At 43.3% G+C, this 71234-nt stretch overlaps 6 protein-coding genes across 6 annotated transcripts in view; 2 read left to right on the top strand and 4 right to left on the bottom strand.

The window, feature by feature from the left end:
- brsk2a (BR serine/threonine kinase 2a) overlaps positions 1 to 5429 on the bottom strand; it is a gene marked incomplete at both ends in the record, with an annotated part of 151118 nt that extends 145689 nt beyond the window's left edge. The window contains one exon of the mRNA XM_079163715.1: positions 5336 to 5429. Coding sequence (XP_079019841.1) covers positions 5336 to 5429 — 94 coding nt within the window. The remainder of the gene's footprint in view (positions 1 to 5335) is intronic.
- A 15078-nt stretch (positions 5430 to 20507) lies between these two features.
- Positions 20508 to 26565, top strand: ldha (lactate dehydrogenase A4). The gene is made up of 8 exons (XM_079162860.1): positions 20508 to 20650; positions 22258 to 22383; positions 22944 to 23061; positions 23175 to 23348; positions 23455 to 23628; positions 23784 to 23901; positions 25031 to 25154; positions 25301 to 26565. Exons 2-8 carry the CDS (start codon positions 22258 to 22260, stop codon positions 25463 to 25465), a joined length of 999 nt encoding a protein of 332 aa, XP_079018986.1. The 5' UTR covers positions 20508 to 20650; the 3' UTR covers positions 25466 to 26565.
- A 445-nt stretch (positions 26566 to 27010) lies between these two features.
- Positions 27011 to 36780, bottom strand: tsg101a (tumor susceptibility 101a). Its single transcript, XM_079162859.1, has 10 exons — positions 36415 to 36780; positions 34923 to 35010; positions 34736 to 34801; positions 33952 to 34115; positions 33451 to 33577; positions 32180 to 32237; positions 31943 to 32037; positions 29171 to 29373; positions 28802 to 29041; positions 27011 to 28434 (listed from the first exon to the last, which is right to left on the bottom strand). The coding sequence occupies exons 1-10, from the start codon at positions 36454 to 36456 to the stop codon at positions 28345 to 28347; spliced, it is 1173 nt and encodes a 390-aa protein (XP_079018985.1). The 5' UTR covers positions 36457 to 36780; the 3' UTR covers positions 27011 to 28344.
- A 537-nt stretch (positions 36781 to 37317) lies between these two features.
- LOC306699116 (tumor susceptibility gene 101 protein) lies at positions 37318 to 39075 on the bottom strand. Its single transcript, XM_079163630.1, has 6 exons — positions 38946 to 39075; positions 38750 to 38834; positions 38579 to 38644; positions 38250 to 38413; positions 37981 to 38083; positions 37318 to 37768 (listed from the first exon to the last, which is right to left on the bottom strand). The coding sequence occupies exons 1-6, from the start codon at positions 38985 to 38987 to the stop codon at positions 37650 to 37652; spliced, it is 579 nt and encodes a 192-aa protein (XP_079019756.1). The 5' UTR covers positions 38988 to 39075; the 3' UTR covers positions 37318 to 37649.
- Positions 39076 to 40407: 1332 nt separating this feature from the next.
- Positions 40408 to 55263, bottom strand: LOC306699273 (GTPase HRas). Its single transcript, XM_079163838.1, has 6 exons — positions 55019 to 55263; positions 47609 to 47752; positions 46549 to 46727; positions 44812 to 44971; positions 43051 to 43175; positions 40408 to 42844 (listed from the first exon to the last, which is right to left on the bottom strand). Exons 2-5 carry the CDS (start codon positions 47717 to 47719, stop codon positions 43056 to 43058), a joined length of 570 nt encoding a protein of 189 aa, XP_079019964.1. The 5' UTR covers positions 47720 to 47752; positions 55019 to 55263; the 3' UTR covers positions 40408 to 42844; positions 43051 to 43055.
- A 1304-nt stretch (positions 55264 to 56567) lies between these two features.
- On the top strand, positions 56568 to 64664 carry lrrc56 (leucine rich repeat containing 56; the record flags this gene model as incomplete). Its single annotated transcript, XM_079163528.1, has 12 exons — positions 56568 to 56742; positions 56872 to 56959; positions 57490 to 57550; positions 58781 to 58877; positions 59361 to 59558; positions 61738 to 61915; positions 62020 to 62250; positions 62473 to 62540; positions 63153 to 63295; positions 63516 to 63724; positions 63806 to 64154; positions 64487 to 64664. Exons 1-12 carry the CDS (start codon positions 56578 to 56580, stop codon positions 64662 to 64664), a joined length of 1965 nt encoding a protein of 654 aa, XP_079019654.1. The 5' UTR covers positions 56568 to 56577.
- Positions 64665 to 71234: the final 6570 nt, after the last annotated feature.

Genomic DNA, 71234 nt, shown 5'->3' with positions numbered 1-71234 from the left:
AAATGGACCTGAGAACCATGCCGTCCGATTCTGCACGCTATATAACACGGCAGAGAAACACTGACAGTGGATTTTCAGAGTTAGGATGAATCCAAATAGGATGCGATGGGGCCTGTCCAAAAAATACACACAAACACACACACACACACACGCGTGCGTTCGTGGTCGGCCACCGAGACTGTTCCCAGCAATCCTTCACGTATTCACTGACCTCGCATCTAAAGATTGAGCCCTTTTCCTCCTCTGGAGGTCAGCAATAGAGAGATGAAAATCCGGGAGGAGGGGAGGATAATGAAGAGAATGATCAATACTTTGCCTTAATTAATAACCTCCACTGCAGTCACAACATTCAAGATCGCTTCACGCTCACTCAATTCAAGCCTTTTCTTTTTTTTTTTTCTTCCTTCTACTCCTCCTCCTCCTCCTTTGCCTTCACCATTCTCTCTCCACCCCTCCTCCCAGTTCTCCACCTCTTTCCTCATCATTAATCTCTGAAAATCGTTGGCTACATACATTCCTCCCAATCGATGCAATTCCACCGAGGTCTTGTCTGATTTACCACATGGCTGAATCCCTGTATGAATCTTGACTGGCCAGGGGAAGAGGGACAGAGTGAGGGAGGGACGGAGTGAGGCGGATGAGAGGAGCACTAAATGACAGAGACCATCGTCATTATATAACTTCAGCAAAAAGTCACAGGCAGTGAAGAGACTACAGTCCAAGTCCTGGTTCAATTTACTCAAGGCATAGTTTCTAAGCCACACCAACAGAATTGTCTGTACCGCGGATGCCACAGCGCTCTGACTTGCATGCACACACACACACATCAGGAGTTAAACATTCGTAAAAAGTGCACACACTGACAACACGTGCGCCAGCTGAGGCACAGAGGCGCTCACGCATACACTCCCACCATCTACGATCGGGGAGAGCAGGGCTTTGTTGGAGGCAGACAGTGGAACAGCTGAGATCACGCAGGCTTGGCTTCCTGCTCTGCAGCTCTAAGTCCTGCTTGCTAAAGGCAGGGTGCTACCCAGCCGGGAGCAACACGGCACAGCCACTGGGTCAGGGCTCCTCTGACTACGATCTCTGGAGAGTCCCTCTGAAACTCGGGTCTATCATCGCAGCCTTTCATTTATTTCCCCTCACTCGACAATTTTAGGTCAAAGCTGCCAACTTTTCCTGGGTAATCTTTGCGAAACACAGGGGAGATAGACACCTGTGTTTGAGCTCGACGCGGGTATCAAGATTATGCTAATGGCACAGAGGCTACAGGTCACCGGGAGTTTGACCACCTGCACCGCTCACAAGCAACACACACTCGTATGCACGCAGAGGCCTCGAGTTTCGGTGGATTTGTCAAGTGGTTTTTCATTGACAGCATCGAGTGAGCATTGCCCACTCACTTGTCATCATCAGGAATATCATGTGCTGCGAAACAGTATGGATCTCTTCCTCCAGACAGGAAATCTTTGGGAGTGCCCCATTGATCGGAATCAACCATGCCCGGCTCACCGGCTATAAATCAACGTCGAATTAGCGGTTTTACGTTACCGTGCAATGTACCAGACTCCCAGAACAGTCCAGTTCACGTGTGTATGTGTAAATAAATGAAAAGAAAGACAAAACGAGAGCTTTTTTTTCACCGTTTCTTACGCTACAACTGTAAGAGTTACAAACTGGCCGGCCCTTTACCGACAGGGGGACAACAGAAACAGCTGGATGCTGGCTTAAATGCCTCGTAAGCCCGGTGAACCCAGAACAAGAACTCACCCGCAGAAACGGAGAGCGCTGAACAGAGAAAGAGGGAGCAAGACACACCATCACAGGCAGCTTTTTGTCAGATGAACAGTCAATATGAAAGCCCCCAAAGCACAGATGATTTCACTCACTACACGTCAATCAAAGAATCAAGGAGCCTACACATCAACCTCCAACGTTTAGCCTGTCAATATCCAAGTCTCGCTCGCAAAAAAACAACAACAACAACAACAGGGACTTACACTGGATTAGCAGGCAGTGTTTTCCACACAATAGGCCTCTATTCCACGAATCAACAGCCTTCAGGAACAAAGTAACGGCAAATCACGGCAGTGTTTTCCAACGCATTAGCGGAACAGAGCGGTGATTCAGCCCGTCTTAAGTCATTGCACTGGCAAAAACTAAAATCCACAATCTTCAGCTTTGTCAAACAAAGCTGAAGATTGTGAAACACATGAAGTCTGTTCCTACAAACCCCACTGTGATGGAGACATTCCAAGGGAGTTCTAAGTTTTAACAAATGTTAACTCAATTGTCAAGTTGCCAATCGCGTCTTGACGTCGATTAGAGGCTTGTGAGGCCAATGAAGCGAACGAGACAACCTAACACGGAACACATGGGGCTAATTCAGGGTCGGATACAAATAGAAGCTGATTGGCAATTTCGCAGTGCGACAGCGCAAGAGTTAGGACGACACTGCTCAGCTGCTGCCATACCCCATACAGTACAGGACCCATACCAATCATCCCACAGGTTCTGCCATTCAGGCACATTAACGTTTGGCTTGAAAATGGCCTCGATGTTTCTGGGGCTTTAGACCCCATCAGTAGCCAGCCATGCATGCACTCCATATCTATAGACCCTATCAGGCCCCAATGCACACCTGACAAAGAGGAAATCGTTGTACACATGACAAGTCTGCGACACACTGAGTAAATACGTTCTCATGTATACTGACTTAAAAAAAAAAAAAAAGGTAAAAAGATGCATGCTACTGCTTGAACTGTGCGCTATACATCGTAGTAGAACTGTCCATGGAAGCATGCATTTGGATCTCTACAGTAACACTGAGGTGCTAAGTTGCTAAGCTAGAGTGGGCCGGCCCACACTACCTTTGGGCCACGTGAGTGCGTGAGTGAGAGCCGAGGAGACTTTGGCTGTGCAGGGGATTAGATCAGGAAGCCAAACCAGAACCACTGTGGTGGCCATGTGTGTGTGTGTGTGTGTCAGGACAAGGCCTAATCACTTAATGAACACTGAAGAGCACCGCTCCTCTGAGCAGGACAGCCAGATCCACCAGAGGCCTTCCGCTTTCTCCCCTCTAATAATACCAGCCAAGCGCAGCCTGGGAAAGCTCACGGGGGATTTAGCCCACTGGACGGTCCCAGCTGCCACTCATGATCGAGCTCGGCCCATTGGACGCTCACAGTTGCCAGGCCAACCCTTTCCGTGGGGCCTGGGAAAGAGATCTGACGGCTTAACAAATGGTTAATGAGTGAATGGGATATTATGTCATTAATCTGAATAGGTTTGGCGTGGACTAGCTGCCCAGATGCCCAGTAGCCAAATTATTTTTTCTAACACAAAACTAAAGCTGGGCCTCGTTATTGCTGCACATTTGAAACATGGACACGTAATAGAAAAACTAGACACAGAGCATTCAAAATGAATATCTTCTCATCAGAAATGTCCCTCTAAGTGAAATATCGCTGAAATTTGCCAAATAAGAAGCCACGCGAGGGCCAAGCTGCTTCACATGATCCACGCTGACCTGTAGCTTACTATGCTTCCATAGCTTTGAAAAAAATGCATCCCAACCTGCCTCATCACTCCGTGGATGATCTCAGGGACACCGTATCATTATACCCAGCAGACCACAGTGCCAGCTCAATACCACCATAAACAGCCATTAGACGCTCTTGAGCGCTATCTGAAAGAGAGCAGAGTCTGGCTGTGAATGAGAGCGCCTCCTGTAAACACACGTGATTAAACAGGAGTAGCAGGAGAAAAAGGGGAGACGAGCCCGCGTGTTTTAATACGGCTTTTGTTATGAAAGCACCAACTGGAAGGTAGCCCGCAACATCACACTGTGAGATCACACCACAGTCATCGCCACGCTGCAGAGTGGAGCTACACCGAGGACGGATGCAACATGTTTTGGGATTTGCGCAGCCTGACTAAAATGTTCCTGCACTGTCCAACAGTCAAAGAGGGGCATCAGTTATGATGAAGGCACACACACACACACACACACACACACACAGACAGACAGATACACAGGGGATGTCAAAGAGACAAACTCCATTAATGAACACTGGGGACTCGCCAGGTGTATGAAGTGACAGAGGAGAATATTTCAGGAAAGCATACTGTTTGAGAGAACACACATTACATTTACACGCACCCACGGCTGCTCAGCGTGACCAGCTGGACCGGGTAGGGGACTCAACCGCCTATTGTAGCCGTTTTAGACAACAGATGGGAGGAAAATATTTCAGCAGAGAGGGTAGAAGAGTCTCTCTCTCTCTCTCTCTCTCTCTCTCTCCGTCTTTAAGGGTGGTGAGCTTACGGAGCATGCTGCATCACCCCTGCCATCTCTGCCTACACAGGGCTGTGCCTGCCTCTCCTTTCACTTGGGTTTCAGCCTGAGTATAGTGAGAATCCTTCTGCAGCCGCTGATAATGCTACTGTATAAGAGAAACACACACACACACACAAACAAACAAGCCACACCGGGATAAAATAGCATGACATATTAACAGAATAAAGTCCCCTTTTAAGCAATAATGTGCACATGTGCAACGTAACTTTGACAGACTGCACTGTCATGGCTGTCTCTGCTGAGATAAAGCATGTGCTCCTTATTAAAGAAGCCCAGTTACATCCCCTGGGGTGAATGAATGTAGAACAGCGTAGCTCTATTCCAGCTCTGTGAGCATCAGCCCCATATATGTAATCTGTCAAGGTTGGACTCGCGACTCCACATCGGAGGAAACTCAACGTATTGCAGTGTGAGCCTGTAGGAGAAACGCCTGCCTGCGGACTAAGAATAGATCAATGTATCAGGCAAATCGGGATTAACGGCGTTGTGCTCCAGTCACAGGACACACACACACACACACACACACACACACACACACACACACACACACACACACACACACACACACACACACACACACACACACACACACACACACACAAAAAGTTCATTTTCATTGCCCTTCGCTCTGTCATCGTTTTCGGCGTTGGACGGTGTCCACGTTGCTCTGCTGCTCCTGGACGCACACACACACACACACCCAGTCCAACGCCAACGCACGAGCAACAAACCAACGTAAAGCAACATCACCTAAATCCACAACCCCGGCGTCCCACCGTGTGAACAATGATTATGTCAGCTAAAAATAATTCCACCACCAGGCATTGGCAGGTGTTTGTAACTAAGCGGTTAGTTATTTATCACCTGCAGAACACACAGCCGGCCAAATTTCAACTCGCTGCTGAGCGCTCCCGAAAACAAATTGTGCAATTAAAAGAGGGGGTTGCAGCGAGCAAAGCTGTCCCAACTAACCTGTCTGTCCTTTCCCGAGCGTCTTCTCCAAACGGTAAGGTCCCACGTAATTGGCGTGTTGGGCACCGCTGTTGTCTTTACCGGACGATGACATGTCGAATCTGTGTGGAAATTGGACACTTTACAATAAAGCGCAGACAATTAAACACTCCTTGCTGGAGGTCCAAAGCCGCTGTTGTCTTTCCTTTTACTCCACAGCCTCTTCTCTTCCTCTTCTTCACTCTCTCACTCTCTCTCTCTCTGACGCTTTCTGTCTCTTTTCCCTCTACCTCACTCGCTGTTTGAGGAGGTGAGGTTCTCTCTTTCTCCTATCGCCGCAGACGAGCCGCAAGTGCCTTGAAAATCATTGTCGGTTGAAATTGCGCTGCCGCTGTGCGTCTGTGGGAGGTGCTGCGGAGCCGTCGGGGATGATTGGCAGCAGATCCAGCCAACCAGAGAGCCCAATGTGCTCTGTGCTGCCGCCCTGTTTCTTGTTGCTGGAGCATCTTTGCGGGGGTTTTTTCAGAAAAGTTGCAGGTTGTGATCAAGAGAGGTCAAAGCCAAATAAACTAAATACAACCTTTACGCCTTATTATTTAAGAGCAATATGCAACATTCTACAGCATCGATGTATACAAAAACAGAAATTAAGGCCTTTTTGAAAATAAAAATATGTTTTGTTCACTGTTTTTCACCAGTTCAAATTCAATCAGTGTTAAGATGTTGACACTGATTGTTAAAGTTCCAGACATGTTGTAAGACATATATAGTCTTTAAACTGTGGCTTGTTTTTCCACAGATAAGGTAAAGTTTAAGGTCTTAAATTAGACATACTCCTTCCTCCAGCATCATTAGATCATTTAGAATCTATGAATATACAGTTATTAATCAGTTCAAAATTGTAACTACTAGACACAAGATTCATTTCACTTTACTGAAAAATCCATTTTCTATGTGCACTGGAGGTTTCAAGATACATTTTTTTTTGACAATTATTGGCCTCCAAACTGTCACAAAATCATCTTGGCTTACATGTCTTAAACTTTCCTTCGAGATGAATGTAAAAAAAATCCTTTAGAATAAAATTCTTTATGCACACTGAATATCAAAGTGAAGTTAAACAAAATAAATGTTTCTCTTTGGTGAGGTGTCATGCTGCAAGCTGAATTACCAATGACTGTGGCCAGACTAACCTGTTACGGGGGCCATGGAGCATAAACATACTGTTCTGACCCCCCCCCCCCCCCTCCCAACCTACTGGCCTCGGTACAACGTGTAGGCCTGTGTGCCCCGTTTACTCCAAATACCCATAACGACGAAGTGGAGCTATAACTTCTCCCTGCTCCTTACTCGCTAGCGTCAAACAGCATACTGATTTTTGTGTCTGATCATAAAGGGACGTAACAGGGCAGTACTTATGATAGCAGGTAAAGCAGAGCCATAGCACTGGCTGATGTGTGGGAAATAGCAAACAAAAAACATATATCTAGTCAACCAGTAGTCCTATGCTGTAAAAACACTTAATTTGAGTTAATTTGTGGTCATTTAAACTCAACAAATTAATTATGAATATACATCATGTGAGTGTATTGTGAAATTAAATAATAAAGCCTATAAACATTTCGACACGGAGTCCCTGTACTTTTGTGGTGCAAATTCCCTCACAAATTTGAAAGTAATGAAATTACCAAAAGCAATTGACATGCAACGATCCTTTAGGGCACTTGGGGAGAGTCGGGGCAGTTGTGTGCATTAGTTGGTAATCCAGCCTTGGCGACTGAAGTAAACTGAACTGTTGAAGCTAAACAGCCATTACGGCAAACACCATCTCTCTCTCCAGAAAGTCTTACTCTTCTTTCTTTTTCTGTGTGCTTTCCAGTGCTCTCTCTCACACGCACATATACACGTCACACGTCACACAACCGCACAGTGACCGCACAGTGTGTGTGTGTGTGTGTGTGTACAGTGGGGGGAGAGTGTGTTGGCCCTCCGCTTCATTTCACACCCCACTGGTCTGAGACCTGTGACTGTGGCTCTGGCCTCTGTCTGTTCCTCACACCCAGGGAGAGTACAGGTGTCAGGGGACACCTGCAGGAGGAACACACACAGCTACTCATGCACGCACACAAACACATTATGTGACCTCTAAATATTCTTTATTTAAGGTTGAGGGGGCTTCTAAAATATTAAGCAGAAGGAATTACATCAACACCACACCGTAGGCTACTTCAAAGCCAAAGACATTCCAGAAAGATTCCCAGGCTTTCCTCTTAAGACTCTACTGAATTATCATCATTGCATTTTAATAATTTATTGCATAGGAAATTACATTATTGTAGTGCGTCATCGAATGTCCATTCATCTTCCCACTGCATGCAACACGATATTGCGTGAACATAACAGGAAATACAATTATTTTTAAGGTATAAATTCTGGAGGTAGGAACGAAATAGTCGCACCTGGCCACATCTCAATGAGTACACAAGCAAAGTAAGAGGAAATGCATTGCAATGCGCCACAAGAACATTTCCCTGTCTCCTCACTTTTCATTCACGAAGCTAAGTTAGCAAACTGCACTTGCCCCAGTTTAGTGCCTTTGAGGTCTGTGTCGAGCATGTGTGCCATTTCCCCTGATGCCCTTCATCACACTGGGAGCTGGGTTTGTGTGGGGAGGTGTGACCCAGAGTGTCATCCACGTGACTGCATGGTGCCAGGTGGACCGGGCATGTGATGTCAGCGCCAGGTGCCAGGTGGGCACCATCTCAATAATGCATCATGCCCAGCGCTGGCAGGCGCACCACTTTGAAGTGTTCCAGAAACATCTGTAGCTTGAGTTTTTAATCACCTTGCCTGTACCTCCCTGCTTCCCATCAATCCTTCTCCAGTCCTTCACGGCCTACATCCCTCTCTCCCTCTCCCCTGCAAAGAAATTAATGAGAAGTCTGCCTTGTGTTTGAGCTTGTGCGTTAGCGTGCGCACGTGTACGTGTGCTTTATGTGCATATTTACATGCGTTGGCCCAAACAACCACCACGTTGTAAAATTCAATCAACTGGATAAACAAAATTCAAAACACCTCCTTGTCTTCTGGATGTTTGTGGAATGTTCAGCAAGGCAAGAATTATCAAGGAGCCCTGTTAGATAACAGAAATGTACCATCCAACAGATAGCAATCGCCTGCAACTGCAGGCTCCAATAGGATGTGCATACTAATAGGCTCTTCTCAAACAACTGATTAAACTAAACAATGCTGTAATGGAGGGCTAGAAATCATGGGATATTGTGTACAGACAGTGAAAGACCTCTTTGATCACAATTATTATCAAGTTCATTTTTCTGTTTACTGTTTGCTAGAGAGAGATGTGATGAAAGATACGGTGTGCCAGAGATAGGAAAAAAAAGCAGAGGGAGCGATAGAGAGGGAGAGGTTTACCAAAAAGTAGAACACATTTGATATGAGGCAAGGGTCCAATAACCTTCGGAGGGGAGAGGGAGCCCAGACTGCATAATATCGCCACCATACACTATTATAACATGAGCAGCTTCGTAGCAGAGTCTGACCGATTCAACGGGGGGGCCATAAACACATTATGTTACACTAAATGAGTGCACATACTGTACACAACCCCACGCACAGACACACAAATTGACAACCTGGTGGTATTACAATGTTTCCACCCAGGAACAACTGCTGCACACTCAAATACATACAGTAGTGAACTCACAGCCCTTCAGGGTTGTACAAACTGGTTATTGCCAGCTAGCTGCGTGCTAGAAAGCTGTTGGCCATTACTGGATTGGCCAGCATGGTGTGCTTGATTAATTAGTGTGTCATCCACATAGAGAGGAGACTATTAGTGTTCATCTGCAAACATTTAGAAAACTGGAGGGGTGGGAGATGAATAAAAGGGCAATGAAGGTGGATTTTTGGGATGACCAGAACTCCGCCTGACATATATGAGTCATCTGTTGAGCGAAGCAAGGTAATGAAAGAAAAAAGGGAAATACGAATTAAAAGAAAGGCATTAGGGACAGCAAAGGTGAGCATGTGAGAGAATCTGCTCATCCTCTGCTCAGGTGATCCTGTTTCTCATGATACAGATAGCTTCCCCTCCCAATGCAGACACAAAGGATTAGTGGGGAGCTCCCCCAAGGGCGCACCCAAGGGAAACAATAGGACAGGTTACTCTTTCCATGTTCCCCTATATCTCTGTGAGCTCCACATGACGGACTGCAAGGCTCTCGATTCCATCCCTCCCGTGAAGGTTTTTGTGCATGTAAGTCTGAGAGAATGAAAGTTGTGTCTGCAAAGCTATTCTCGACGGAAGAGAAGATGCATCATAAAAATAAAGAGAAATCCAAGCCGTATACCCAACAAACGTGTGACTTTTTGGGTGAACACAAGAAGGATGGTTCCATATGCAGAGCAGCAGCGTGTCCCGTCCTCACATGCACGTCATCAAATCTCATAATTGTCTCGACACTGGGGGACACTTGTGCACATCTCCGAGCTTGCAGGAGGACTTTGGAGTGTGGTACACTTGAGCCCTGGCCACTTCGGTATGCAGATGAGCGTGATCACACGCCAACACACGTGCACGCACACACATGCATATGTTCCACCACCCAGCACGTTCATGTACCATGAACACTGGTCGGCTGGTGTTCATTTCAAATGTCACTACAGTATGCTGGTTGTACACTGACATGCCCATGAGTGCGACTGTGAAGGGAATACTCACCAGAGGGAGTAAGCCTCTCCCTCACAAGCACAAGGATAGCTGGGCACACAGCTGCAGCTCCACTGCCCCCTGTTGGTAGGAGAAGTGCACGTGCTTTCACTCCATCCCCATTCCCGAAATCCCCAGCCTTCCCCACAGGGACATCCATAATGCTCCATAATCCATAATTTGGAGACACTGATTGTTCCTCTACACCTATGAAAATGCACCAAATCACCCACGTTTTTTTTCCGGTCTTGGCTGAGCAACAAGACCATGTCTTGGATTTTCTCACATCTCACACTGTCTCACAATCTCACCTCTCTCTACTGACATCACTGAATCACAACCACATCCATCTGACCCACTTTACCTCTTTTTCTTCTCCGTGGTGCTGCAGCCCTGATCCGCACTGTTACCACCAAAAGATGCTGTAAAGGTGCATTTCTCTGTCCTGTAGGGACGGAGAATTGCATCCCCGTTCCGCACAGCAAATAATCACTTCTACAAGCCCTGCAAATTACAATTAAGCTCTTAAATCAGAAATAGGTGGACAGAGGAGCTTTGAAAAAATACAGCAAGGGCATATTTGTTAGTTTTCATTCACATGTACATGCACGTGCTGTAGATACCTGAACATTTACACAAACAAACACGCACACAAATGCACACACAAAGCAAGCATTTCCTCTTTAATCATAGCTTCTTGCCATTGCAAAGAGCATAATTGCAGTATAAGAAGCAAACTGTTGTAATCATGCGAAGGGTTTGGCTGTGGCATTGGATAATTAGGTTGGCTGCGTGCGTCTCACTAATCACAGGGACATTTAATGGCAGCATGGGGTGAAGGACTAAAACAACCACATTTAGCTGTAATAAATTCACTAATCACTGATTCAGCATGCACAATCCCTGTTGTCTCTCTGCCTCATTATCAGTTTGAGTTTAGAGAAACACAACATAGTCAGAGTACCAGAATATAACAGTCCCTCCTCTGTTGTCACTCCATGTTGTAAGCTTCCTTGGAAGTTTGGTGTACATTCATGCATTTTAAACACTAAACAAGCATCAGCCCCTAGGTGCTTATTGCTTATTCAAGATTTAGCGTCCTGCACATTTGCTGTAGTTTTCACTTTACCAATATGAACTGTATTCATGTATTCTTGTATTTAACTAAAACGTAATTATTTCTTCACACTTTTCCCAGTTAAGCCACAGTTAATCCCTTAACTGACCCACCACAGTTCCGTGCAAACGGTCTGACCTGACAAAAGAATAACAGCCATTTTTAAGACTATTTGCCAACACCCATTTAGTCTGTATTAAGAGCAAGTTGCATGTGGGGCTGACTACACAAGTGACCTTTCCCTCTCGTAAACTGGCTGCGTACCCTTGGAAATGACTCACACACACACACTAAAGCACGCTTTTCTCTCTAGCCAATTTAAAATCTGCTTCTGGCAATGTCATTCGCTCCAGCATTTAGAACCCCGCATATGTGTGCGAGCTACATGATCTAATAGACTCACTTGAAAGATAAACATATGGCACATCGTGTACCTTGTACATTGTAATGCATGAAGTCTGGTTTCTCCACCACTCCCTAAGCCTTACGTGTGAGCTCACACATGTCAGAAACAGAGCAGTGTATAAAACAATCTTTCCATTTTTACGGTCAAAAAAGAATCTCCTCACATCACTATGAGAGAGGCTAATTGGGGAAGCAGCTACGTCAGAAGATATTAGACGCCTCATTTGAAGATATCCAAAGAAATATTCCTTGGGGACATTAAACCTGTCTTGTAATTGCTGAAAGGATAATAAAGAAAAATATATTCCAAAGAGTGAGAGGAGAGAGGCTGATTGGGCACTCCTCTGTCCCACAGTGCAACATATCCTCTGCTCTATATATACATATATGTATATATATATATATATACATATATGTGTGTGTGTTATACATATTATTCTTAATTTTTCAGTGTAAACTCGACAGACATACTATACATACAATTTCATGTGCTGTGTCCGCATGAAGTGAACAGTGTCTTACATGGACATATGGTCATGCACATGTGTGAAAAGATGTATGCATATGTCTGCATGTCTTGTGTTGAAAGTGCGCTTGAATGATATCAATGTCCCGCTTGAACAACACCATCATGGCCGCGGTCACGTCGCCTCTTTGTGTTAGCAGCAGTAACATGTTTCTAGGGTCTTCACTGGCTTTAATTGCCTGCAGGTCAGGCTGCAGAGTTCTAGTCGCCCAAGGCTCTACAGAGAGAACCAAAACCCCATTAATCATCAGATAAACGGAGATACCCTTTTATCAAATGACTGATGGCTTCTGGAAGTCTGCTGTTGAACTGAAACTATTAGGTATCCCATTTACAGTCCACAATGGACAAGGTCAAATTTACCAGAGAGTAAATACAAACACATGTCTGAACTAAATTAACTTGAATTACTTCTCCCTACACCCTGGCATTGTAACTGCATTATAGCTGTCACAGGAGCATGATGGTAGCATACAATTGCCTCCATAATGTCCAGGAAATGTGGCTCCTCTTTCTTTAAAACATCCTCAAATAGCAAGTAGCTAACAATTCAAAAACAATGTGGTTGCTACTGAAGGTAATGTGGCAAAACATATTAGATTCTTGACAATAAGCATTTAGGGAGACTCTAGAGGTACAGCAGTTTACACTGGAGACTGCTCAGGTGACACAAACATCAACATAGCATTTTGTCATTTGAACAAGCGCTTCAAAGTCATACTGCAGTAACTTGCCGTGGCTTTTGTCTTTGTCTCAGAGGGAGGGATGGAGGGAGGTTGAGGGTGGAGAATGGAGGTGGGGGTGAAGAGTGGGAGATGGATGGAGAATGGGAAGGAGTCGACAGACGTGGGCGGTGCAGGGGTGGCTCAGGCTGTCGGGGACGAGCGACAGTGGCAGATGCATTACCAGCGACATCTCCATCCCTGCTGACGCCGGACTCTTTCCGTCCCCCACACACACATGCACACAAACACGCGTGAGTCTAAGTTGATCGACGCCAGCGGTTTGGCCCCACACCAGGCACAGGGGGTAATGACTGTCACCCCTTTTTTCCCCATCAGCCCCCTGCCTTAATCAACACACACATACTCGGAAGCATATACACATATGTGGTATTTTCTCTCCTATTCTCTCCTTCGCTTTCCTGCTCTCTGAAATGTCAGGCTGGCATGGGGTTGTGTGGGGTTCCTCCGGAGAGCAATAAAAGCTGATTGGAGTTAAAACAGTTGGTCAGGCCTCCCCGCCCCGGCATCTGTTGGATTACAGTCAGCCAACCTGTCATCTGTGAAATGAAGGCCAGTATGGGAGGAGAGGGGAAAGGCCACAGGAGGGGACAGACGGACAGAGCGAGAGATAGAGGGATGTGCGAGAAGAGGGGAGGAGCACACAGATTGGTTAAGCAAAGGTTATGGTGTAAATCTATTAGACATAATTTGAAAAAAAACTGTTAATTTGTCCACCTTCTGCTGAAGTTAAGCAAGCAGGGGGAAGACAAGGGGATCAGAGGCAAAAACAGGGATGGGTGAGGGGTCAGACGTGGGGAAGGACAGACACACCTGACCTTTAGGTGAATCATTTCATCTCCGTCCTCATGTATAACCGCCTGTGAGCAGTGGGGGTGAAGAGCAATCCCTTTGACCCCCACCCACCCCCCTTTGCTTTAACCCTCCATTGCATTGCTCTCTGCTGATCTCTCTCCGTCACCCGCTGCTGAACCCACCCACCTCCTCCACCTGCTATGTCCCCCCCCTGAGGGAATCATTTTCACTCTAACAACTTCAATTAACCTTACCCTTTCATGCACGCAGACACACACACACATCCATGTGCAAACGTACACACACGCACACACACACACACACACACACACACACACACACACACACGCACACGCCGGGTAGACCATGCCTTCACACGTACATCTCCCCTCCCATATCAATCACAGGTGTTAAGGTCACTGGACTGGGAGACAGAAGCTCCGCAGAGCTTCTCCAGAGACATGTAGAAGAATGTGAGGCTACCTGCTACTGTCTACAATACAGCGCGTACACTGTCCTTAAACAAATAACAGTGACACTGTCATAAATCCTCTGAAATAATTAGAGCTGGGACAGCCAAAGGAAAAGTATTTAATTTCATGCTCGAAGAAATGGTAAATGTCTGCTTCATTTTCTGCTCCAGGATTAAGTTTTGGAGGTCGTCGGCTGAAGCAAGGTTGGAGGAGACATGCATGTTCAGTGAAACTAAGGTGAAGTGAACATCCTACACCCACTGAGTGTCCAGGAGTTTCTCTGTGCCAATTTCCAGAATTACAGCGCAGCCTTTTGACACTGGAATTGCAAGAATTAATCACAATCTGCTGCGCTGAGCTAGGGTTAAAAGAGCCAAATGAAATAAGCAAAGCCTAATTAGAGGTCCACTTTGATATGAGAGTCGGATCATTGTTTCTGAGGCCAGTTGGGGGGTACTAATCTGATGCATTTGCAAACACAATTTGGCAAGTTCGCTGGTATAAAGCAGATATGGAATTGAAAGATGTGTGGCCTTCCCAGTCACACAGCAGTAAACAGAGTCCAGGGTCGTTGGTCCTGCCCCTTCTTGTGCTTTTTTTTTTATTTTTATGGGCATGCAAGCATGTACGTATGCTTGTGCACATGCTGGTGTGTACTTGCACTTGTGTGAATGCATGTTTTGTGATTACAAAAGAAAGAAAACAGAGGGGGAGGGGAGGTTAAATCCACACAGCTGTTCTTGAAATCAGACTTGGCTGGTGCATGAATGCCTGCAGGCAGGCAACTCATATCTACGCTTCCACTCGTTTTCATCATCATTTAGCTGCTCTAGAACAATGCCAGGCTGCTGTTTAAGTCCAAAAACTAACAAGTGCCAACATTGTAACTGAAGTGTTTTAATAAGCTCTAATGATGGGTGAAGGGATGCCTTCAATCATAATATTGCACTCAGAGAGTAAAATATCACCATATTGAGTCAAAACCTCTATTTATTCTGCTGTTTTGCGGCACTCACGCTTCTACTTTCAATAATGACTTTGATACTACACAGATGAGAATACAACCTGCCTGATCATGACTTCAATTAGCACCTGATAAGGACCTGGGGACTAGGACTGATTTCACATCTGATTATAATAACATGCCCTATGAAGGTATTAAGACTGCAGGCAAACAACAAAGTACACTCAATGTAATGTACTTGTAGAACACGATAATGTATGCACAGACACACAACCTTTAATTCTGTACTAAAACCCCCCCAATCACTCTATAACTGCCACATCCTTTCCAGCACCCAGCAGAGCTCTCCCTGGGTTTATCTCGGCATAATTGCTGTTGATTGGTGTATTATTGCTCTGGTTAATCTGCCTGTGGGTGGCTAATAAAGGAGCTCCATCAGGGATGTTATCAATCGTAGACAGAAGGTGTGCATGGAGCGAAACTGGAAGCCAGGAAAAGTAAGGAGAGGGAGGGCTGGGAGCAGTGAAGGAGAGATGTGAAGGAAAGGAAGGTTAGAAGTGACTGTGGGATGAAAGAGAAAGAGAGGTGTTTGATTCGTGTTGAAAGACAAGGAAGGACAAATTGGTACAGAAGAAAAATCAGAATGCATCGTGGGTTTAAATGCTTTTGGTTCAGGATGTGTCTGGCTGAGGTAAAGTAAGGTAACGTCAGTTTGCTGGATGTTGTTCTGACAGAGTTATGAGAGAGATCTCGCTCCCTGGTAAATCCTTTTTATGATTGATGTGGCCTTGTTCCCTGTCCTCAGTTCTATTTCTAAACAGAGGCTGGAGGAGGAGGCTGTGGTGAGGTGATTAGATTCTTCTCCATTACATGGCAGGCTGAGACAGAAAGGATATCACCCTCAGCAGATGCACCTCGGTCCCAATGCCCTGCGCAATAACAGCGTTTTGGCTACTGACCCTGTGGTGTGAGAGGGGAAGCTAACATGACAAACTAGTGTTTCTATATTCCACTGGGGGGCTAGGCGTGATTGAATTGGCACACGCTCCAGAGACCATTGAAAGCGGTGGAGGAAGATGGAGAAAAAGACAAGTAATTCAGCAGCAAGGCCAAAAAGTTGCTTAGAGTCTGGGGAAAGTTTTGAGTACATCGCTGTAGGCAAACTGGAGACATTAAATAACGGGAGATTAAGTATTGTTTCACACACATCTAATGGAACTTCACCTTTCTCCAGCAGTGTTTTATGCTGTCATAGTCCCACACATTCAGTGGAGTTTTCACTATTTTTAAAGTCATGTCAACATGTTTTAGATATTGTTTTAACGGAAGACGAGGGACTGCTATTTGAGGAGAACTGGTGTGGGGATCTAAGTTGAAAATGTAGTCACCTTTGATTCAATGGAGTGCTGTATATTGTTAAGTGAGGATAGATTCAGCAGCACACGGTCTCCCACAAATGGTGCCTTTAGAGCCGTGAGTGTGTGTCTTGTTTTAACTGTGGATGCTGAATCTCCCGTCTGCGCAACAAATTTAACCTTCGGTATTAATAAAGTCCATGTGGTAATGTTGTCAGGGTGGAAAAGAGCCTGGAGGTTGTTCTACTGCCTTTATGATAGCACCTCCTGCTGGTGAACTGCTTGCATTGCGTCATTGGCTCATAATACATACCAATGAGAGGCTGGACCAGGTGAGCGCTGTGTTAAAACTTGTAAACGCATTGTTGTGGAATATTTCTATGCAGATGCGGGATAGAGTCTGATGAATACTCAAAGTAGTAAGAGTCAATTTATTAGCTTGCGCAAGCGGAGAACAGTTTCACAGATACGTATTGCAGAGTCTGTGGAAGTGACTTCAAAGAACAGTTGCACGTACAGAGTATTTATACACTTAGAAACCATGTCCAGCGCGTTTCGCTGCATCTAGGTACCGTCCATCTCAAAGGTGTTATCGAGGTGTTGTTTCTACAAGGCGCTGGTTCCGCTTTTGCCGTCTGCAAACTGTCATGTTTCTGGTCAGTGCAAACTGTCATCTTTCTAATGAGTCATGTTTCTTAGAAAGGACAAGTCATGGTGAGTTCATGTTCAAGCACACGAACATGAGTTCATGTTAGGTGCACGAAAGCACACGAACATTGTCTTTACACTGTTATACGGGCCTAGCTGATTACATTGTTTGTTTAAACGTTATACGCACATAAGCATATATTTTACCATTACAGCATGCAGACACACACACACACATGGATAATGCCCGTCTAGGTGTCCATTATGTCCACTCATTCCATATAATGTTGTTGAAGCTTCCATAGGCCACATTGTATTGTGTTGCTTTCTTCTTGCATAACTCAAGCTCTTTTGTTTTGTTTGCACAGACGCTTCTTTGTCTACGGTCACGCTGTTACGTGTCAGGCCGGGGCAAGGTGCCCGTGTGTGTGTGCTTTCTTCCCTCCTGCCTTTCTTTCTCTCTCCCTCCCTTGTTTTCTCTTCAGGTGCCATTAAGGTGTTTGGTTTCCACCTGTGCAGGGCCAGTCACTCTACTCCTTGGTTCCCACAGATTTCAAGCTGGCCAATCAGCAGAGTGGGGCCCAGCGTAAAAGGAGGAAGCCTGAGGTGTTTCTTTTCTTTGTGTTTTTTGCTCTGTGCCTCTCCAAGCTGGCCCTGTTGTTGTTACGGTTTGTGGTGGGAGGTTGGGGACAGTAGGTGAGTTGGGGGTACCCTTCAATGTCTAGATACATTAGGAATATTGCCCGGTGCCACCTCAGTATTTGTTTTGGTGAATAAATGTTTAGGGAAGCATGTACACCATTTTGTTTTTGTTTTCAGAAGAAGGAGTTAGCCAGGCCTAGTTTTTAGTTTTTTGTTTGGCACGACCACATTCGTCCCATCCTCTCCCACATTGATTGAGAACCTTTTGTTTGAATATAATTGACCTCAAATAAATCCTGTTAAATTGTTACTTCTACTTTAGATTTTTTTCACATTCTTTGGTTGTCGTGTGTTCGTCTCAACTTTTCCCCCTAGACAAAAAAAAAGGTGACGTAACACTTACCCACTGCAATGCACCCCAACTGTAACCAAATGTAGCTTTAATTGTGATCTGGGGTCTTCTATAGTAATCTCATTGATCAAATCCAAGATCTGTTTTACAAAACACAAAAAAACTGAGTGACACAGTTCAGTCAGCCAACTCGCATGTAATTGATTATTTTGTGAATGCAGAATGTGTACATCTCGCCGTCCTCCCTCATAAAGTATACACCAAGGTCAGCGCAACAGGAAGTGGGGAGTGGCAATAATAACTTTCTGTTGATGGACTGGGAGCCCACAGGTGGACGCTGTGGTAGAGGTGGAGCTTATGAAATACTGTATGGACAGCAGCAGTTGCAGATGAGCAGCTTTCAGTAGAGCAATGCATAATAAGAGATATTAGAGCACGTATACACACCACCAAACTGCAAAGGGTGCGTTGGATATATGTTGTGAATGGTGGGGGGATGTCAAGCCAGAGCAGCAATGGTTTGCTAAATGTAGATTTAAAACTAGCTTACTTTCTTAAAATGTTGGTAGATCTATCTAATGAAGACTCGCAGAAGTTCGGGAAGGTGTTTTATTTTCACGTGGTGTATACAGCATCAAATCATATATTTACTATATTGTTTTTTGTGTGTCAGGCCACCACAGGTGAATCCTGTCGTTGTTGCTGGTAGAATCCTGGTGGATGCCTAATGCTCTGCACCAGCAGCATTCCACTTGTTGTTGCCGTGCGGGTACGATGAGATCAGCTGGGTTTGACCTTCTCGTCCCACAGTTGGGCTTATCTGCCCACACCCTTAGGACGGTTATATCTATTTGTGGTTTGTTTCTTGTATTTTGTTTATTTAACTCCAGTTTTCTCATGTTGACTCTGACTAAATGTACAACTCCCTGTCAGTGTTTATGTATTGTCCCTTTGCAATAATATTTAAAAAATTCAAAGATCCCACCCCCCCACCCCCGACTGCAAAATGTCAACCTCACCTGACAGCTGATTAGATTATTTGTCTAAAGTAAAGCCAACAGATTGCTGAAACACCTCTCAGGTTTGAGTGAAAGGAGATAGCGGGATGTGAACTCATCGCATAACAATAGAGCAGAGAGGGCTCATGACTAATAACATCATATCATAAACAGATCAGTTTGCTCTAAACTGAGCTCAAAGTTCTTGTATTTGCTTCTGAAAGAACTTACAACCAAAATAATTAGGAGTCAACGAAAAGCCAGTGTTTCATTCTCAAAACAGACTGGGTTCTTGCGTGTTTAGATAATGATTATTGGCATTGCAACGGTTTACTGTGAAAGAGTCCTGAAGTCATATTGTTTTTCCAAATTGTGGATTACTCGGTGAGAACATTTTTTGAAATCACGAAATTCCACATGACTATATATATATATGACTATATATATATATATATATACTGTCCATATATATATATATATATATATATATATATATATATATATATATATATATATATATATATATATATATATATATATATATATATATATATATATACTGTCCATATATATATATATATATATATATATGGACAGTCTGAGAGCACAGATCTTTAGTCCCAGTGCAGGCCAAACAGTAGACCAGAACAATGGAAAATGGAAATGCTATGTTGTAACTAATATGAAAGCCTTGTGTCTTTTGTCAGTCGAATCAGCTCTATCAGATAAGAACATTCCTCAAATAGGTAACACAGATGGCTTATTGTTGAAGTTTGTCATATCGCTCTCTTGTAATACCTTAAACTCGACAGGAGGGGGAGCTAAAAGGCTGCTGATATGGTAGAATGATGACGTAATAAACCTGGCTACCTTCAAAGACATACCGGTACTTTTCCACTTCCAGACTGACCATTTCCTCGTAAATTTCCTCTTAAGTAACAGCCGAGTTAATGAAATTAACATACAAATGGCATCACCTACATGACGCATATAAGACTCCAAGGCAATCCCCACTATTACGATACTATATCACGTTCATCCGGCAGCAGCCGTGTTAACGCAGCATTACTATCGGAAGTGTTTTTAAATGAAGTCCGAAAGTAAATACGGGTAGTTTGCTGCGGACTAGTTGTGTGACAGATAAGGAAAAGACAGGCGAGCATCCTTGCCAACATCTTTTTACTCGATAATCTTTTCCATCACTCTTAAACTAACGTTAGGCTACGTAGAGACAAGTCAAAGTCGTGTTTTAATAAAGCGCACAGCGCGCTTCTGAGTAAGAGACGGTGACTGTAATGCAATATAATGACTTAAAACACCTAGGACCGGGACAAACGTGTTAAAACGGAAGCGTATGCTAACATCACACAGGTTGAAAGCCATTGCACCCTCGCATCCTGCCTGGGACGTGACTGCCAGCACGCGCAGCGACCCGCCCGGTCTCATTAATATGTGCAGACGTCACGTCTACCGAGGAGGCTGTCTTTAAATACCAGGGAGACTCCCCCTCTGCAGCACCACTTCTGCGGAAAAGCTGCATTGGATCAGATACAGCTTCGTGTTTCCACCTGTCTATCTGAAGCCTAAAGGTAAGATAGCCCGTCGAACTAAAACATATATAACCTACTAAGTATTGTACACTTCAGGCGTCTCCGGAAACTCATCTATTTTGAGTCGTTATCTCGTTATGACAGAAGTAGTTTTAAGGGGGGTGCTGGTGCTGCTGGTGGTGGTGGTGGTGGGGGGCTTTTCAGCAACCTGATGCCCATTGTGGGGGGACAAGGAAAGGGCTGTGTCGCTGCTCAGTATCGATAGTGTTGATTGGTTGTTGCGAATGAGCCTGGCACCATCTTCAGTTTACGACAGGTTACCCTTCTGGTTACAAGTGTTGCAGTTCATTTATGTAATGAATGGATTTTTTTAATGTAATGAAACAGAGTAGCTAAAGCAACAGGTTGTAGGCCTGCCAGGGAAATCTCCCAGCAGACTTCTTGCACTTGAATGAATGGGTTTTATAAGAATGTCGTTATAAGGACATATATATACCTTCAATAAATTGTTTATATTATGGGGCCAACGCGAATTAAATATAGGAAATATCCCCAAAGCTTTTTCCCTATAATATAGGTTATTATAACAACCCTAAAGGGCAGGTGGTTTGAATCTGTTTCTATTGTTGCATCAGGTGGTTTGAATCTGTTTCTATTGTTGCATCAGGTGGTTTGCGTTGACCTCTGCTTGACCATGGAGACCACCATCAACACAGCAGTCTGTGGGACATTTCCTGTGCCAGTGAATACACTGCATCCATAGGCCGGCCCATTGGGAAGCATATCTTAGTGAGAGCACTAACGCTGCAGATATCTCGTTATAACTATACAACACTGAGTTCTTTCAGCTGTTAATAATCCTTCCTGTAATCCTCATTCAGTCTGGCTACAATAGTTAATGTATCTGGTTGGTATTGTGCAGTAATCCTTTACTATAAGCTAACAAAGGGTCCTCTTGTAAAGCACAAACCCAGCTCACCTCAGGGTCGGCGCCTGGTATGTTGTAAGCGTTCCCTTCTGTGTGTGTGGTGTGAGAGATAATTGGATAAAGGGATATTGGGTATGACTGTCCCACTTACCATATTTGACTAGTGTGTGCAAACATGCCATGGAGAGGTCTTAAATATCCTCTCAAGGAAGGTGTTACAGTGTATTCATCCCGTCACGTACTCCACAACGTGCTCGTCTACACGTCGCAGAGGAAGAAAATCTAGTCATGCTGATGATTTAAAGCCTTGAAAGCGTGGGATTTCCCAGGCAGGGGTTGCCGTGGAGACACACAGAGTGGCGCAGTGAAGCAAGAATTTACGCAAACCTTTTAAGGAAGTAAACACGAGAGAAGAGTAATGAGCACAGAACCGGAATTTAGTGGTCATGAGGTTATGTTTTGGGGATTATGAGAAGGCCACACTTTCTGTTTTATGACAGAGATGAAAAGGGAAATCCAAGTTCGCCTCAGTCGCTCTCGGGTGAGAAAGCAGTCACGTCAAGTATGACCTCGTGTGGGCCTATTAATAACAATGCAACACACTGTCCCATACGACATGCAGCACTAATTTACTGCCCCTCTGATTCCACTCCCCCTCCCTCGCCCCTTTTTTTGCTCTATTTACCCGCTTACCTACCTTTTTTCCAAAATACCTCAGATGTCCACCAAGGAGAAGCTGATCAGCCATGTGATGAAGGAGGAGCATGTTGGCAGCAGGAACAAGGTGACGGTGGTGGGTGTCGGCATGGTGGGCATGGCCTCTGCCATCAGCGTCCTGCTCAAGGTGAGAAAAAGAGAGAGTTGAGGGCTGTGTGTGTGGCTTACAGTATGAAGGTATAAGGAGCTTTAGACTAAACTTAGATACACTTTAAAAAATATAAAAGTACCAACGAATGGATTAATAAGGATTTGCAAAATAGTCTCTGAACTGAGAAACATTCAAACAGACTTTGAAGGTGTGCCGACTAGTGGAATCGGCCTCTGCAACGCTTGGTATAATGAAAAACCTGCATGCTTAGTTATTATTAAAAAGGGCACAGGAAACATTGCATTTCCTTAATATTGTCCTGTTCCATTCACAACGAGCTAACCGTGCCAGCTGAGGAACAACAGAGGCAAAGAGGAACCAGGTCACCGGTCTTACAGCTAACAATGCTGCTGAGCAGTCAAGGCAGCAGTGAATAGCACTGTTCCTCACTTTTATATCCATGTTATAAACCTAGAGATCCTACAGTTCAGCCACTTTGAACATGCCTCAATGTAGCTTCATCCATGTGATGTAAGGTCCACTGTATAAAGTGTGTAATGAGTTGTCACAAGGACTAATTCTATGCTTATGTTCAGGACTTGTGTGATGAGCTGGCCCTTGTTGACGTGATGGAGGAAAAGTTGAAGGGTGAGGTCATGGACCTGCAGCACGGCTCCCTCTTCCTCAAGACACACAAGATTGTAGCAGACAAAGGTTAGAATGTACAACAATATAATTAGTTTTCATTATGGTATGCCAGTTGGCTTTTACTGAAGCTATCATCGTGTAGCTCCATCAGAACGTCTCTCCTTTTGTCCGTTTGTCAGACTACAGTGTGACCGCCAACTCCAAAGTGGTGGTGGTGACGGCCGGTGCCCGCCAGCAGGAAGGCGAGAGCCGCCTTAACCTGGTGCAGCGCAACGTCAACATCTTCAAGTTCATCATCCCCAACATCGTCAAGTACAGCCCCAACTGCATCATCATGGTGGTTTCCAACCCAGGTTAGACAGACCGTAGTGTGAATGGGTGAGGGAGGGGAGAAGGTGTGGCTCTCAGATAGCGCGGATGAAATTATCATCTTTTTTTTTGTCCCCTTAACCCCTCCAGTTGACATCCTGACCTACGTGGCCTGGAAGCTGAGTGGTTTCCCCCGCCACCGCGTCATTGGCTCCGGCACCAACCTGGACTCCGCCCGTTTCCGCCACCTCATGGGAGAGAAGCTCAACATCCACCCGTCCAGCTGCCACGCCTGGATCGTCGGAGAGCATGGAGACTCCAGTGGTATGCAGCTCTTAACTAAAAATAAAATCTCTGCCAGCCCTTCCACTGTCCCGCTTTGTTGGTCTGCCGCAAATCTTTTAATACATGAACTGCATGTTTTAATGCTGCGGATGAACTAATATCTCCCTGCGTGTGTGTCTGTCGGTCTCTCACAGTGCCTGTGTGGAGCGGTGTGAATGTTGCCGGAGTTTCTCTGCAGGGCCTCAACCCAAAGATGGGGGCCGAGGGTGACAGTGAGGACTGGAAGGCTCTGCATAAGCAGGTGGTTGATGGGTGAGTACACACCATTTCCCTGTAAACAACCAATGAGCCCAAAGCCCTCCCTGAACTCGCCTGCAAACCCACATTTTGTCTCATCATTCTGATCTGCAATCCAAACAGCCATGTGCATACGGGCCATGAGGAATTCCACCATGGCTGTATGCCAAAGGGCAAGCAGAGGCGCGCTCACAGTATAGGCCTCTGGGCTTACTGCGCCTGGCAGCCTGCACAAACACAATAGCTGTGCTGCTCTCTGTAACATAACACTGGACAGTTGTGCTCATGGCCTCACTCGTGCTCCCAGGTCTGCGTTAATTATAATTAACAATTTTGCGATTGTATTGCTATATTTGTTACTATATATTTGTTACTATTTCGTAATGTGAAGCTGTGGTAAGGTAAGTGCTGTAACAGTTTGGCGTGTACACTTTGTTATTGCATCATTACTTCACCGTCCGACCAGCGAGAGGTCAACCGTGTACAGCTCAATAGGTGATTTATTAAAGATGTTTGCAATGGTTTCAGCTATAAAATAAAAGATAGAAGAGAGACGGAGACAAAGGGTGAATGTACCCGATGGATGTCTCAACGGGGAACAAAGACAATCGTCAAAGGTGCACGATTCCCCATCTACATGGCCAGTAGAGCATTAGACATTTAAAAAAAATCATTCTTCATGTTTGACGTTTTTAAGTGTATAAAACCGGAAGACATCGGAGTCCGCTCACGTTACTTTTGAAAGCATACTTACGAAACTGTACTGTGCAAATCCAGACTACGGAGAAATGTTGGTGCACTATCTTCATCATCAGGTTCAGCCAGCTAACTCGCATGGACCAGATGTATTCTTTATCAGTCTGCATACATGCATACATCAAGCTCAGCACAGCAAAGATATGAGAATGACAATAATGAACTTGAACTAAAGCCAACGAACATGCAAGCGCCAATCAATTTGACACTTCCCTCCTGGGGATAAACAGCTGAGCTGTCGGCAGGAAAACATCTGGAAAGAAGATAGATGAGGGGTGTTAGAGGAAGATGACACGGTCCCAAATACCAAAGCAGACTAATAACTCAGTCTAGGAGACATGCCGTTCTCATGTTGAATGTATTTCCTTATTATGTGTGTGCACTGCAGGGCCTACGAGGTTATCAAGCTGAAGGGCTACACTTCCTGGGCCATCGGTATGTCTGTGGCTGACCTGGTGGAGAGCATCATTAAGAACCTGCACAAAGTGCACCCTGTGTCCACACTGGTCCAGGTGAGAGAAGACTGGGAGCAAGACGCCACACATTAAGCTGTTTGGCAAATCCCACATGACGAAATTCCCCGTATTGATTATTTTCCACGAACATACTGTACATTCTTCATATGTTGTGAAATGACGCCCCCCCTTTCCTCTGACAGGGCATGCACGGAGTGAAGGACGAGGTCTTCCTCAGCATCCCTTGCGTCCTGGGCAACAGCGGCCTGACGGATGTGATTCACATGACACTGAAGCCCGAAGAAGAGAAGCAGCTGGTGACCAGCGCTGAGACCCTGTGGGGCGTACAGAAGGAGCTCACCCTGTGAAGAGCGCTCCTCTGAAGTCTCCAATCCACGCTCCACGCCGTGTGGTTGTCTCCCTCTTACTGTACCTCCTCTGCCCCCCAACTGCAACAGTCGAATGAAACTTCTGAGTGTCTGAAAAAGGCTAAGTGTTTGTAGCTAAACCAGGGGAAGCTAGATTTTCCCTTCAGATATACACATATCGGTGTCCTTTTCCTTTGCCGCCTCCCTCCTGTCGTCCTCCATCTGTAACTGAATTCTCGGAAACCTAACTCCCGCCTTTGAGCTCAGCCTGCGCTTAGATGGAATGTGTCTATTTGTTGTCCTGTCCGCATAAAAAGGCCTTTTACAGATTGAGTGTTTACATTCTACGTACTGTATGTTAACCGTGCACTGTTGCCGTTTCTTCTGCACACTCCTTGTTTTTAGTTTATATTTATTTCGTGTATTCTGTGATTGTTGCCAGCTGTTTTTCTCCACTTGGTAATCTCTGGTTTTTTTTGTTTATTTATAGTAAAATGGAGACATTCCATTCCCTATGAGGACGCCTTCACTTCCAGCTATAGTCACAATGAAACAGCTGCATAACACTGGGCCAAAGTCCTGTGATACCAAAGTATCTTATCATTTGAGAAAGGCAATGCTACGTTTACTGGCTGGCATTTAAGCCTTTGTAAACAAGCAAAATCTCAAGTGCACGGACAGATAAATAAACAATGTGAGGTTACATCTTAAGACTTACTATTTAAATCAGCAAAGAGATAACAGAGAGCCAGTGGCAAATAGTCAGCTACAATCACGGCCTAGGGTCAGATAATGCATCGTAACACAAGGTAATGATCTTGAAGGTGTTTGTTTGTTAGCACACACTAAACACCCTCAAAGGGTTTTGTATTTATTTTACTTCAACTGCATCAGGAATAGAGTATATCAAGAGAAAAATCATGGTATTATTTATAGCTGTTAATACTGTTAAGATCTATTTATGTATTACTGTTACAACTTTAGACATGGTTTATTAATCACCTAACTCACTGAGGAACTGAACCTGTCATGGCAGCTGGAAATTGTTTTTTTAATTTTCCGTACCATCCAATAAATCTGCCAGGATCGTGATACACGTCTGTCCTTTGTCCACTCCTGTTTGTCATCCAAATTAAGCAAAAGGCAGTTTTTATGTGCCTACAGAGACGCTGACTCAGCCACTCTCGGTGTACAGCTGTCTGTCAACACACCAGGCAGATTAGAGGTTTTTATGCAGGAGATTAAAATTCAATCCCATGCTTCAATATGAGACATTGTGGCACGGTGATCACACTGGTAAATGCTGCTGCATCTGCTTACAAATAGGTATTTAAAAAATGATTGTGTTTAATCAGTGAGAAATACTGTTGATTACAGCTAGTTCACAAACATTTAAGTCATTTCTGTGGTTTGGGTTTGTTCAGCAGGTGTGTGCGACAGAAAACACTATTAGATGTCACTTTTCTGTTGTGTTTTTCAAACAATTGTGAAAAAAAAAAGATATTGAGAAAGTATATTGATCAATGAAAGAATCACAGAGATGAATCATTGAATCAGATTTCTTTTATTTGTACTGATTTACATAAATCTACAGATATAAAAAGAACAGGTGGTCTACGGTTGAATTGGAAACAAGAAGAAAAAATAACAGCAGATATTCTATCATACAATTCAAAGTGCATTTAGTAAAAGGCTAATTTAAATGAGACATGTTTGAAAACTTTACATAAGTTAACTTTTTGATTAGTACAATATCTTATTTGTTTTTGCACCCTCCAAAGCTCTGGCTTTATTCACAACTTTTTCCTTATTTTACTGAAAACCTAACCCTCTCAGCAGGCCTGAGAATAAGTGGTCAGCACGGGGAAAACAGAAAAGTAAAGAAAAGAAAACACCTTAGAATAAAGCCAGTCAAGACTCTCATCCACCTTCAACAGAGACACTGTACAGAGTAAAACAACCCCTGTACATGACGGACTGGTTAATGCAGTCAGACCAGAGGGCGAACCTGAGCAGCTGACACAAAGAACCTTTCTCACACCCTCGGAAAGAGACACAGGGAAACCGGAAATACAAATAGTAGTGTGATCAAATGGAAAGGGGGCTCGAAATGTAGCCCATTGAAAGACCCAAAGAAGACAGTGAAGAAATACAGTTCCTCGTCGATGTTCATCATCACCTCTACTGTATGAAAAGTGATCCCTTTGACTCCATGGCTACTGAACATGACCCAGACTTCATGCAGGATTAAATGCTGAGGCTGAACCCCATGTCCTTCCTGAAAGGTTGCCCTGGGTATTTATATCAGAGTGTAACCTTTTCGTTAGGAGAGCAGTGGACATATGGGGCTCTCTCTACAAAGCCCCGAACAATTTGTGCTTACTAGCCAAATGACTGTAAAAGCGACCGCGAACAGAATCTGTAGGCTCCCCTGCACTGCAACATGTACAGGTCGACACACTAACTCACTGTATGCCAACCCACAAACACAAAATAAGCTCCCACCTCACTTACACCAACACGGCATGAGCGTTAAGCATGTTTTAGTTTCAACCGCAGTTCTTGGTTCACGATGTGGCGTTTATTTAATACGGGTGCAAAAGGGCCACGACTGAATGATCTCAATGAAGTATTTGGTCAGATCAAAAAAAACAAATGATGTCCTATGAGAACTGTGGCAACACAGGACAGCCCAGTTCTTCATGATGGTTGTGTTTCCAATCGTTCTCTGTTGTTGCGGTTCAGAGAGAACAGATTTTTTAGAGAATAAAAAGAGGAGAGCTACAAGAAGACATTAAAAGGGGGAATAAAACAGAAGAGGAGGAGGAGGAGAGTTGGAGAGCGTGAAAATATGAATGTTTCCTGGTAGTCAGCATGGGTCAGTAGAGGTCACTCAGACCGGCAGTCTTGCGGGCTTTCTGCATGAGGGCACGGAGCTGGAACTGCTTCCTGGACAGAAGGCGAACATGCTGGAACAAAAGAGAATCAGTCATTAAGGCTAAGAGCCACAGAGGACTCAAGTGTGTATTGGGCCGTGTCTCCTAAGGAGTGTCTACATAGGAGGCATTTCAGCTGCGTCCGTCTCACTTGCGGAACAGATAAGCTTCTTTTCTTAACCAATAAAATGGTCTGTAGAGGCTGCATGATGCCTCGTGTTTCACAGTTTATGCTTCAAGTGTATTTTCTTCTGTTTTAAGCATGCTGTTACAGTGGTTGTGTGTTGGGCTGTGACCTACGCTCAGTACTGTGTCTGAAGGCCTCCTGTGTGGAACCAGATTGCCGTTTTCACTATGCAGGCTGATTAGACATTGTGTTGTGTTGTAGTTGTGTTGTCACCTTAAGAAAAACCTCGAGGTCTATTACGCCCCTGCGAAGGGCTTCTCCGAGGTAAAAGATAGTGTCCTCAATAGCGTTTTCTTCAGCATACAGGTTCAGGATCTGTTTGTACAGCGGGGCTGTGGGCACGATGACGTCGTCGATGTCGTTGTTCTCTGACTGGTTCTCCATCTTCTCCAAGGCCTCACTCAGCTCCTCGTCCTTTCTCTTCAGCAGCTCGATGTTCCTGTCAACCTCAGACTAGTAGAAACGTAATAATGATTACAAACATGTCTTTTTTTAAATTATAGACCAAATAGCGGGACAGTAGGGGACCGGAAAATATACAAATATAACATTAAAACGAGGTGCAAGAAGAGGATTTCTCACCACTTCCTGGTCCAGTCTGGAGACCATCTCCTCCAGTTTCTGATGTCCTTTCTTCAGATCCTCCTCTGTTCGCTTCAGGGCGTCTAGCTCCGCCTGAGCTCTGTCCATCTCCTCCTTCATCCTCCAGCGAAGCTTGTCACTCACAGCGGATATCAGAGATGCACGGATGGTGTCCTCGCCGATGGTGCCGTCTCTGTTCGGGCCTTAACAGGAAGACGTTAAGGAGTGATGTTAAGACAGTGAACAGGCAAAACAGATTATAAACACCAAAACATCCTACCCTGAGCAAGGCGGGAGGGATTAACTGACCATCTTGATAAGATGACTTCAATTTAGAATAAAAATAAATGTATGTCCTTTTTTGTTATCCAAATAGAGGAATTCTGTGTTCTCACCATAGAAACAACGATGCTTGGTTTACATGTCAAAGGGATCAGAGAAAGAGGATCCTCATGTCACAATTGTTTAATGCGGAGTTGTTATACTACTTTAGGTCTTTCTGTTATTTTATAACTAGTCAGTAATTTGCCAACATTCGATGCTCATTCATTTAGGCTACAGCTTGATTACTGGAAACCTTTATAAACTAACAATACAATCCACTAGAACATCCCAGCAGTAACACGACCTTACGTAAACTGTGTGGCTGTAGTTTATGGTCGTGTTTTATTGTATTGAGTAACATCGACAGGTTTGTATCAAGGACGGGCATTTCAAGCGAGAATACTACTCAACATATTTTTTAAAGACAAGACGAAAAGTCGCATCAACTATTCCATTATTTAGAATTGACTATTCTGAAAATCAAAAATTATGACCCATCTCTAATTTATACCTACATTTAATATTATATTCTGTCATATGTATTATTAACGCTCTGTTTAACAAGGTTAGCATTAATTGTTTGCTTCAGGATCTTCGTGCGTGCTTGGACTGAACAAACTAGGATGTGGTCAGGACTGCTACCAACAGTCTGGATGAGTACACAGTACACAGTATACAGCATACATTACACAGTATACAGAGGCTGTGACATCATACATCAGCTTCTGTGCTCCAACAAACACCAGGGTGAGTTAAAACAATGACACACCCTGGTTCACAGCTGAACTCAGACAGCTACGGTAGCAGATGGAACAGGCATGTAGGAGTCCAGACAAGGACGTGTTTAAAGGGTCAACATGCAGGTTTAGCAAAGAGGTGAGAGACGCTAAACGACAGTACTCTGAGAAACTGCAACACCAGCTGGAGAGGTCTCAAACAGATCACCACCTACAAGCCCAAAGCCCCCCCCCCACTCCATGAATGACCTCCGCCGGGCAAACGAGCTGAACCAGTTTTACTGACGCTTTGAAAGACAATGGGAGAGTCCGGACACCATCCCCCATGACCCCATCCACCAGCTACAGACCAACAGGTCCCCTTCCCCCAGCTCCTCAGGGACCCATGCCTCCTAAGCACCCATCCCAGAATGGTGATGATGCACTTCTACACTACCATCATTGAGTCCATCCTCTGCTGCTCCATCACTGTCGGGTACGTTGCAGCCACTGCGCATCGCATCATTTGCTCTGATGAGAGTGTGATTGCTTCCAGGACCCTGAGGCGAGCAAGAAAGATTGTAGCTGAGCCCTCTCAGCCTGGACACAAACTGTTTGAGTCCCTTTCCTCTGGCAGGAGGCTGAGGTCCATCACGAGAACAGTTTCTTCCCATCTGCAGCCCGGGACCCCCACTGACTCAGACACTTACACCCTGAAGACAATTTCTTACTTTTGCACATCTTTTCTCTTTTACAATACACGTGACACTTTATAATATACTTTGTTTTAACCATATTTTATTGTAAATTTCCATATTTTCTATATGATTACACTGTGTTTTACTGTTGCACCAATCATGTAGCCAAATTCCTCTTATGTGTAATATACTTGGCAATAAACTGTTTCTGATTCTATGTACACGAGTATGACCAAAATACTAGAATATTGAGACATAGTCAATAAAACTCCAGCACAAACTAAAGTCTGATGAATACCAGGTTATGTAAGAGTAAATGCACTGATGGATGTCTTCAGAGTGAAGACCACCGTATGTGTAGTCTGGAGTCAGCACTACAAATGTCAGAGTTGATTCAGCCTTGAGCAGTCTACAGGCGAACCCATTCCTTCTCCTTTACTAAATATGGCGCAGAGCTCCTCCCGCATGCTGGTCCTTGACCAGCATTTCAGTACAGTGCTGTTAACTGATGTTGAGGCAGCAGATGGGTCCCCTGATCATAGGCCAGTCTTTGTGTGGAGTTACTGTTGCCAGCCTAAATATAAAACTGTGTCTGAGGTGTAGAGTGTGATGGCTGGAGGTTGTGCCCTCCCCCATCAGATCCATCCTACCCTTTGGCCTTTAATGCGCCCCACTCTGGTTACACTAACGACCTTTCACTGGTGGCTCAGCGCGCCACCGAAGTCAACCAAAGGGCGAGAGAGTTAGAGTCCAAATGTCAAGCGTCTGAGTTAACTAAGGGCCATAGAAAGGAGAGCATGTATTGTTTTATCAGGGGTGAGTTAAGTATTGAATCATTGTGTTGTAACACTAACACAAAAAGGGAAACAGAAGAGTGCAGAAAATAACAGTTTCTGAGTGGACATATTCATCTGTATCTTGCTGTGCTTGTGCAGTTTGTAAAAAAACATTTGAGACCTGTGCTAATATTGAACTTAAAACGTTTAACCATGACAAAGATATACAGCACCCCGGATACTAAATGTGATACATACCCACTGTGGAAGCTGGAGTCTGGGTGGGGTAGTGTGCAGGTCCAGCAGTGGCTGGGTAAGAGTTGCCCGCTGGGTATTGGTATCCCGGATAGCCTCTGCAAATAGTTTAATGATCCAAAAAAATAGTCAATTGTTTATATTTTAACTTTTAGCTCTAAATGTAACTGAACCACTAATAAGAGTGCTTCTGTTTGATATGCTGCTAAATAAACCACAACTGCTCGGCAAATATCTTACCCTGGGTTAGGATTTGGGCTGTAGGGTGAGACTGCAGGCATGCCAGGCATATAGGAAGCTGAGGTACAGAGATGGTGAAACAATTAGATCTCAGGACATACGGGTGAAAATATTTATTTATCTCTTTCACTCTCACAAAGACTTTTTCCATGGTGTGCTGTAGTGGTATCTGAGCTCCATCTAGTGCTTAATAAATGCATCACTCAAACCATAATGCAATATTAAGGCATGAGCACCAATAATGCATGAGCATTAGCAATAATAGGAATCATCTTCAATATATTGTCTGCACTGCCACGGTGTAAAAATGCTACGTTTCCTGACATAATACGAAGCCCACACATCGTAGGTTTTTACAGCGGGAAGCTACTATTCAGAAAAGAGATTCATTAAAGAGCAAATGCACACACAGGGGAGCATACATGGCTCTGCTAAAGCTGGTATTTTGTGCGTTTCAATATCAGCTGTGAAATACGAACTAGTAAGTAACAGTATAAGCAATTCTGCCCATAGTTATGACAAGTAACATATCAGCAGTCACGCTTAAGACAAGATCTGAAAATGTTTTTTATTGGTAACAATTTGAGGAGCTGAACACACATGTACCGTTTCTTAAGTACATCTCGCTAAATCTAAAGCAATCTTACCCTCACAAAGGTTGGTCCTGGTTGATTTAGAATTTGTATTTAAGTGGAAACTATGGAGAGGGTGCTTAGAGTTTAGCAGTCTGGAGTATTTTTGTTTATTGATGAGCTTCACATTTTTATAATTGTGAGCAAAGCTCCATTTTTTGTGTGTATATGCTAATGGAGAAAAACTGAATTACAGCATTTTTTTTAGTTTGTAATTCTGCATAAATATAAATATTGCAATAATTTCATCAGTGGAGCATAAACTCAATCACCATTGTCTTACCTCATTTGGCGATAGACTGTGTAAATCTTCGAGATTGCCACTTTAAACTGTTTAAGAAAGGTGAATATTCAACTCTTTGGATATTTTGGAAGCTGTGGTTTGTGGTGCTTATGAACTGTATTGCTTACTAAGAGGCGTTTTTGATATTCAGGCTACCATCGTTAATATGAAGGGTGGCACAACATATCAGAAACACCTTTCAGTGTACTTCGAGGTGTTAGGTATGTTTTCATACAAAGTGATATGGTGCTAATAGAAATAATTATAGTCTTTGGGTCACCCTGTTCTGACACTATTAGACAACGCCATGGCCACTAAGATTGGCCTGCAACACAACAACAATGGGTGTCACTCACGGTTAGGGGGTCCGGCTGCTTGGAACGCTTGATAAGGGGCTTGTGTGGTGGGGCGAGAAAACACAGGAGGCTCCTCTCCAAAAACCACAATCATCACCTGAATCAGACCATACAGGTCTGACTGAGGCTGTAAGACATACAAAGAAGTTTTCATTAAGCAAGACAACAAATGCTAAATGCTACTTACAATGAATAACAGGAAAACCACAAATATTATCTAGAGTCACAGGTACATTTACAGCCCAAATAATTGTACCATCTAGTGCTCACTGACTGGTAGACAAATACATCAAATATTCCAGTTTAACTTACTATTATAATGCAACTAGTGTTGTATGTTAGAGTCAGATTAATAAAATGTCACTGCTGCAGTGACGCTTCAAATCCTCTATCACAGCATTGCCCAAATAATAGATATGTAGAGCTTTTATAATATTTATTTTTCTATGTTTGCCGTAACAGTCTGTAATTACAACTAGTGACTTAAGACCTCACACTTACATGCTTCCACTCATGTAGATAAGGCAGGTAGATCTTGCCATTGGCATCGATGTGCTTGCCAGTTTTGATCATCATGGCACTTGTCGGTTTCACAAAACATATGGGAGGGTTGTAGGGATATGTGTCCAGCATCCACAGACACACTGGTATGTTGTAGATATTGCCTACAGGAAACACAAACATAAACTATGTTATAATATTATTATATCATATGTTTAAGTCTCAACATTATCATCACTCTACGTTTGAAGAACTTTGTTATTTTGAGGCAAACTTCTGTATTCTGTTTTGAATTTGTAGAGTTTGGACCTCTACATGAAGCAAACAAGAATTACTATGTACTGTATATAAAAACAAATTTACATTGTACAGGCTAAAAATCTAATGCAACCGTGTCTTGTTATCAAGTAAGATAACAATGTGTGTTAGTAATCCCAAACCCAAAATCGGCTTGATGCTCACTATAAGATGTAACAAAATACAAGTGGCATTTTTTTTGCAGAGACACAAGCATGTCTTTAAACTGTATGCGTTTTGGTTGAAGTGGATTCTCGCCATAGCTGACACAATTAGGCATTTTCCGCTTACTCTACTTGAGCCTAGAGATGACAGGTTTGCAAGATAAATAAAGCGAAAGTGAAAGAGTAGGTGAGTGAAGAAGCAAAACTAAACAGAAACTGACAGTTGCTATGCCCAGTCTTTCAGGTTCTACTAAGAAACAAGAAGTAATATGTATTTTTGATAGAGAAACAGTTTTTTAGAAAGCAAGGTAAATATTCTTCACCTCTGTAGCTCACTGGAACAGTTCCTGTCAGACTCATCAGGTCTCTTGTGGAGCCGTCATTAAACACTGAAATGGAAGAAGATCTCATGTCAACAAGCACAACAATTTGGATATTTACCGTAAGTTAAGCACACAATACATATCTGAGACAGGACAGTTAAAAAACAGGAGATTAGTATCAATTTACCATAAGCATCCATGACTGGCTTCAAGTCCTTGTACTGGATGATGACATTGGTTATCTCACGAACAGTAAGATCCCTGTATTTGTATTGCTGGACAATGATAACAAAAGATGAAAAGGGAAAAAGTAATGTATGTTAGTATATTGAACATTAAGACACTCAGGCAACACATTTGGACAGAGCTGACAACTAATAAGCCGAATCATTTATTAATAATTTTGACTCAGCCAATAGTTTGCAGTTGTTTACTTGCTGTCTGATTATATACAGGACTGTCTCAGAAAATTAGAATATTGTGATAAAGTTCTTTATTTTGTGTAATGCAATTAAAAAAACAAAAATGTCATGCATTCTGGATTCATTACAAATCAACTGAAATATTGCAAGCCTTTTATTCTTTTAATATTGCTGATTATGGCTTACAGCTTAAGAAAACTCAAATATCCTATCTCTAAATATTAGAATATCATGAAAAAGTATACTAGTAGGGTATTCAACTAATCACTTGAATCGTCTAATTAACTCGAAACACCTGCAAGGGTTTCCTGAGACCTTGAAAAACACTCAGCTTGGTTCAGTAAACTAAATCACACGTATGGGGATTATCACAATATTCTAATTTTCTGAGACAGTCCTATATAAAAACATTTTCCTACCGGGTCATTGAAAGGCACAGTTTAGGGTTTGATTGTGAACAATTGTAGCCTCGGCATTAAAGTATAAACTCAGGGCTTGGTTCACTGATGTCAGACTTACACTTAAATCTGAGTTATTCAATTTCATTCTGATCCTGTACACAATTCAATGACATCTGTGATGTTTGTCTCAAACCTTTGAAAGGCCTACAATCGAAATTGTGATATACTGTGAAGTACACATAATGCTTAAGTTCAATCTGTGAATCAAACTTAAAATATGAACATCGATAAGACTGTACGTGATCAAAAATGGCTGATTGATCCAGAAATTAATTATTTAAGAAACACAACATAAATCATTAATAGTATAATAGTACAAATACTCAAAGTTTAGATTATTACATTTATTTATAAGGGACCATATTCAACAACATGTAACTAGTACAACAAAAGTGGTATTTGTTGTGGTAAACAAGATGTACATCATTAGCATGCTGAATCGTTATTTAAAATACAAACTATGAATGGTGGTTTCAACATGTTTATAGTTCACAGCTAACGTTTTAGTGATGTTAGCTGGTTTAGCTGGCTATGCTAGATGGTAAAACGTAACAGCTAACGTGAGGTTAACACGTATTTGTACGAGGGATTTCAGTTAAATGCATAAACACGTTTTAACAGAACCATATGTTTAACGTACTGAACTTAAAGAGAATACAGGCCGAACATTAAGCATCACCCATTCCAGGAAATGTTAGCCTGCTGACGTTAACCAACAGTGTCATGTTTGGTATCGGTATCATTAGCTAGCTAGCTAACGTGCTAATGTTGGCCAGCTTGACACCGTAACACTTACCTTCAGCATTTTCTTCAGGGCACCTTCGTTGACAACTGCCATGGTTTGTGTGTTTTTTTGTTTTCACCGTTCTTATCAATGAGTTAACCTAAATGAGTGAACGGCTGACTGATAACCCAGCTACACTGACAGCTAACACAAGCTAACTTCACTGAATGCTAGGCTACAGTTAGCCCAGCCTCGGGCCCCACTACAATGATTCGGTGTCTATATGGAGCCCTCCAGTCCAACACGAGTAATAACTCTGTTGTCAACGCGCCAAAATTCAATACCAAAAAAGAACAGAAAAACAACTAGCGAATAGTTCCAGAAAAGGGCCGAAAAACAAATATCCGATGGTCAACAAAAGGAATTTCCGGTATTCCACCTGACTGCTTCCGGTATGCATGTGACGCTAGCAGGAGACGAGCAGGCGTGGTCAGGTGAGTTTACTGTCACACAGCATAAGGGCCAACGCAAAAGTGTACTAAGTAATTAAGCAAAACAATTATTTACAAGTGTTTCCCACCATATCTTTATTTACAACACGAGAATGAATTAGTCACTTTTTTACAAGAGGTTGTATTAAGATGCTAGTCCTGTCTTTGGGAATAGTACATTGTTTTTATGGGAGAGGTTGTGGTTAATCTAAGTTTTCACCTTATGAAATGAAACACTTGACAAAAGAAGTCACAACGATTTTAAAGACAGTAACTGAGAAACTCTTGTAAGTAATAGTTTTTCAATTTAACGGAAGAGTTGTCAGATAGACTCTATTTACAAATTAAATAAACCTCAAACTACAATATATACATGATCTATTGGATTGTATAACTGGCTGCATGTGTATTTTTCAAATTACTAACTTGTGTCTTCACTGGTCAAAAGTCCAAAACATTTGTGGATAAGAACACAAGAAAGGCATTAGGGTGCAGATAAGGTTTTATGAACAGCTTGTAAAGCAATTTGAGTCTTTGAACACACAAGCATTCAAATGCCATATTAGTTTGTTATGTTCATATTAAATACATATTTTAAAAAAAAGAATCCAATACATTCATACCAAACACGGTCAATATGTTTTCATCAGGTGCTGCATGACATTTACAGTCTAAATCATTTGACAAACATACAGCATGCTCTTATTTATCTGAAATCATCAATTAATTAACCTTCAAATAATCAATGGATACCATCTGACACTGTACACGGGATCAAACACTTCATCACAGTCAACACACAAACAGTCCACAAAGCTAACAGCTGGTTTCATTTTCTTGCTGGAAAGGTGGATCATCTTCACTGGCTAAATGCAGATACAAACTTCCATCTGTCCTTGAAAGCACCTCTGCTTGTCTGTGGAACTCTAGCCAACCTATAAACATATATATGTTTGTCATTTTAGTTGGTTATTATCAGTCACAACAAATTCATGAAACATGTTGACAGGAAGAAAGTGATGTATGAGATTCACACTGAATCAGGTGTGGCCTGGATAGGAATCTGTCTTATCAACATCAACTTGTATCTATAGAGGATATATGTGTTGTTTTGAAACTTGTTCCTGCCTGTGTGAGTGTCACTTACAAGGGGCTTGTTCAGGCTCTGGATGAGGCCGCATGCATACAGGAGGGGAGTCTCCGAACACAACAATCATCACCTGCAGTAGGCTCACTAGGTCACAATCGCCCTGGTAGGAGAAAGGAAATCCCGCATGAAACATGTAAAGCTCTGAAGCACACCATTCTGTACATGTAAGTGCCAACCAACATCAGCAACAACACAGATGCTGTTGTCTATCTCTTTTTTTACATGCAGACTAGTGAAAGAGTACAAGGTATCATTTCAATCCTCACGTTCTTCCACTCCTCCAGGTAAGGCAGCATGACTTCACCATTGCTGGAGATATACTTTCCAGTGAGGACCGTCATCTCACATGTGGGTCTGACATAGCAGATGGGAGCAGTTTGGGGGTAGCTTTCCTCAATCCACAGGCAGACAGGTATGTTGTAAGTCGTGTCTTGTATATAAGAACAGAGGGAAAGGGTATTTTATCTTCTAATAGACCATGAGCTTTACCTGACTTATTTTTAGAATCAAATTGTTCAGAATCCACATCAGAGTCAGCTTCTCATTATAATTAAACTGCTTACAAAGTGCATACAAAGTGCAAAGTCATTGTTACCTTCAAACATGACAGGAATGGTTCCGGTTAGACTCATCAAGTTGTTCGTGGTTCCATCATTGTGAACTGAAAGAAATTGAAGACTGACGATTGAATTTAGAGCACTTGTTGAATTGTTCTCAGGTTGAATGAGTTCAGAAACAGATTGTTAGCTGTTATTTTGCTTCTTACCATATTTATCCATCATGGGCACAAGGCTTTGGAAGTGAGCCAGTGCAACATATATTTCATGGGCCACATGTTGGCGGAGATAGGTCTTCAGAATGAAAGGATACGAAACAAACACTGAACAGAATATACATTCTTTGTATATAGTTTGATTTCAGGAGACTACATTCTTATTTCAATTGCTGATAGTTATTCTTACCTTAGGGAGCATTTTCTTAATCGCATTCTCATAGTACGGCATGATCACGGTTTATCCAAAAGGAAAATATCTTTTCTGTGTATGTTTTCGATCACCAACCCTCACCAATTCCGCCCGTCTCGGGTTTATGAATAACCGCCTGTAGCTTTTATGACAACTTAAAAGCCAGTGAGAGGACAGCCTCCCAATTATGTAAATCACCTGCCCTAAAACGCTATAACTAGGCTCCCTGGTTTGAACAAACAAGACAGAAAAATAATCATTTTTGACCTGCGACTGCTGTCAAACCATTCATTCCAGTGGTATCATATGGGTTACATAGTAAAATAAATAGCAGCAGTAATACAAATCCAAAAACCTCTCAAATGCTCCATCTTGAAAATGCATACTTACTGTACTTTTACATAGTATTTATCAGAGGAGATTGGTTGTTCTCCAACATCTTTACATTTAACATATATTTGTATATACTTGCAAAATTACAAATCAATAATATTCTTATGCCATGCCTCATTGAGCTGCTTTTTAATCACACCAGACAGTATTTCCTGCATACTTCCTCCTTCCTATTCCATTACTGAAAGTGACCAAACCACTCACTCACTCACTCACTCACTCACTCAGTGAAGGAATCATTACATATTATTCTTTGGTTATTGAAATATTTCATTACATTTGAACAAAACAAAGCAGGTCTTCCCTATTCACTTGTGGAACCCAACACTCCTCATACATGGCACTGCTGACTGTAAAACTCTTGTGTAAACACATTTATGACGGCCTTTTGAACCTTGATCACAGCTGTACTTGCCCCCATAAAGTAAAGCACACAATATCATACATTGTGACCCTCCCATTCAAACAGGGAAAGCATTTGCCAAGAACATGTATATCGTTCAGCTGAGTTTACGCCACACAGTGTTACAGTAAATGATTCAAGTTTTTTGTAATTAAATTGTCCCCTTCTGGTTTTTCCTTCACTCTCAAATGATACACAAAGCAGCCTGCAGGTGGCAGCAAATCCTAAACCTGAGAGCAACACGATCTAAAAGTTAAGATAGTTGAGGGACCAAAGACACAGTTTCATCTTGACATCTTTATTCCTGTCCTGCAATACATTTGCCACATTTTCAAAGAGTAAATACATCTTAAATAGCTAAACAGTTGTCATTTTCATAAATTCCTTCCACACCTCCATCCGCTGTTTGCAAGGGCGAAACAAGCCCTTGAGCCCACTTTATCCTTGTGCAAATCTCCCTATGGTCCGTACAGTCTCCGTCATGCTCTCTAGGTCTTCTGACATGTCTGACTTATTGTTTGCTGGCTGGAGTATGCCTGTGGCAACATGATGAAGGTAGCTAATGAAACAGGAATTTGAATACAAAGATTTGTGGAATTCTATGTATTACCATGGATGTACTGTTTAAAGATTGACAGGGAGAGGACAAGCATACTATCAGGACTGTAATTACATGTTACAAACGCCACACCTTTTTTTTTTCTTTTTTTGGAGCACAATGGGTGAAAAATAAAAGTTAGAAACAACACAGTCAAAGGTGGGACCTAAGGATCCACTCCTGCATTATTACAATATTGTCAATTTTAAACAAGAGGCTTCTTTCAAACATATCTAACGACTCAAACACATTCACAGTTCATATCCTTCCTCCAAGCAGAGAAATGAACACTTAACTGATAAAAACAACTTCACAACCATCCACGCTAAACCAGACCGATCATATTATCTTTAAGCCATGTTATGAGGGAACTTTTAACTGTACAAAATCAATTAGGTCAGAAGACATTTTGTTTCCCTTGACAGGAGACAAAGGCCAAATAACGTGCGACGTCTTTCGTGGAAGAAGTCTGGGATTCCTCTGAGGTTTGCATCTGGAGCTTGTTGCTAAAACCTGCCTGTAGTGTGGGACGCTATACATTATCATACGTGAGCAATGCTCTGAATTGTTCAAGTATAACCTTGACTTAAAGCAACAATTTCTAGTAATCATCATCATCATCATCATCACGTGTTCCAATGTTTTGAGAAGGAAACTTCATATGAACATGACAGCAAGACAACCCGGCATATATACTTAAACTGTGTTGTTTTTCAGTCTTGCTAAGCAGAATCACATTCAGACGCACATGCTATTACAGGAAACCCCCTTCTTTAAAATCAGTGTAGTGTTTTCAGGGACTTGCCTTGTCTTTCAAATTCTATACAGCGCATGTCTAAACTCAACACACACATTTATTTTTCTTTTTTTTTTAGTTGCACACATAATCAAACTTAAACAATGCAGCCAGCAGAACACATATTCGTCTCGGGTAGAGCTCGCTGCATACATGAGGTACAAACTAGCTAAAAGATAAGGCTAAGTAAATCCAGAGCAGTCTTTTTTTTTCCCCGTTTAGGCAGCAAATTAATGCAGTTGTGGAGAGCACAAGCTGGTCGGTATTAATTTAACAAAGCGACGCACTCACGTCACCCAATATCCATCACCTATTACACACAATAGTCCCACATATACAGTAAATATGGTTCTGACATGAGTAGCACCTGACCTGTTATTGTTCCGTTGCAGAACTGAGGTGGCAGAGAAAGAGGAGCCGTTTGTGAGGATCGCATGGTGTCAGGAAAAACTCAAGTTGGACTCTTGAGGCAGGACTTTGTGCGTTACACTCTGCAAAGCTAACTGGTGACATCCTTAACCCTGGGGTTTTTCCAGGACTGGTGAGACTTTCCTGGACCCTGATTCCTGAGCCGTATTATCAACAAGGAGTGATTCTTGCAATCTAAAAAGTAGCTGTTATCCCCGTGTGGTAAATAGGAGTTGTACAGCATACACTTACCGAAATTAAATGCAAGAAAAAATCAACTGGTTGTCATTTTTGTCTCAAACCATAACCTGTCATTTCCTCCTACTTCTGCAGATACAAACCAAAGTAAAACCAGTAGCAATGAGAGGTGGTTCATTCCCAAAACGTTGTGTGAGTTGAACAGTAAATAATCCTATTGCACCAGAACCTACGTACATTAGCCATTACTATTATTATTCCACAAAGTCAACTCTTGACCGGAGCAAAGAAAAACATTTGAAAGGAGAGAAGGCAGCTGCATTCTGGGAATTCATCTATCTTTCTATAAAGAAATTCCAACTACGCCAGGCAAGTCATGATTAATGTCAAGCCAGGTGTCACCTGTGATGAACGCCCTTACTCGCATATTGCTCTGTGACTTTTCAAATTCTGCAATCACAAACAAATTGTTTCATATAAAAAAAAAAAAAATCAAAAAGATTTTGTACAGCTAGGCTAACAGTTAAAACAACAAATTATAGTCATTCCCATGTCAGCCTCCACCCCTTGTATCCAGTATAGTGAAGGAAACCAAAGGCAGGTAGTGGGGGGAGGAGGGGGAGGGGGAGGGGGGTATTTATGTTCCAGTCCTTTCCATTTAAGTCAGTCAGTCCTTCCAGTGGGCAGGCAGGGGGAGTGGAATTAGGCTTTCAAGGTGGGAGGGGGTCAGAGACACCCCCTTTAAGACCAGTGTTGAGACTGAAAACAATAAGTTAGCAGGAAACTTGTTGAGCCATCCAGCGAGACCACACTGGAGTTGAGAGTCATTAGTGGTGTTGCTCACAGGTCGACACGTGGACCAAATAAAAGGGACCGGACCGGACTAGTTCAGATAGCCGTTAAGGCAACAGTCCAAATCCTCCTTCCCATGAGGGTCTATGGTTCAGTCAGCTCTGGTTGGTTTCCTTGAGAGCTTTTGCTTCAATCCTCCTCTTTTTGAAAAAGTTTATATTTCATCATTGAGTTGTTTTAACGTTCTATCTTTAAGTCCATGCTGCCACTACGCGCCGTAGCATTTCTCCTCAACATGCAACAGTCAGCTGGGGAAAGAAATGACAGGGGGGGGGGGGGGGGGGGGGGGGTGTTAGTGGCACTTTATCGTTTCTGGGGAAAAATTGATTTATTTTAGCTACAATGAGAAGTCAAACGCATAAAAGAAGACGTGCGAGTTTCAGCATAACAGACCAATTTGGACTCCCCATACTGCTGTGTAGCACTAAATAAAAACACATTTCTGGAGTCTCACCTGCATCACGACACCACACAGTGACAGCTCATACAGTCCTGACCGCTCTCGTCCGGCGGGTTCAGCTTCCTCAGCTTATGCTGTCTGATCTCTCTAACCAGCGTGTAGAAGGCGTCCTCTACTCCCTGTGAACACACGGACACACCGGAAGGGTTGCAGAAAGATCTGGGCACTTGCAGTGGTCAATTTTAAAAATCGGGAGTACGCCGCATACACCCGTTTGTAACAGACAGCAGACCTCTCAGGTGTACTCGACATTGAGAGGCCTGGTAACATCGCCATGGCAACCTGGATATATCAAAAGACTAAAAAAAAAAGAAGTCAGTCACTTAGGTCTTTACACGCTGTTCTGGTTGAATGGCAGACTTTGTGCGGGTTCAATGATGAATGTATGTTCCCACATAGTGTGTGACAGTGAGTCACAGACGGTGGGAGCTGTGCAGCGACTTGTCCTTACGGAGCCTTTCAAATACTGGAGCTCTGCTCTCAAGCCAAGGTAACCTGACTATGAGTCACTGTCTGCGGCACGATAAAATGTTTCCAGCAACACAAATAACATCGCACCGCGGGCCATTCGCGGCTCTTCATGTGCATGAATACACGTATAATGTGGAACCCCCGCAGAGCCCATAGTAGGCCACTGTGATGACCCGTTTACTACAGAATGATGGAGCACAGGGCGAGTTCAAATTTACATAGAATCTGAATATTGTGGCTCGCAAAGATGGGAGGAAAAATGAACGAATCGGTGAAATGAAGAGGCCCAGTGTGTAGGATTAAGTGGCATCTAGCGGTGAGGTTGCAGATAGCAACCACTGAATACCCCTCGGCTTACTCCTCCCTTTAAAGACTGCGCTAACGTAAACCACCGCAGTATCTTTCAGGACCATCACCTCATCTACTTTAGGAACAACGAAATTCAGACGGCGGACCTTCAGCAATCTTTGGAAGGTTACTTTTGTAATGTGATGGTTTTCAGATTACTAGTTACCCTGTTAGTATGTAATTAGTCATTACTAGCTACCCTGTTAAAAATGTAATAAGGAATGTAACTTATTACATTCGATTACTTTTCCAACAAATGTTTGAAACTGGGCAAGGAGAAAGAGAATCGATGAAGTACGATTTCACCAGTGGTGGCCGGGGACTCTTAAAATCTTTGAAACAATCACTGCGGGCATGAACCTCATGGTGAGCGGAGCGCAGTCGCTGTAGTGCCGCCGTGGGTTCGGCCTGGATGTGTCCTGCCACCACTAATACATCACAAAGCAACAGAAGGACCGGTATATTCTACATACAAGCGCTTTTACCGAAAAGCAATATATTCTTTTGTAACCGCTTTGTAATCACAAACGTTTTGATTAGCAACTGCAATTGAATTATATATATTTTTCTCAGCAACTGCAACAAATCAAAATTACATATATAATCCAATTACGTAAAGCAGTTACATGGAACTGGTTATTAGAGCCATTGTTTGGTTTGTCTGCTCTGTTGCTACTTCAGAAACATGGCACAGTATGAAGATATGAAGGGCTCATCCTAAGGTAATGAAAACACAACGATTCTTAGTCTCCGGTGATTATACACTAATAAAAACATAGTTATTAATATTATATTCCATTTCCGCCAATAAATCCAACACACTGGACCTTTAAAGGTTATTTTAAATACCAGAGAGGGAGAGAGAGAAAGAAAAGGGATCTTCCAGGAAAGTGCATGTGTGGTATTGTGGCCGTGTGCTTCCTGCTCGCTACCTACCTGTCGTGTTTTGGCAGAGGTCTCGATGTAAGGGATGCCGTAAGAGCGGGCGAGTTCCTGGGCTTGCCTCGTGTCCACCGTGCGTGCCGGGAGGTCACATTTGTTTCCCACAAGCACCATGGGAACGTCATCTGAGTCCTTCACACGTTTAATCTGTTCCCTGTGAATAACAGAACAAGAACATTTCCACAGTTGACATTTAATTGCAAAACTTTGGCCGTTTTCCTTCACTCAAACCCGGGCACTGCATTTAGTCACAGGGACATATCTCTTGGCTGGGATCCTCCCTGCTTCATAAACAACAGCAGCTCCACCACTGGAGAGCAAAACCACCCAGGGAGCTCTAGGACCCTGAGGAAGAGCCAGAGCCCGCCGGTGCTGGGCTGTGCTGCACTGCTGAAGGAGGGGATGTGGAGTGCGAGGCAGGGTGGGGGGGGGAGGGAGGGACAACAGGCAGGCGGCGAACAGCATTACCTCATCACTACAGCAGCCAGCGCCAAACGCCAGGCAGCCAGGGGGGAAACTGACTGAGAGGAGTGGGTCAGATCAATCTATCAGCTCAGCCCTGCTTCTCCCTAAGCCACGGTACGGCAGGATGCATCCGCTACAGGCAGCCCTGCCCTGCAGCCAACACTGCGAATGGTGCTCATGACCACGGTTGCTCCGAGTCTTGATGTCAAAGCTGACATGTTTACACCTCGTCATATGTGGTTGAGGCAGCTAGTCTAACAGGCATATTCATATTTCTAACAAACACCAAAAGACGATATATTCTTGGTGCATTCGGTCCAATAGTGCTGGCTGGTTCAAATGATGCCCAGTTTTAAGTAGGTACCGTGCCAGTATGTGCCGACAGTGGAGCAGAAGTTCTGCAGAAATGCCTCTGACTATTTTTGTCGATAAAATAGACCACACGTCTTTAAATAACTCGACGGCTCTAACCGGACCGCCACCTATTCTAGCATCCAGCGAAAGATCCATGCACGCTTTCACAGGCTACACAATGGGTTTTACCGTGATATCAGCAGTTGTATCGGCCGGGCTCAAAATAAAAAAAGGCTGGACTGCAATGGCAGCAAAGCCAAACAAATGTGTGTGTGTAAGAAACTAAAGAAAACAACAACAACCTGCAAACCTGTAGAGGAAGTGGCAAAGTTAATATGCAGCCTCTTTTACTTGCCACGTGCAAGACTGGCAACTGGGTGCCTAATGTGATGAGAAAGACAAAATGTGGCAAAGAGAGAGAGAGAACACTGTCATCTCCAGCTGAATCTCTCCCCCCCATCCCCCCCTTTCTCCTTCCCTGTCCTTGAAAGTGCTACCTCTCTCTCTCTCTCTCTCTCTCTCTCCGCTCCTCTAATTGAGTCAGGATCGATTTCATTGGCATCGTGCTGTAATCCTCCAGTTGGGGGCTAAGCTTTCTTTAGCCGTGTTAAACGCTACAGCATGACATCACCCAACTACTGCAGCGAGCTGGCACACATACGTATATACACACCCCTCTCTATCCAGACCTCATGGGAGTCCCTGCAACACACACTGAATGTACAAATACACATACACAGAAGCTTAGAAGAGAGGGAACAGAAATCACTTTGTTTCTGTCCTCCGCCCCAACTGGTCTGTGAAGAGGGTAAATGCTTAGGTTCACGTCGGCAACGGCGGATCTCACGACGCTCCGCATCAACGTCACAACTAAACCCAAACCCTCTTTCTTCGCCTCACTCTTATACACACCTGTACTGGTGAATGTCCTCAAAAGACTTGGTGTTGTTGATGGCGAAGACACAGAGGAAGCCCTCGCCTGTCCTCATGTACTGATCCCTCATGGCGCTGTACTCCTCCTGACCTGCAGTGTCCAGGATGTCCAGCAGGCAGGTCTCCCCGTCGATCACAACCTGTTTCCGGTACGAGTCCTGCGGAAAAAAGGGTCAGAAATAGGGGAGGTAGTAAACATGTGTGGGTGAGCAATCTGTAACGAAGGTCAGACACTCAAAACAGAAGGGATTCAGGTGGAATTTGAGGCAACTGTGGGTTCACGGAGGTTGTTAGATGCTTCGCCACTCAGCACTAAGCAGCATGCCCATATATAAACACACAGAGATGTTGATTGAATGTGTATGAACTGGTATCGGTTGGCAATTCCCTGTCCAATTCCGGGTAAAAATGCACAACTAGAGATCAGAGGAGCAGGGTATCGGAGCCAATGTTTAGCCTTCCAACGGGCGGCCACAAAAACACGGAGTGCCGTCCCTTTGTTTGTTCGAGCATAGGGGCCAGGAATGCCAATACACAAAAAGGACATTGTCTGGCCAGAGGCAGGCGTGGTGAGAAAGAGAGGGAAGAAGAGAGGAGAAAACATTCTCACTGGCTTCCCTCTCCTCTTTACAATGTCGGCAAGATTTTTTCGATGTATTGTTTTTTTTATTCAAATATATGAATTACAGAAGCGCGGAAAGAAAATTAGGAATGTCTTCCAAGCCTGTTCGTTGGTTGAATTGACAGACATTTGTTTCATTTAATTAAATTAACTTTAGACTGAGCTGTCTTCTCAATAGGGTTCAGACAATATTGTTCAGGAGGTGGGGTTGGACTTTTGTATAAACAGAAATGTTAATTAATGCATGCATTCTACCACATAGATATAAAAGTGATGGATAACCACACAACAATACAAGGGGGAGCTGGAAATGATTACTAATAAACAATACAATCAACCATTGTTTACCTTCCCACCCCAACACCCAAGAGGTCTCCCACGAGAATGACGTGGAGAACATGCAGAAGGGACTCATACCTCTATGGTGGGGTCGTATTCATCCACAAAGTGGTTCTGGATGAGCTGGATGGTGAGAGCACTCTTGCCCACGCCTCCAGCTCCCACCACCACCAGCTTATACTCCGTCATCTTTAGCCGCTGCTGCTCACCACACAAACGCCACTGCGGGAGGGGAAGAAAGGTGCAGGTGAGCACAGACAAGAAGGGTACACACATCACCGGGTTTGAGCAGAACAACAGACGTACAGAGTCTATTCTCTGCCACTGGACTGCCACGATGCAGCCCACAGCCACTGCTGCTCAGTGGTTTGTGTGTGTGTGTGTGTGTGTGTGTGTGTGTGTGTGTGTGTGTGTGTGTGTGTGTGTGTGTGTGTGTGTGTGTGTGTGTGTGTGTGTGTGTGTGTGGGGTGGGAGCTAAGGTTGAGACCCTCAAAGGGGAATGGGAAAGATATGCTGAAGGTACTCAATGTTCCAATACAATACAACACACACTGAACAAAACGTTTTTTAAGTTGAATGTCTAAAAGTTGAATATCTTTCAAAAGGATCTGCATAATTGTTCCCGTCAACCCTCACTCTTCACTATTACCAACAGAGGTAGGCTTCTGCTGTGAACTGTTGGTTGCTTTTTCCCATCGGGACCAATCCATAGTAACAGAACGAGAGGCCAAAAAAAGGCTTTTTATGACTTCAGGTGGGTCTGCAGTTGTCCCCTGTGGACACACTGAGCCCACTTAAGAGGTCTAGTCGATGTAACAGGGCTGCCCCGACTATAAATCACGGCATGTTATTAAAGAAACGTGTCCGTCTCTGGAGAAAACATAAGTGATTTCCATTTTCTGACGGTTAAAACTTACACAGCACAGGTGAATTTCACAGTTACACGATTGTATGGACCTAGAGGGGAACTGTAAACATTTTAGGAAAAGTAGAGCAGTTACAAGATGGACAGGTACAATGTTAAGGACTTGGCATGACATTATGCTTGATCATCAAAATAATTATGGGAAACTTGGCTAGCTAAAAAAAAACTTTTTTTTTGCCTTTAGTTGTGCATTTTAAATTCAGTTTTTAACATCAAAGAAACCATTTATCAAAAGCAGGTTTCAAAAATGATTTAGGAGTGAATGAGCATTTTCTACAATGTTGCAGAATGGTTGGGTAGTAACACCGTCATCCACATAGGTGGAGAACAGCTAATGTGGATTTTACCAGAAAGACCAGGCATGCTTAAAAAACCGTGGGAATTTGCAGAAAATGCCAAACATGCTATCATAATGCCAACTATCGAGTCAGCTGGAACCACACATGCAGCCACAGAAGGCGATACAAAGACACACACACGCGCACACACACACACACATCTCCTGACATCACCAGCACCCTTACAGCACTGATGGCCAGTGAAATTCCAGGCGTGTTGAATCAACGGCTAACAAAAGTCATATGGGCGTTTCCACTACATACATTGGCAAAGTGTGACTCAGCTATTTGCAAAAGTACCACAAAGTTACCAAATCCATGATCCGAACATGACCCGAGAGCAGCCCTGTAGAACACGTGATGGTACATGATGAGTCAGAACTAGAAAAACGTGAAGCCATCGTGGAGATTTTAGTGAGATGACCAAACCTTTGGCTAACCCCCCCCCCCCGGGGTTATAGCTTCAGTTTGACATCACGCAGACGACAATGAGTGGTCAGGTGACGTCATTACAGCAACGTCATCTCTGATATCAGAGGAAAATCACGGGAATTCCTGAACCTCCCGGGGTGGGGCAGTTTGGTTTCACTTTCAGTTTGACAGTCCAAAAACTCGCCTTCAGGCATTTTCATGCACTTATACTTTGAATTTAATTCAACAGTGTCTTTGCCACTTTCAACACAGACTTACAGAAATGACATCTGAATCATATGAAGCCTTCTGCATCACCCTAAAGTCGTCTTACAAATCTCTTCCTCGAAAGTAGTCTGTCTCCTGTCCCGTAGAGTAACAGAAGGTCACGCGGGGTTAAACATCTGGGCCTGTTCATCGACAAGAGTCTCACTTTGCTGAATGTTCCTTAAGCGAGCTCAAGAAGAAAAATCACTAACCCACCCCACCTGCTCGAGTGTGTAGTCAATCTGTCAGGATTTCATGAGCACCGCGGGTCACATATGCTGTTCTACCTTCTCCGGGGTCATCAACTGTCATCCCGAACATAAAGTGCTCTCCGCGTAGCTCTGTTACGCAAACTCCTTGCTCACCACAGAGCGGGCGGAGCCTGAGCAGAACTCATCAGACACACCCTCTTATTTGGGCTTTTATCTCCCAAGGGAGCACACGCGCAGCTGGAGTGAATCCTAAACTCAACGTGTAGAAACAGAAGGAGTAACAGGTGACATGAACACCAGTTCAATGGAAGGACAACATGCAAAGCATCCCACGAAAACTACTGAAATGTGAATGCAACCTCTATTCAAACGTTGTTTTATTTGTGTGTGAGATGCGTGTGAATGTGCTGATGTGGGTACACGCTAAGATTAGCCAAGACTAAGACTGCCTCACTGACGTTAATGATTGACAGAGCAAAGCAGACCTGCTAACGGAAGACACAGTCTTTTAGCTGCTCTCACACACACACACACACACACACACACACACACACACACACACACACACACACACACACACACACACACACACACACACACACACACACACACACACACACACACACACACACACACACACACACACACACACACACACACACACACACCTTAATGGAACCGGTAGCTCTGATCACCGTCACCAATATCAACAACGGCCTCCTTGTAAAAACACCCTCACTGCCGTAGTTCTCGAGAGCACAAACAGGAAGGGAATTATCCTGAATCTTCCATCTTGTGGCCAAACATTTAGCTTCCCTTTTCCCTCACTGTAAATAAATCAACCTGGCACACGGCGCTGCCCGCTCCGGCTGGAGCCGCGCTCCGCACGGCCTCCTCTAACCAAATAAACAGCAGCTGTGCGGAGAGACGCTGGAACACCTCTGGTCACTGTAGGCAACAAGCTCAAGACAGGGCGAGGACTCACATCGGAGCTGCTTTAACGGGATGGCACAAAAACAACACGTTAAAACTATATAGATTTAACTTCAGTGCCTGTTCCACGAGTCAAGGCAATGAGAAATGCTCACCATGACGTATTCATGCAATTTAATAATCAAAAAACACTTAAACCCTATGTAGAAGCTCGTTCTATATTGTTTTATTAACTTTTATGCCAATAAAGTGCTCTGAACTGATAAGATGGAAAATGTAGGACCCACAAATAAAGACAAAAAGGAGATTGACAGCTGCACTCTCTCTCTCTCACAACCACAGCTCTCCAGATTCTGACACGGTGGGCTGCCGCATTTTCTTCTACATAACCAGATCTCGAGTGTACACCCGCCAAACGATTGAAATTTATGGCCTAAAAAAAAAGAAGAAGCTAATTCAACACTGCCGCGCCCGCTACCGGGAGACTGGAGGAAGGCAAGACAGACAGCCGTGCCACCTCTTCTCAAACTAGGCCAAGTCAGCAGCTGATTAATAATCCACACATACATATGGAGATGAATAGCTAAATTAATCATCGATTAGAGCTGGTCTTTGTGCAGATAGAGAGGAGGGACGAGGACACAATCAATCATTTTACATATTTCACCCGAACACGGAGATGAAGCATTTGTCAACTTGTTGTCTAAGTTGTATTTTTTTTTTTTTTTAAGTTCTGTACCCACAAATGATGTTGCCCCAATAGTGGTGTCTGATGTTGTTATTGCACAGTAATAACCGTAGGTGCATGGTTTAACCTGTACATTTTATATGTGCACCTGTGAAAAACATTACATACAACCACGATGAGGTCACGCAACTTGGATATCAGACAAAAGTAAATAAGCCCACAGCAAGGTGACACATCAGCTAGTTTAAAGGTGAACAGAGTCAGCTTCCTGCTACCACTGTTCAAATACTCTACTCAGAGTCCGGCTCTGGCCGCTGCGTCATCTTTCAAGTCGGTGACCTATTCCATCCAAAAGTCCTCATAATCTTTGCATGGCCGTTCCCGCTTTTGACGAAGGAGCACTATACAGCGTGTCTGTGTTTAGGGTTATTTATAGCTCGCCACCTCCAGCCTGGGAAATTAACAGTTCGTTTTGAAACCCTAGAGCCCCGCCTGGACCGAGAGGATAATCTTACATGACAGCGTACGGAGGGTGCAAGTAGAGAGCAGCGAGAGGGGTGATGGGAGGAGAGAGGGGCTACTTTTACTACATGCCAAGGGCAGAGAAAAGCACAGGGAGGGAGGGGTCCACCTGGAGACTGAAAAATGTATACGGCAATCAATAAGGAAAATGATTTTTCCTAGCTAACTCAGCTGCATGATAACTACCGCCAATGGACATCTTTTACCTGAAAAACAAGAACCACCACTTCAAAACACACGATGCAAGAAGCGGGGCACATGAATGGCCGTCTTCCACAACGTGCATTCTGCTCTCCATTAAAATTCCTAATTGGTTAAAGAATCCATACTGGCAGAGCCACAAGCCCACTGCAGAGATAATAGATTTTTAATGGAGCAATGATGGTAAGGAGACCCTCTCTAGGGAGGTATCACGGTCGAATACTGAGACTCCAAGACCCCCGCCCCCCCCCCCTCTCGCTCTCCAATGACATCATCCTCCTAAACAGCATCCAAACATAAGTTTTGACCGGCAGCTGAGGAATCACTTCTACTCTCTGAGGCCAATGAAACACAAGTAAGTGAGAACTTTAAGCTATTCTTATGAAGTCTATTCAGCGACACATCTCGTATCCAAGTACGCAAACCTGAATGAGACTGTGATTTTGCTCAGAGAATCTTAAGAGAAAGTCCTGCAGTAAACAATTCCTCCACCCCACATCTTCTCCCTTACAAACATTTATATAAAGAGTTTCTGTGTGCATCTGTGTATATGTGCATGCTTAAACAAGCTGCTCTTAAAGGCACTGGACTACAAGTGACCCCCCCCCCCCCCCCCCCCCCACACACACACACCCACTGAGTCAGCCTTTCAGCTTCTCTGGTTGGGTGAGACGGTGGAGGCAGCAGCAGAGATGAAAAGGCCAGCTGACCTCCACACAAAGGCCTGCCATGAGGCTCATCATCACACACCAAACACCCTGAAAATCATCAGTGGTGGTATTTTTTACAATCAGAGTAATGAGTGAATCTTGTCCAGTTGTTTCAGTTTGTGAGTGCATGTGAAAACACTCTGAACTGAAAGCCTATTGTGGGTCACATGACCTAAGCTGCCAGTCAACCTGTAGAAGATCCCACCGAACGCTCACTTCCTTCTCCAAAGAAGAAATAATTCAAACCTACCTCCCTAGCCTAAACACTTAGGAACAATAACCACATTGAGACAGACATATGACACCATAGGCGTTAAGAACGACTCGATTGGGCGACATGCAATATTTGTATTTCGTTCAAATATCTTGTTATCGACATTGTAGAGGTTGACCATTGGTGCTTCCACAAAATATTTACACGGTGAGATTTTTGACAAATAATAACCAGTAATGTGGATATTAGAGCAGCCCTCTGAAGGTTGGTAACCCCCGGATTCAAGTGGGGTGGGTTGTCGACAACGAGGACAGGCCGCCCGGTTGACAGTCACACTTGGAGCATTACATCAAATGACATCACTTAACGGTCATGTGGCCTTTAAAACCAGGAAGGCAACACTTGCGGCACTCATCAAAAATGTAAGATGATATCTAGTCTCATATTACAATAATCAATATCATTGCCTAGCCCTACTTTCACTATGCCACAGGGTACAATCCCCAGGAAGAGCGCCAGCGAAGCCTACATAGTGGCTAAATGGTGGAATTACAATTTCCTGGTCGGTCACGTGACGCCAAAAATACCTTTTTCTATGGACTAACATAGGGAAAGACACATTGGTAACTCAGGGGACTTTTCTTTTTTTGTAGGTAAATAAACTTCCCATTCATTAGGTCCTAGCAGTTGAAAGTTATCTGGATCCCCTTTAACATATTACTGCCAAAACAAAAACAAAGCATACGCAAGAGCATATAGATCATAACCCATCTATGAGTCTCAAACGGACACATTCACCTAATTAAAACCCTCTGGGTAAAAAAAAAAAAAAACTGTACACAAAGTTTGTCACTTTGTAATTTCTTGGTAACCAGAAGAGTCACACTTATTTTGGCGCAAGCAGCTGGGCACCACCCTGGCTACAGCTGTTCAGAGAAAGGGACAAGAGCTCAACATCACACCTCCAGCACTGGCTGCTACTTCTCTCCAGCTGCTTTCCAGCTGCCTAAAGTCTGGCCTGTATTCTGAACAATGCCACTGATTTGATGTCAAGTTCACACACCAACGCTGGACCTCCTCCATCCTATGCGAGCCTGGAAACACTACATGGTTGTACATGGTACTCATCAGCAACAGTGATGTTGTTGTGGAGGATAAAAAAAAAAAGAGGAGACTCATACAGCAGTCAGTTATAATCACATGCCAATAAGACAACAATGAATGCAAACGTTTCTTTGCTTTGTTTCCTAAGAAGGCTAACTTAAATGTTACTATCTCGTGTGATGAAAACGATGAATTCTGCCAAAGATTGTGCGTCAGCTCGGGATGGGTGAATTGTTTCCTCTCTAGTATAACAGCCCATATGGTCATATTCTGAGTGGCTGGAAAACTAGAGCCGTCTTTGTCATCTTTTCCCTTTTCTAAACTCACTAAACGGATTAAACAGAGAGCTTCCAGGGAAGAAATAAGTCCAAGTCAGCTTTATAAATGCCTTGTAATGGAATCTAACTTCCGCAGTGATACATTCAGTTGTTACTCAGTGTGACGGGGCGTCACCCTAACGTACTTGTGTCTGTGTGGCCACTATCGGCAACAGCAGCAGCAGCAGCCTCACACTCAACACTGTCTTTACAATGGTAAAAAAAAAATACATGCGACAGAAAGTGAAATCCCCCACTATTTCTGCCTACATTTGCGTGCCTTCGGTTTCCTTTTCACACTGAGATGATGGGGGAAATCCACGGCGCTCTGAGGGTTGTTTTTTTCTTCCTCCATAAGGGCAAGTTAACGCTACAAACTCAAGGGGATACTGTTGTATCAAAACAGACGAACCGAGGTGGAGGCAACAGTCAATGGCACACAACGTTACATGTAGCCAAACCACGAGTTGTAGAGCTCGACAGATGAAGGTGAATTAAAACGCAGTGATAGCTTTAGCTACACTGTGGACCGCAATCTCCAGCGGTGCTGCCCTCCTAAAATAAATTGCATTTTAAAGCGGTGCCATTAGACAAAACAGTCACTGCCAACATATTTCGGACACAGGAATGTGCACCGCATACTTACAACAAGCAGAGGTCTAATTAGCTGCAAGAGCGACGTTTCGTCTACCGGAGAAGAAGAAGAAGAAGAAGAAAAAAATCTTCCAACTCTGTTGCCTCTCCGCTGTAATCAGGACACAGGATATATTCTTGGTCCGCTTCCCGCCGTCTTCGGATATCTACACCTTATTATATCCGATTAAAGTGTTCAATTTTCAGGAGCTACAATGCACCGAGGCATTCATTGGTTCTGGGTAAAAAAAAAAACGAGCCCGCGTTGAACAATGTGCTTCCACAGAGAGCAGAGGGGATGAGGAGTGAGGAGCCCACGCCCAGCTCTATCACACAGAGAACCGCCCCGGTCACCATGCATGTTACTGCTGCGTTCACAGACCGTCGGAAATGTGGCTCATTCCGTGGGGAAGACCAGCTGATTCCCCAGCATTTACCTTAAGATGAGTTTACAAAGTGTCAATTTAACGTGACAGACAAGGAACCCCTTCAAATTTCTGAATGCTGTGTTTATAAATGTCTGTTTTATTATATCACCGTAGAACCAGCAGCAGGCAGGATTTTGAAAATAGATCATGAGTCCAAATTTGTCCCAGCACAACATCATTCACCTGAGAAAACAAACCACCAACCAAACAACATTTTTAGTGTTTTTACATTTCCCTAATTTTATTTTATTGTGGCCTAGTTGTTGTTTTAAAAGCCTTCTCTTCGTTGAAAAGCATACCCTTCTGGTGGATAATATTATAATATATTACAGATACATTTCCTTAATGTCCATGCTAGGGCGTGAGGAGCAGTTAGTTGTTATTTAGTATGCCTTATAGATAATTATTTTTATCATGACACTGCATCAAAAAGTAGCTATGTGCATTATAGTGTTACATTTAGATAAACAGCCATTACAAAATAAAATGTTGGTTCAGATAAATCTTTACAATAATCATAATGGCGACCACACGAATTTGAAAGCATACGTATCCGAAAGCAGAGCTTCCAAATGAGCATTTGAAGGTAGCACCAGACCAGGGTATGCGGGTTAAGTTGAATGTAGTAGAAACATAGACTGAGGCTCACACATTCATAATAGATAATAGTAACAATCATAGACTTGAAGCAATCTATATAATATACAATAGGATCCCCATTAGCTAAGCGTTAACCTCAAGAGTTCCACTTTTTACACACTTGCACTACATATCCCAGGGTGCCACTCGGTGCCGTATCCAGGAAGTCGTCTGTGGTTGTCAAGCAAACTTCTGCTTGTAAGCAAAGTGCACAGCCTGTAAAATGTGTAGATGCTTTTAGTCTGCATTTTCCTGCAACAGGTAAATATATATTTTTTTATAAAACTACTACGTATTCCAATGAAAGCACCGTTCAATGTCGTTGGTATTAGCTAGTTTAGAGGGGAATATTTACTTGCATCCCGCATTGTGTCATCATCCAAGCATCGCAGTTCAGGCGACTTCGTTTGCTAAGTAGTTAGTGTCGACATTAGTATTAACTCGTTGTTATTCACCCGTGTTGGTAAGTCACTTCCATATTTTGAATTTCAGGTAGCCGTGAGAGATGAGTTGCTGTCATGCGCCTGCGTCCCGGGAGGTCCGGCCCGGCACAGCACGGGTCCTAGTGACTGAGCTGAGTGGATCAGGCCACATCAACCCAACCCCTGCCCCGAAACCGCGTGAGGACTATGAAACAGCAGTGGAGCTTTACCTCTCTCAAGAGAAGCTGGTAAATTCGCCCATGCCCTCCTAAAGGACAGCCAGTGTTCACCCCCACTGATACACCAAGATACACCAACTATGCAGAGTAAAGACAAAATCCAGTACAGTATATGCTGTTAATTTCCGTCTCTCACAGGAATCGCTGTGTGGAACTCGGGATCTCTCGAATGTGACCTCGCTGGAGATCTGCGTAGACACACAAGAAAACACGTTGGGTAACTTTGGTAAGATATACAGTATCTCAAGGCATTTACAAATGTAAATCAACTATTTCAAACCATATTGCACAGGTACAAAGTTGTATGTGTACTAATTAGGGCTCACCGCTTGTTGTTTGTAATGGTTTTATTGTTTGTATCTAGTGTTCTTTTGTTGTACAATGATGATTCAATCACGATGCAGAACTAGACAAGAGACAAATAAAGACATTGCTGTGACGCACGCAACGTATCCGTACTAGATTTCCTCTTAGGTGTGCCAACGTCAGTGGGGGATGACTGAGCTGATAATGGTGAAGGAACACTTCATTAGGCTCACCTTCGCCCTCAGAAAATACTAGATTGCACAACGAGTGCAGGCATGACAGAGCATGTGTGAGTCATGCTTAGGTGCTCCTACTTTTTTGCTAATTGCGGTGGAACGCCTGATGAGGTGAATTTGGAGGTAAAGGAGGCTAGTTTGAAACCCAATGAATAATCACCCCACTGTTACATGACAGTGAGAGCGATGGCTTTTTATTCTGATCATCTTGCAGGCGCCTACTTGCCCAAGCTGCAGAAGCTCAAAATGAACAACAGCGCCATGATGTCAGTGAGGTAAGCCTTACGTTACGTAACACAAAACACATCTTCTTGTTTTCTTCCTGCTTTGTGTTCTTGAAAAGCAACCTGCTCCTGGGGGAACACACACAATCACACTCATATTACGTTGACATTACCTCATGGAATACTACAGATTTTCAAGAAGCTGCTAATCCCAAAACCAACAATAAAATGCGGCGTCAAACAAAACTGAATATGTTCCACTGTCTGGTCACTGTATGAACCACTTCATGTTTAGCTTATGCTGAGAAATAAAGCAAGCAGATCCAGGTCTTTCCAAAAAGGGAAATGTAACCGAGAACAGTGATGAACGCATGGGGATTGCTGTCGTGCTTTACACTGTTCACATGTGGGTTGGAGGACACTCTTTAGTGAGAGGTCTTGGAGGCCATAAAAAGGCAGTGCTTTGGGACAGACTAGCAGGTCAGAAGTCACAAAAAAAAGTGTAGCATGGTTTCAGTGCAGATGTCGGGCTCTGCTCTGCTTCTGCCAAGGTTTTCCAGTGGGGACTGCTAATACAGTTTTTCTGTATGGACGATGCATGTTACTGCTTGTACACCACAGATGTGGTGTTCAGTACAGTCTTAGAGCTAGATACACATGGAGAACAGGTTCACCCGCTCGTCTCACAATAGGACACAGAGGGGTTTGAGGCATATCAGCTTTCAGATTTGTCATGAAATATACACAGTTTCTCCTGAAGTGTCCCACCACTTTCATTGCAGCCACAGCTGTGTCATCAGAATAGCATAGAGAAAAAAAAGCAATACACCTCCAGGATGAGACACACACATTGTAAATTGTCCTCACAACAGGACAGGTGGACAATTTTTACCCGAGAGACTTGCTGAGGGACAAGAGAGTACAAACAGAAAGATAGGGAGCTGTCTGCTCCACCCCGAGAGAGTAGCAGAGCAGAGCCAGCCGGACGTGCACTGCCTCTGATAGCATTTCCTGCTCTGGGCTGTGGGAGCTGTAGTGGAGAGGATGTTACGGGATTTTGATGCACTGACTGAGACTCTGCTGGAAGGGTCAGAGCAGGGGTGTGTTGTAGAGACAAGTGAGCGGCAATGAAGAGACCTGCGTATTGGGGAAGAGAAAAGAGCATATACAGTGGCTTCAGTAGCCAAGAGACTGGATAGCCTTTCCCACGATCCACTGTGTCGTGTAACTCCCTTTCCTGCCTCGAAATCAAGTTTGTGCTTTTTTTTTGTGTCTCCTCAGAGACCTGGGAACCACCCTCTCCCAGCTGCAGGTGCTGTGGATGTCTCGCTGCTCCCTGCAAGACCTAGATGGCATTTGTGCTTTCACTTCCCTCAAGGTAGCGATTGTAGGTTACAAATGGCTCTGTGTTGGGGGTAAAAATCACAAGTGCATCACAAGTGCCACTCTTTCCTCACTTCCTCGTTCCTAAGTTTAGAATGTGTATGAAGATTAAAAGAAAAAGATTAAGACATTCTTGGACAATTTGTGCCTTAACTTTAACATCATTTCCATTTGTCATGTTGCACTGGTGACACATTTCCCCACAAGTTAAACAAAGAAGACATATATATACAGCAAATATTGGAAATTCCGAAGTAATGTTGATGAGGTTGATTAGCAATCAGAGTTCTTGTGAGTCTCTCTGAGAACGGAAGATACCTCATCTGTCTTTCTGACTCCCCATCTGTATCCACAGTATTTCTGTATCATTGACTTAATTAACTTTCCGTCTGCTAGTTTTTCAATTTGTCTAATCACACATTTTCATCCGCTCTACCAATCGCTACCACGATGTATGTACAACCTCTCTCCGTTGCAGGAGTTGTACGTGGCCTATAACAATGTGTCAGACCTGAGTCAGGTGGGCATGCTGGAGAACCTGCAGCTGTTAGATCTGGAAGGGAATGACGTGGATGACCTCGTCCAGATTCAGTATCTGGGGTTGTGTGGCAAACTCCACACAATCAGCCTGGAAGGAAACCCTGTGTGTGCGCACCCAAACCCCACTGCCATCCAGGTAGGGTAATGCTCTGCTAATGTCGTTTCTACCACAAAACACAATATTATTACATTTGTCGCCACCAGTAAAAAGAGTTGGCACTTGAATAAGGGAACATAGATCATGTTGAACAACACATTTCTTTCTCCAGAAAGGCTCCTTGTTTGCACTTTGTGATTCAGCAGACACAGATATTGTGTCTATAGACATGTTGCTGATGTCCTTATCCAGATTAACATCGAACAACAGAATACACTAAAAGAGCTGGATCATTGCCACCTGAAGGGTCAGAGTCACAGCAGTCTGACAAAAGATATATATTTTAAAAATAAACAGAGGACGGTTGAAGCTGAATGAAAAGCTTGAGCAAGGAGCCGGGCAGAGTTCCTCAAAAAACAGTGTTGTATTCAGTTGGTGTTGTAAAAGCAAACTTGCGAAAGCAACTTGTGGTAATGATGGAGGCATCATTCGGTTCGTTGTCTCTCCCGGGCTAGTAGGCTGTCAGCCTTCACGGCTCTGTCAGATAATGACTGAAATGTAATTAGCACGCGCTGAGATCATGAAAGTATCCGTGTGATCTCACCGCTCTGCATCTGGGTCTTCAATGGACCAGATAGGACCCTGAGAGAGCAGGAGGCATCCAAATAATAAAACATAAGTCATCATGACACAGACAGAATGTTTTATTACTACATTGCAGAGCTATCCGATCTCTTTGAAAACTGGCCAATACATTTGTATTTTGGTGGGTGAAGCAGCTCACCATGGACCTCTTCAGTGATACTGAATGTAGCTGGATATACAAAGTGGAAGCTGCGTTTCCACCTTCTGCTGATTCGAGACACAGTGTGCTGTGAGTTTTTTGGGCCACTGTGAATGTGTTTATTTACACCCACTAGCAGAGCATTAATTAGGAAACTGGGGCAATGAGGGTAGACGCTGAGCTGAATATGCATTAGGCCCGTGCTTTGTAGTGACTGAGGGGTTCTTGGGTTTGCTCTCTTGCCAAACTATCACTCCTCTTGCTCCCTCTCTTTCCATCAAACACACAAACACACACATCCGCTCACTTCCTCTCACCCAGCTCTCATTCTCCTCCTCTTTTCTCTTTCGTTTCCACCCTGCCAGCCCTTCACTCTCGTTTTCATTCTCTGCATCTGTGTGGTTTGGTGAAGGACAGGGGTGCCCAGCTCTAATTTGATCACTCAGTACCTCAGGGATTTGCTGGATTCTCTCTCTCTCTCTCTCTCAAAGTAAAGTTCCACAAATTGCCATAATGGTCAAAATGGATGCAAAAAGATATAACGAAGGTTAGCTAATATGCATTATATTGCTGTGATGCTAGTAACTATTGACACATTTACCACTGTTCTATGTTTGGACTGTTAGTGTATCACTGATTTGGTTGACTGCATAAATCGATACTCACTTTCTTTTTTCAATGTGCATCAAAATTACTGACAACATATTCCGGCTCTTTATCATTTGTAGAGCATCATATGGCCCCTAATAGGTAGTTATGCTTTACTTAGCATAGCTTAAGTACAGTATACTGTAGCTATAATGTGTAACAGTTGCATTTTTCTCTGGAATCAACTGGAGCACCAAACTTGATTAAGTGGATCAGTCTGTATCAAGCACTCATCTGAGCAGTCTGTTCATTAAATTAGTCTTTTATATAATTGTCACTAGCACATAAACGGAAACCAATCAATGACCACAGCCGGAACATGTGCATAAGTAATGTTTTTCATACTGAATGCAATCCTGAAAAATACTGTTACATAATGAACCCGTGGCTGTTAGTACAAATAATGCTACACGCCATTAAGATAAATATTTAATCTGCATAAAACAATCAAGCTCATTTAGCGAGCTGGTGGAAGTCATTCAAGTGAAGCAGAAGAGTACGTACAGCATCTCATCTCTTAAAAAGAATGAAATGATATAATATGAGTTAATATATCGATAATATCGTAAATACCGATGTGATTTACTGTGTGAACTGTAAGATGTTTTATATTTGGTTTGATACTTCACAGGTTATGCATGATGATTGATTAAGATTATGAGTATTAACATAGTGTACACTACTGTGCATACTTTTAAGTCACCGTTTCTAATAACACTCCTTCAAACACTGTCCTCTACATTCACTCTGCCTCTCTCTTTCCGATGCTTCCTCCCTTCCACCCAGACGGCAGACTATAGTTATCGGGCTGCAGTGAGGGAGTTGGTCCCTCAGCTGCGTTACCTAGACAATTTAAAGGTGGAGGAGGACGGGCTGAGCTCCAGCAGCACCGTGGGAGAGGACATGGCCATTCTCAGAAACTCCATCAGAGACTGCAACTCCTTTCAGGCAGCTACTGAAGACGGTGTGTGTGTGTGTGTGTGTGTGTGTGTATGTTGTTTTGAGTGATTTGATGCAGTTAATTACAACTGTGTATTTAAGGGGCCTCTCACTTTGTTGTTTTTTTAGAGGGTACAGCAGACAGTGCACGTCCTTACAGCCGACCCGGCTCAGCCAGGCGCCCTGCTTTCAGCCGCTCCTGCGTCCGGCCCCTCTCGTCAGCAGGCTCCAGACCCCACACTGGCTCCAGACCCATGTCAGCGACCGGGCCTGGATTTCTCTCCCCTCCTGGATCTAGACCTGGTTCTGCAGACTCTGATCTGGCAACAGTAGAAGCAGAAGCCAGCATCCTTACGCATGGTTAGGAGCACCGGTGGCTGCTTTTCAAACTGATGTTTCTCAACAATCTCAACATTTCATCTCTACATTTTATTTTGTTGAAGTGCCAGTTCCTTTTATTTTCCTCATGAGCATCACCTTGGGCAGATCAACTTTGTAATCTTTACTCAACAGTGCCGCCAAGAGGACGTTCTTTTGTGTTGTACTCACTGAAATCCTTCTCGTATCCGTTGCTTTTTGAAGGAGCTGGCAAGATTGTCTTCTGTGGAAACCCAGTCCAGGCTATTCGAGCAAGGCGAGAAAAGTTGAGGGTAGGTGGTCTGTGTTGGAATAAGGAACAACAAAATTCCTTAAATGATGTGAAAAAACATCTTGTTCATGCAAACACAGACATGTGTTAATGAGATATCAAATGAATCGAAGCCAGTCCATGATTTTTTGCACGCTGTGTCCCATACAGCGGAGCATTTAGTGTCAACTGAGAGGCCCACCAAGCTTTATGGGCTTTGGCAGGGGCCATTATGGCTGACTGACACCACCAGCTCATCTCTTTAATGTCATGTCAGTCTAAACAGAGGGAGCTAATTATCTGCAGGTGGACAGAAACCTGAGAGGACAGGCGCGGTGGTGGGAGGACACGGGCGATGGAGATGTGTTAAGGGTGTAACAGTGTCAGACCGTCTTGACAGATGGGGCTCTCGCTGCCATGTTATCTGTCATACTGGCATAAACACACCTCTGCTGTCACTCTGCCTTCCTCTTACCTTCCCCATCTGTTCCGTCTGCTCGCGTTTGCTCTCGCTGTCTGTCTGACCACTACTCTAGCATCTATCCATAATTAATGTACTCAGCTCTTAGGCCTCCGTTCTGTCTTGTTTCCTAGTGTCCTCGGCCACCCCTCATTCTCTTTCTCCCTCTCATAGACAGCACCTACCAGATCTACTTTCACCCCCCGTGACCTTCCCATCCATATACCAGAACACACGTACGACATTGAGGAGACTGATGTTAGAGAATGCATTGATGTTGTCGCGGAGCTTAGAGCTTGGAGGGAGCAGCACTGCAGGTACTAACTACTTACACCTCTCACTCCTTTTTTCTTAAGCTGGAAATACACTAAATGATGTAAAGACTGGTTTCATGGCTAGCAATTTAAATATAATTACGTTTCCAACCCATTAGGACTCAGAGAGTCAAGAATTTTATTAGGATTCTTCCAGCCGGCCTGGCTTCCTCTGCAGACCGTAGGGGGATGAAACTCAACATCTTTCGACATTGTTTTTCAGGCGTCTCCAGGCCATAGAGACAGAAAGATTACCACAGGTCCTGGCTATTTGTCACAGTGATGAAGAAGAGGGGGGAGATGATGACGAAGAAGAAGACGGGTTTAGTGGCGTAAAGAAGCACAGTTGTGATGAAGAACATGGAGCGGAGAAGCATGGTGACAGCCGAGACACTGCCTCACCGGATTCCTCTTTCCAGTTTCTTTCCCCAGGTAAATACTCACTGGATAACCAAACAAAAAAAAGCTTTATTCAAATATAAAGCTTTTAAAATCATTTTGTTTTGTTTTCAGCCCTGCGTCGCAGAGAAGCCTTGTCCCCTGGGGTGGCTGGACTCTCCCTGTCCCCAGACACCACACTGTCCCCTGCTCCCCCTCTCAGCGCCATGCTAACAACTGGAAATCACAAGCCAGGGCTCCGTGCACGTAGGCTTCGACTCAGCCAGACCAACTCAGAACATTTATCTGATTTCAGCAGAGTAGGGCGCTCGCCTGGGACAGGTCCAACTGCTGGAGACACAGACCTGAAACTCCAGAGGGTCCAGCAGTTGACTAAGACCAACGAGCCTCTTTTGCCCAAGCTTGCATACGTACCCCGCCCCCCTCCAACAAGTGCCCTTGGTAAAGGGCTCATGGGTTCATGGTATGGCATTATTAAAGGTTATTTTTATATACCAATGTGTTTATAAAAACAATAGATTTGACTGTGTTTGCTGTTTAAAGCATCTGTTGTAGTTTGAATTGATTCTAATTAATTAAATTTGGAATTAAACTGGTGATTTAAATACAATTCATGAGTGAAGGTTTGAAAAACATCATCATGTTTTTTCCCCACAAATGCTCAATGTGTCATTTTAGAATTTAAGTTTTTAATTGATTGAGTGACTAGTTGTCAATTCGTACTGTGGAATAGTTTAAATTTAAACTTAATTGTTCGTATCGGGTGTTACTAAAGAAAGGTTCTTTGTCTTTCAGTGCAGAGATGGACTTATCCAGTAAACGATCTGGCAGCAAGCAGCTTCAAATCCCTCAGATGTCCAAACTCCTGGACAGACCAGCGATTACTCGTCCTCACACAGCCAGAGCAGCTCTACAGAAACATCACCAGCACCACACAAACCAGCCCTGCAGAGGGAGCTCACACCCAGACTGACACCAGAGTGGGCAGATGCTTCACTGTCTGGCTAAAGTTCTCTGTATGGTCAGTGTGACATTCCCTTCAGAACAGAGTGATAGCATGAAGGCCATTAAGGGTCACTCACACCTGTACTTTGACATGGGTTGGAAATACCGGTATTTGGCCGTATGATGCTCTCTTTGTCTGTCTTTTTTTAATAAATCCATAAATCTTTAATAATATCTGTACGGCATAGAAAGCATTCTCAGAAATGTTGGGACTGACCAACACACCAACATCCAGTGACTTCACAGTGCTGTAACATGAGTGATGGAGTCATTAATATGAGCAACAGTGTAATTAGAGGACTTGTTATATGCTGAGATTGTCCCTCTTATTAAGCTACTGAGTTGCTGTTTTTCTGGTGGCTCTCTCTAGCCGGATGAAAAATAAAGAGAGATGTGACTTAATACCTCACATTTGCATTTCTCAGGTTGAAACATGAAATGAATATAACTTAAATGCTACACTGTGTTTCGCCCAGTTAAAACAACTTTTTATATTCTCTTTTTAATTGAAACTGAGCTGTAAAGTTGATGAAAGGCAATGGATAATTTGAGATAAGGTTTCCTGCAGTGACAGTGATTGTTTTGACATTCATGGTGTAATAGGCACATCTTGCCACTTGAAGGCGCTATCTATAAACGTTAAATCAAAAACTCATTCCATTGTTTCTACCACCTTGGTCAAACAATCCTAGAAATCCACCACCTTGCAACATAAGAGTCATTCCCTTTGTTGCCTGTTTGTCCACATCCAAGGCAGCATTTACACCATTGGTTGTGTGATTTATGATATACATGCCATCAGTAAGCATGCAAGCTTTGGCCCTGCTCCCTGCTAATACAGTAGAACATGTTTCATGATGTATTGACTGATACACAGCATGAGTACTGGAGTTGAACAAATCAAGTGCGTTTAAAGTTGATATGTTCTAACTGTGACATACTCTGTTGTTTCCCCAGAGCTACGGTAAATTACCCATCCATTGCACCATGAAGGGCACTCACAGACTGATTTTGTCCTGAAGGCCCACTTATGATGAGGACCAGAGAGGCAGCCACATCTAATACCAATATATTGTTGCATGTGGCATGTTTTGAAAGTGTCACACTGATCTGAACATGGACGTTTCCACACTTGCTCGGCCGTTTTGTATGAATACCTGACGTGAGCTCACGCACACACCTAGACACACACATTGCCATATTTCTGTCAGCTGTGCTTCAGTTCTGTGCACAGAAACAGGATGTAAATAAATGAGTCAAAGTAACAAGGTACATTCAGCAATTTCAACCTTGAGAGCCCTTCTAATCCTCAACACACTGATGGATTGGAACATTTACACATGTCAGGCATAGGAATGCATGACGTGTGTGTATAGCCACTCAACCACGGCTCTTGTGTAACATGTTAGCACATTTCTTATGTTCTTTCCATCACGTTGCTGTACCGTCTTCAACAATCCTCTGACAGGGCTGCTTCATTTGTGGCATTACTCGGGCCCCCTCGCTCCCTGTCAGGTGTTGTCAGCCACTCTCATCTCACTGGTGCTATTATGTCTCAGGACAGATGGAGCAGAGTGGAATGAAAGGAGAGGCCTTTTATGGTGGGAAAGTGGGATAGTGTCCACCTACTTTCTGAATAGTCTTGTAATTTCTCTGAAAGGGATCATTCTCACAGCTGGTTGGGACTGGAGCTGATCTCCCCAGTTGTTACCAGATGATGTGACAAACCAGAAGGGCTTGGATTTTTTGCTCTATGGCTTTCAGATGGGAGACACTTTGAGGAAACTTGAAAATTAGATTATAAAGACAACATATGGCTGTTATACGGTATGTCTGATATGTAGTGAAACAACAGTTTCAGTATTGTAATGTTTTTTCAGCAAAGATTTATTTTCTTTATAATATTTTGAGTTACCACTCTTATCGGAGGAAATGGTTTCTGCTGAAAAAGCATCCAACTGTCTCTCTTTTACCTAATAAAACAGCACTGTGGTCAGAAAAGCCAGGGTCCATGGAGGTGGTCTTTTAAACCCAAAATCAAATTAAAAAGACAATTATAGCACTGCAGTGCCTCCACGTCACCAATTTACTTTGTGAAACCTTTTGCCCAGAGATGATTATAAAAGACAGAGGGAGGATATTGTTATTAAGTCACTCTCCTTCGCAAATACGGTAAACAAACTTCACATTTTTCTGTCAGACTGAAGTGGAGAAACTGTGTCAACACATCCTATGACTACCATTAAAACAAATACCAGATGTCTTTGATATGATTCATTTAATTTTGTGATCATTCCCCAAAAGATTCTCAAAGCCAGCAGAGGCTTCAGAGGTTCATATGACGAGTCTATCCAGCAATACTGCTGTTTCTTTGTGTTGTAACTGCAGCTAACAAGACGGGTGTGTTAAATTACAGGGAAACACATTGTGAAAAACACACACTCCAACATAACTGTGACTGAAATGGAATGCTTGTTTGACTTTATTATCGTAGGAAGCTTCCTTGTTCCTTGTTTTGACTTGAGACCTGTCACTCGTCCAAGCAAGCGCTGAAACTGGAAATACCGTACAGTATGCGTTCAGACAGGCCGGGAGAATCTGTTTGTACAGTACATACGAGATAACCGCACAACGCCGGAAGGAACATTCCATTTAATGCAAGATAGTTATGCTCCATAACTCATTTTATGTTGACACCTTTACAACCATATGCAGACAAGCGGTCTATAATGGTATACAAAAGGCATAAAGTTAATGATAAGTACTGCTTCATATTTACAGCTTTCTGAATTGAATCTACTGTTTGTGACAAAGCAGGTGATGAAACTGTATGCTGAGACAGTGCATTTAACGCATGCAGGAAGATTGTCTTTGTATTGTATTGATAGCACATTCAATGGTTGTGTTCAGTCACTATGAACAACAAGAGGCACTGGGGATTACCTGTTGTTTAAGAGGAAGAGAAGAAATGCTGTGGGACTAGGAGAAAAACCTTTCTTCTGATCTAATAATATTGCATCACAGTTTATATTACAGTACCTTGGAGTTATTTAAAGAATACAGACCAGAGCTTAATAATTTGTTTAATGATTTCTTCCAGCAGAATGAAGCCACGAACAGCTGTTGTTGTTGTTTTCACCTCACAGAGTCTTGTTGCAGAGCAGTGATTAGAATTTGTGGGATGACTACAACATTCATTTTAGTTTTACTTTCATGATGTGACATCTGGCTTTTTTTTTATCAACATGATCAGGTGGTTTAATAAGGAATGTTTGGAAAGATACAAGTGAAACATTTGAGGCAGCACTCTGCATAGAGGGATATGAGGTTTAAACTTTTAATGCGAGGGATCCTTTTGTGAACCATTTAGCCTTTCAGCACTATATTATAGACATTTTTGGGCCAACACATGTTTGATTCAACAACAGAAAAAAGCATTTCAGTACAAATCTAAGGAAGCCCTAGGTCCACTTGTTCAGTAATGGTTAACACGGGGCTGGTTCCTCTTTCTTTTGTTTATGAAACAACATAGGCTTCATTAATGACAGTGTTATGTGATGAAAAGATTCCAGAAATTACAACCTTCCGCTTCCAACACTTCCTCCTCGTCATAGCTGAAACACATGCGGTGACCCGTTGCATGTTGTAAAAGGAACGCTCTCTACATCAGTTTCCTCTCAGACTCTATCTTCTCATGGCATCTATGAATGATGTCAACAGCCCCAATCTCAGATAACATCAGGTTTAGTCTGGGAAAGGAGGGGGGATTTTAAAGTTTTCTCTTAGTTACATATCCAATACATAATCCAACAATGTAGCCCATCGCATGAAAAGTAGCCTTCATGGCACTGAGTACACTTGATCATGCTTTCTTTATTTAAGGACACCCTTTGGAGACATTCAAACCACAACAGTGTTGCTGGCATAAACATCATGCCTGCAGACCAAACAGATGTTGAATTACTCTCACACAATACGAAACAAACGCCTGTGCCATCAATGCATCAGTCTGTAAATTCTAAACTCATTTGGTTATGGGAAGACAACACACAGCAGAGCAGATGAGAAACGGATTGAATGCAACATACTAACAATTAACAGTGATGCATGTTGCTAGCTGTACATGTCTGGTTACCAACAGCTATGCACCAATTCCACAATATTACATCACATTTTGGCATTCTGCACTAATAAAAAACTGGAAGTGCCCCGGTGTTAACTGCATGTGTGTGTGTGACTGTGATTGTGTCCGAGCTTGGTTTGGAAAAAATGCAAAACAAGCTTTTTCAAGCACAGCTTCGAATAAAGAAAACCCACTATGCACCTCAAATCCTACCTCTTTTATATTGTTTCCATATTTTCCTGCTTCCCCCTAATCACACCTCCCCTCGCACACAAGCACCGACTACTCCCAGCACCGATAGCTACACCTTCAAATTTGACAGGTGAGCTCTGACCTTTGGTTACTATTAAAACCTGTTACAGAAGTGAATAGATGGAAATATGTGTGTGGGTGTATCTTTAACTGATACAATTAAAAAAGAAAGATTCTGAAACTTGTTTTACATGAGACCATATAAACCATATAAAGGTCACTATAAAGCAAGGAATTTCTGCCTGCATGTAAATGTGTTCTTCACATATCTTGAGAGCAGCTCATCTGATCTACTTCACAATTGTCATGTGTATTGATTAGGACACCATCGAGTTCTTTGTCAAATGTGGTGACAAATTCGATGCCGTTAGGCCAAAGGACAGCAGCAGCAGCATCGTCTCACTATAAAGCGAGGAACTGTTCATCCGATCTACTTCACACACACACATGGCTGCCTGGGATGTGTTGGTGACACAGAGTGGACATGGACATCTGAGGCTTTGCTAATTAAGCTGCAAAAGCAACATGCACAGAAGATGTTGGTTCTCTTTGGATCGACCTACATATGTGAACAAACATTCTCCATGATGAAGTTTAACAAATGCAGATCCAGATCCTCTCTCACTGAAGCTGTCCTTCACATCTTCACCTCAGACCTGACATTCAAGCCCAACACAGACTACATTTCTATACTGAACGGAAAAACAGAAACTGAGGTAATTGGACTACAGACATTAGAAATAAATGTACTCATTTTGCAGAAACATGATCCCTGTCAGTGTTTTATTATATATGGATATTACATATGTATATTTGTTTGGATCATTATCCCTGCTGCAGATGTTTAAGGTGGAGCTCATTTTAACTCCTTCATACACTGTTGTTCAGTTTGGGTAGTTAGGAGGGGTTTGAAAAATGATAATGTGCAAAGTAACTATAGCTGCCAGACAAATGTAGTGGAGTTAAAAGTACAATGTTTCCCTCTGAGATGTAATGGAGTGGAAGTACACAGTTGAATAAAATGGAAAATACTCTGGTAAAGTACCATGAATTTGTAGTACTCAAGCAAATATACTTTGTTACATTCCACCACTGATCATAACATTTACTCTTACCACTCGCAGTTTATCAAAACCATACAATTTACTGCTTTTTATAACGAGGTGGAATAATATTGAGCAGGATTGAGTTCAACAGCCCCTGTTTCTCATGTGGCCCCTTGGGAAAAATAATTGCCCACCCCAGAGGGTATTTCATCACTTTTTCTTCACTGGAAGGGCACCCCAAAGGGCACTTTATCACAATTTATCCAGTGGGAGGGCACCCTAGAGGGCACTGCCTCATGTTTTATCTAAAAGGGCACTTTTGCAGCTTTTTTTTCAAACATGGCTTTTTTTTCTATTTTGTTTAATCATGATGGGTAAGGACCTAGTTCCCAAGTCACTGACAGTTCCCTTTTGAAACGTTATGCTGTCGCTCAGAAACTGACAGTAACCATGATAGTGGTTACAATCATGTGTATTATATTATATGGCATTTGGCACAAGCACACAGAAACCCCATGAATAAAAAAGTACTGAAAATGTCTCCATATAGATGTATAGTTTTTTTTTCACTTTATAATATTCTGGTTCAATGCCCTTAGTTTGAAACTGTTGACCGGAAACTGTTTCCCGTCTGTTTCCTGTGTGGCTTGACACCCGCAGACTTTTGCTGAAGGGGACGAGAGGATGAAGCACTCGCCTGTCCGTCGTGTCAGCATCGACTACTAAATTGCTTGTAAGTTGTTTTCACATTGTCTTTAATTTTCTGCCGGACTTAAGTGACATTGAAAATGTTTTTGGTAAAGGACGCAACAAGTGTGCTCGCAGCGCTGCACCTGCAGTTTGATGACAGGCTAACAATAACCCGGAGTCACGTTACTAAACTTTTCTCACTGACTCTGTTGGGCCACTTGGACACGTTACGCTTGAGTGTAGTCGACGAACTTGCTGTTTGTGCGTTTAATCGGCCTCGTATGCGAATGCTATTATTGTCAAAAAAGTGGTCAACTTTAACACCAAAATAAGTTCAAAATTCACGTTGTGGTAACGTAACATTGTTCTCGGTTGTCAACAACTGTAACTTTAGTTTTGGTTTGTTTTTTAAAAATCACCAATATCA

This window comes from Pholis gunnellus (genome assembly GCF_910591455.1).
Source record: "Pholis gunnellus genome assembly, chromosome: 7".
NCBI lineage: Eukaryota > Metazoa > Chordata > Actinopteri > Perciformes > Pholidae > Pholis > Pholis gunnellus.
This window is presented reverse-complemented; position numbering and strand designations above follow the sequence as displayed.

What these genes read in the sequence shown, in the direction of transcription:
- ldha (XM_079162860.1), top strand. Translation starts at nt 22,258, where the DNA reads ATGTCCACCAAGGAGAAGCTGATCAGCCATGTGATGAAGGAGGAGCAT. An exon ending in CCATCAGCGTCCTGCTCAAG is followed by an intron (nt 22,384 to 22,943) that starts GTGAGAAAAAGA and finishes GCTTATGTTCAG; the next exon opens with GACTTGTGTGATGAGCTGGC. An exon ending in CAAGATTGTAGCAGACAAAG is followed by an intron (nt 23,062 to 23,174) that starts GTTAGAATGTAC and finishes TCCGTTTGTCAG; the next exon opens with ACTACAGTGTGACCGCCAAC.
- tsg101a (XM_079162859.1), bottom strand. Translation starts at nt 36,456, where the DNA reads ATGGCAGTTGTCAACGAAGGTGCCCTGAAGAAAATGCTGAAG. An exon ending in TGTTCCAGTGAGCTACAGAG is followed by an intron (nt 34,116 to 34,735) that starts GTGAAGAATATT and finishes TGTTTCCTGTAG; the next exon opens with GCAATATCTACAACATACCA. An exon ending in AGCAGCCGGACCCCCTAACC is followed by an intron (nt 32,238 to 33,450) that starts GTGAGTGACACC and finishes TCTGTACCTCAG; the next exon opens with CTTCCTATATGCCTGGCATG.
- LOC306699116 (XM_079163630.1), bottom strand. Translation starts at nt 38,987, where the DNA reads ATGCCGTACTATGAGAATGCGATTAAGAAAATGCTCCCTAAG. An exon ending in GCCCATGATGGATAAATATG is followed by an intron (nt 38,645 to 38,749) that starts GTAAGAAGCAAA and finishes AATTTCTTTCAG; the next exon opens with TTCACAATGATGGAACCACG. An exon ending in ACCTGGAGGAGTGGAAGAAC is followed by an intron (nt 38,084 to 38,249) that starts GTGAGGATTGAA and finishes TTCTCCTACCAG; the next exon opens with GGCGATTGTGACCTAGTGAG.
- LOC306699273 (XM_079163838.1), bottom strand. Translation starts at nt 47,719, where the DNA reads ATGACGGAGTATAAGCTGGTGGTGGTGGGAGCTGGAGGCGTGGGCAAG. An exon ending in AATACGACCCCACCATAGAG is followed by an intron (nt 46,728 to 47,608) that starts GTATGAGTCCCT and finishes TTTTTTCCGCAG; the next exon opens with GACTCGTACCGGAAACAGGT. An exon ending in CCTCTGCCAAAACACGACAG is followed by an intron (nt 43,176 to 44,811) that starts GTAGGTAGCGAG and finishes GTGTGTTCACAG; the next exon opens with GGAGTAGAGGACGCCTTCTA.